General features: G+C 36.3%; 1 protein-coding gene across 1 annotated transcript; it reads left to right on the forward strand.

The window, feature by feature from the left end:
* The first annotated feature begins 31,204 nt into the window (after positions 1–31,204).
* On the forward strand, positions 31,205–60,166 carry LOC150104788 (helicase senataxin-like). Its single transcript, XM_090395353.1, has 2 exons — positions 31,205–31,314; positions 52,793–60,166. The coding sequence occupies exon 2, from the start codon at positions 52,819–52,821 to the stop codon at positions 57,598–57,600; it is 4,782 nt and encodes a 1,593-aa protein (XP_090251479.1). The 5' UTR covers positions 31,205–31,314; positions 52,793–52,818; the 3' UTR covers positions 57,601–60,166.
* Positions 60,167–60,948: the final 782 nt, after the last annotated feature.

The raw sequence follows: 60,948 nt of genomic DNA on the forward strand, positions 1-60,948 counted from the left end.
ATTGTTGACAGAGAACTTAACTTTAAAGGGCATATTGCAAAGATTGCCAAACATCACATCAAATTACATGGTCGTTGAAGAACACCCTAACAAGCAGGAATAAGGAAGTTGTTGTTACACTTTATAAGGCATTATTAAGACCGCAATTGGACTATTGTGCACAGATCTGGTAAACTGGATTTCTTGGTCATGAAGAAATGGTGCAGAGGATTCAGAGGCGAGTTACAAAGATTGTTGCAGGTCTGGCGGATGTTCCCTACGAGGATAGATTGAAGAGCTGTGGGCTCCAAAAACTAGCTGATAGACGTAGGTGAGGAGATATGATAGAAGCATATAAATTACTAAAGGGATTTTACAGGATTGATACTGATGATTTAAAAACCAGTGCAGGAAGGGAGATAATGAGCGGCCAACCCTGGAGATTATGTAAGAGTGTGGTTAACAAAGGTGTTAGGACTAGATTTTTTACTTGGAGGGTTGTGAAGGGGGTGGAATGCGTTGCCAGAGGTGGTTGTGAATGTTTTGTCTGTGAATAAATTTAATGAGAAGTACGATAGCTATTGCGTAAATAATGGTTAGTGTGACAATGTGGGGTCTCCCACGATGAGTCTTTTGACTCCATGGAGACACCGTTATAATAATAATAATAATAATAATAATAATAATAATAATAATAATAATAATAATAATAATAATAAATTAACAAATACATGTCAGCAACACTTGCGCGTCTCAGACGTGGCGTCTGTTCTGCTGAAGCGTTAGTTTTTTGTTTCGCCTGTATGCTAACCGATGTATACGAACTGTATGCTTTGTTATTCAATGTCGGTGGATTAAATTTCATATTTTTGAAAGTTTTAAGTCTATCCTTGGAATGTCAAATAAGCGAAACTGAAGTTTTAATGACGATCTCCAGAAAGAATTCAAATTTATTAAAGTGGACAAGATGTGTAGTGATGCAACAAAAGTAGTATGCCAACGGAAAAATTGACATTTTTCCGTTGCCCATAGAGGCAGCAGCGACATCACCCAACGTCTACGTAGATAGAAACATAAAGATGCTGAAAGGACTCTGGCCTCAGTCAAAAACATCAGCTCATTTATAGTGAGGCGTGATGGTCATAGCGATAAAATTGCAGCATATGAAGTAGCAGCACGTACCTTGTTGTTTATTATACTGTGCGTCAAGGAGAACGTTTTCGCGCAAATGAGTGCTTGTCGACATTGATAAATAAATTTTTTGAACCAAAATTTTCTTCATCACGTACCAAATCCGAAGCAGGAATTACCAACGTTTTATCATCACACATAGTGGGCGAAGTAATAAAGGATTTGAATAAAACAAAAAGCATTACAGTCAGTTTAGAGCATCAAGCAAAAGGACTGCTTGTCTTTTTTGTTTGTAAACGGTGGTTACAAATGACTTGGCAAAAATAATGTGTTTGTGTAATAAAACCTTTTTCCATTCGTTGTGCGGTACTTTTTTTTGCCAAATTGTGGTGTTCAAGACAAAATTATAGACTTTATTTCCTTACCTAGTGAAACATCCGACATACAGTGTGTTATGTTGAAGGAAGTAAAGGAAGTGAGTAAGGCAAATTTTTTAAATTTTATTATTATTATTATTATTATTCCTGATACCTCCAAGGAGTCCGAAGACTCATCGTGGGAGGACATCTACAATTCTCTCTACACCTAACCTCTACTACGAATCATCTCCATCAACGCCATCTACCGCCCACTTCCAACACCACCACAACTAGTAATTTTTGTCTGTAAATTGCGTGTGTTCTGAAGGGCCGATTTGTATGTATGCGGGATGAAAAACCCGAGTTTCCGGGAGAAAAAACCCTGCTACCTCCATATGAGATCGGCTAACTCACCTTCGATTGAAATCGACCAGATAAAGATTCCTCCCGTCGCGACGAGAATCGAACTTAGGCCTATTCCAATCGAAGGGCGCAATGTACCGTCGTTCTTCCAATTGCGCTACGGAGGCGCTTTATTTGCCTTACAAAACAAAATTTTTACTCTGTGAGCAGATAACACGAACACTAATTTTGGTGGTTGCAATAGACCTGGCACAAATAATGTGTTTATGTAATAAAACATTTTTTATCGTCTTACGTTTTCATGAATACTGGATATTACATAACTAGGCCAACCATATGTATCGTTTTGAATGGACAGTACCGTTTTTTTTCACATTTCCTGGCCGTTCCGTCGTTTTAATAAAAATGTCAGTTTTGTCCCGTTTTTAATAAAAACTATAAATGTACTTTAATATTGAGCAATCATAAATTATTATTCATAACCTATAATCATATATCATTTTAATCGGTTAGCATATAGGCAAAACGAAAACTAACGATACAGCAGAACAGATGCTGCGTCTAAGATGCGCAATTGTTGCCAACATAAAATCACATTGTTCGATACTAAATATATATCTGCAGTGATTTATTCAGAGAAAATAAAAAATACATGTCGGCAACACTTGACTCGCGTATCTCAGAGGCGGCGTCTGTTCTACTGTAGCGTTAGTTTTTGTTTGGTCTGTATGCTAACAGGTGGATTTGTTATTCAATGCCGGTGGTTTAAATTTCATATTTTTTAAAGTTTTAAGTCTTTTTTAAAGCTTTAAGTCTATGTTTGCAATGTCAAAGGTGACGATATCCAGAAAGAATTCAAATGTATTAAACTGAACAAGCTGTGTGTGTGTAGTGATGGAACAAAAGTGGTATGCCAACATTGTAATGTCCATTTTTCCGTTGCCGTCGGAGGAAGAAGCGACATCAACCAACATCTACGTAGCCATAAAAATGAGGATGCTGAAAAGACTCTGGCTTTAGTTAAAAACATCAGCTTGTTTATGGTGAGACGTGATGGTGATAGTGAAAGCGATAAAATTACTGCAAGTGAAGCTCTTGTTGCTTATCATGCTGTGCGTCACGACCAAAGTTTTTGCGCAAATGACTGCTTGTTGACATTGATAAATAAAATTTATGAACCAAAATTTTCTTCAGCATGTACCATATCGGAAGCAATAATTACCAACGTTTTATTGTCATTCATACTGGGTGAAGTAATAAAGGATTTGAATAAAACAAAAAGGTGCATCAAACTAAAAATACATCAAACTGTTTCCAATCGTTGTGAGGTATTTTTGCCAAATTGTGGTGTTCGAGATAATATGAAACATTCGACCTACAGTGTGCTATGTTGAAGGAAGTAAGACAAATTTGCCTTTTAAAACAAAATTGTTGCTTTGTGCAGAACACAAACACCAATTTTGGTGGTTGCAAAAGACTTTGCAAAAATAATGTGTGGCAAAAACTTGAAAATGAACTGAAGAGGCAGATTATCGGTACTAGTTGTGTGGCACACATTATACACAATTATCTCCAGTATACTGTCGCCTGTTTACCAATTGATATTGAATGTTTTGCAATGAAAGTATAAAAACTTCAGTATATTATTATTATTACTGACACCTCCAGGTAGTCCAAACACTCATCGAGGAAGGGCGCCTACTCTACAGCTCTCTGTCTCCACCACTCAATCCACCTACTACACCAGCGCCATCTACTCCCACCACCACCACAGAAGAACTAAAAAACGTTTGTGACTTTGCAGGAAACAATTACGATAAATTGTTAAGAGTATGGAAATACAAGATTTTTGTACTTGGGTCCATCAATTGACAAACTTTTAAGCATGATTGATGGGCTTCGTGCTTATTTTCTTTCTCAAGAAAAATATCCTGTTATGTAGCAAAAATTGTTTGAAGATCCCTATTTGAAATTGTGGTTGTCATTTGCAAAAGTTCAAGTGTCTACGTTCCAAACATACATTAGCTTAATTGAAAAAGATATTTCGGCCACAGAAGTAGCCATTAAATTGTTTATAAATTTTTCAATGTTCAAGTCCAGAAAAAGGGAAGCGTTTGTGACCACTGATGTCAAAAAATAACTGAAAATATTAGTAGATTCAGGAGAAATTAATGAGGCTACGTTTTTGAGGTAGGTGAGAATTTCGATTAAATCAGCTTAGAATATGTCAACAAGCGGAAGTGCAGTTTAGGAAACACTGAAAATTTCATGTGGGTGCTACTGTTATATCTATTATCTTTTACCTTTTTTCACGTCTTATTATCTTTTATTACTTTAATTATTCTTATCTTATCTCCTACGTACTTAAAACTTCTTAAATCAAAATGCTACCGGCCATTGTAAAATTGTAAAAATCTTTCCTGTGAATATCTTTCTCTACAATATTTTAAATTTCCTTTTAGTCAGTTTATAATTTCTTCATCCATATTTTTCTTTGTTATAACCTTTATCTCACTTAACTCAAAATAATCTCCAGGCTGAATTTCCAACAAGAGTGGAGCTGTTGGTTTGTAGGACAAAGGAATTACTAATGGCAGATACCTATTACTTTGTCTCAGCACTGGTTCTAATTCCTTATTCAGATTCAGAGAAAATTTATTTTTTATCTGTGCCACCCCGAATCCTAGATTAACAAAGCTTGTATAACCAAGGAACCAGAACACAGTTACCATTCAATCTTATTAAACTATAATTCTCTTTTCTGCAGTCGTAGCCTATCTGTTATCTAACTTCCCTCTATGGTTCGCAAATTTTATGAGCAAGTGCAATAGAACAAAATTCAGGCCAGGCAGCATTTACTCTCAAAACAAAACATTTAATTCAAAAGATATATTATACAATTTATAGTACTAAACTGAATAAACATTCTAAAATAGATAATGAATGAGCACTTACTTTACAATTTCTCAATCTGTCGCTCTCTCTCTCTCTCTCTCTCTCTCTCTCATGGAATGCATTCAAAGAATCTCATTCATGACATCTAATTATACACTAGATATATACCACTCTTAACCATCAATTCTATGTACATTATATAACAGACTTATTCAATTTTGTTCCACATGCTCTCAACCAAATTATCTCGCACAGAACACTCATTATATCTCTATCATTTGGGAATTATTTTCTGGACGCCACAGGTTGTTTCACTATATCCTATACAGAATTCTCAATTTTAATCAATAAAATAATGAAAAATTTCTAGAGTCTTTCCTAGTATTCACAAACATTCTTCTTAAACAATTTCACTTGTAAGAGACCATAAACTGTACATTACCAATTGCTGGGTTGCTACTTGGCCTCATCACTAATTTCGCCTGGATATTCACCTTTGATCTCAAGTTCACTCTGCATATTCTAAGGTATTCATCACGGATTCTCTCTGCATTTTACATCAGGATATCTCTGCAAGAATCTGTGCTTTTCGTCTGCTGGGCTGACCGCTGACTGGTAGACTTTCGAGTCATTGACTCGAAACCTCGGGGTGTGAAAGTGAGGGAGATCTCATCATTGGCCTACTGGAAAGAGGTGGGGTCAGAGTGCCCCAGTAAAGAAAAGAAAGAAAGGAAGGGAAGTGACAGAGAGGTTGAGGTGGGGACGTGAGGGGGATGGGAAAGAAGAGGTGAGGGAATAGGATGGGAAGGGTGGGGGGGGGGTAGGGAGTAGGGAAAAGGAAATGTAGGCCTCAGCTCATATCACACATCTTGCTAGTGCCACGCTATCAGATGATAACTTTTCACCCCCAGAAGCACCTGGCTCACAAGATCGTAAAGACCACGGAGGTAGCCGGTGCCCAGGTGACCCTCCCCTTTAGGGCAGCCCACCTCGAGTAAGCCTGCGCTGCCTGGGTTTTTTCTCCGAACTACCTCCGTGGGAGACCAGGTAACAAGAAAGACCTCGGAGGAGACACAGAGACCAAGGAAATGACTAGAAGTGGAGCTGCTGCTGCAGATGGAGATCTTAAAGCAATAGCAGGCAGAACTTGATGGTGTTGTTTCTGACATTGTACAGGATTGGAGGATACCACAGGACACCACTTGCTCTTAAATGTGGTGTCACCCAGAGCCTCCCTTTCAAGATGTAAAAATTTCTTTAAGGAACCATAGAACATGTAAAAAACGACCGAGACAGATCCAACAGATTGGGAGGATTAAAAGGAATAGAAAAATTCTTTCTTACCTTCCAGATGTGGTATTTGAGCTCATTAATAATAAATACCACTAACTTTTGCTTGTTGTTAGCTGGAGGAGCGAACTGCAGAAAGATGAGTTGCTCCTGTAACAGGAGGGGGATGCAGAGCACTTCGCTTAGCCTCCTCCAGACAAAGAGGAAATGGGACACCGGTATAAGGCATGCTGTACAGTGTCCAGGTTCCCGCAGAAGTCACAAAAGGGGTTCTGTGTCATGTGGAACCGCTAGATGTTGGTGTTGACTGGAAGGTGTCTGTATGCAATCCTCCATGCCATTTCCTTTCTAGACGGGTAACCTTGATGTTTGGAGAGGTGCCCAAAGAGGATCTCGCTGTTGTTGATCCCCAGATCCGGAACATTGATACGAAGGATGTTGAAGAAATGGTCGTACCATGTGTAACTGTTCTGAATCGTGGCGATGTTCACACCCGACGAGCAAAGTTGTTGCATTAGCTGGCACAGTCTGTTGTAGTCTTCTGGAACAATGTTCGCCTTGGGTCCTTGGTGGACTGGGATCCCAAAAAGGGGAAGCTTGTGACCCAAGAAATACCGCACAGAATAGCTGCAGGGATGTGTAGTCTGCAGCACCCTGTTTAGATGAAAAGCGGTATTGCTTAGGTATCTGATGTTAAGGGAGGGGAGGCCGAAGCCCCACCCCTTCTTCGGAAGTTGAAGGATTTTAATATCAACTTCCTGGCATAGACTGCCCCAGAAGAACTGTAGGGGCTTCCTGTAAAGCCGGATTTCCTGATCCTCGCTAATGTTGATAATGTTCAGGACATGCTGAATGCAGGGCATATGATGGTCTTGATGACAGAGGCCCTGGGGAGAGTGAAAGCTGTCCATTTTTCCAGTCCTTGAGTTTCTCGACTGTGTTGCTGTCGAGATGTTCAATTTTGAGCACACAGCTGTTCTTCAAACGGAACCCCCAAGATGGTGAGGGGTTAGGCGGTAGGGAAAAGACCTGCAGGGATGTTGTTCAGGTTCCAGACTCTATACAACTTGATCTTGGTTTTGTCAGGGTTGGTTGTTAGCTTCGACATTTTAAACTTCTCAAGGATGTTAAAGAAGTTTAGTACGGAGTCATTGTCCCTAAGATTGCTCACCACGTCATCTGCTTAGACGATTAGCTTGGCATCATCTATGGTGAGAGGAAAGTGGGATTCCTCTAACCACATGAGAGTTGTTGACAGCCCACAGGAGCGGTTCAAGGGCTAGAGCAAAGGACAGTGGTCTGAGGGCACACCCTTGTTTGACCCCTTTCTGTATGGTAATGGAATCAGATAGGTGTCCGTTGATGAGGAGGCGAGTGGAACGGTTGTTATAGCCTCCTCTGATGATATTGTGGAGTCCATTGCTAACCCCAACTTTCTCCAGGATGTTGAAGAGTAAGGAATACCAGATGCTGTCGAACGCTCAGTTGAGATCTATAGTCAACAATGCCATAAAGTAGTTCTTGATGTTAACCAGACGTAGCACTTCTCTGATGAGGATGAGATTGAACTCCATCGATCGACCAGGAACACCATACACTTGTGTACTTTTGATGATGTACCTCGTCCCGATCTTCAGTCTGTTGTTGAGAACACGGGCGAGGATCTTATAGTCCGTGTTCGACAGACTGATGGGGTGCCAGTTCTTGATGATGGAAGGGTCCCTGTTGGTCTTCAGGATGAAGACGGTATGGCATTCCATAAATTCCTGTGGCATGTTTCCGGTGTTAAGGAAGATGTTGAATATTGCCACGAGAATGGGGAGGATGTGATCCCAGGCCTCTCGGTAGAGTTCCGTGCTTAATCCATCTGGCCCAGGCGTTTTCTTTGTACAGCATTGCTTGAAGGCTGATGTTATTTTGGCCACTGTAAATGGTGCATCCAACCCTGCTTGGATGTACGCAGGGAAGGGGCCAACGTTCGAACAGGAGTAATCCTGGGGGAGCACTGTTGTCCTGGTAGAGTTGACTGTAGTACCCCCAGAAGGGGTTCATGATGTTAAGTGTTGTGGTGTAGTCACACCTGCCTTCATTGATGGAAGTAATGGTTTGGTCCTGCCGGAAGTTGACGAATGCCTGTCTTCTGAGAGGAGGTGGAGATGGATCTTAGTGTTCTTTTCTTCCACCTGCTTTTGTTTCTCCAATTCAATGTCGAGATTAATGTCATGGATGGCACTGTGACATGGAAAGCCTTGCCGTTGGCTGGCCACGAACCAGCTCCTCTGCTTGTAGAGATAACGGAGCCAAGCTCTTCTGAGGAAGGCACATTCCTAGCCCCAATTTTTCATGTTTTCTTTGATGCTATTCTTGAGTCGTTCCCAGGCATCCCAGTCCCAGCTAGCAGTGCTCCAGGTGGAGCACAGTTGATTAAGCTTGGCCAAGAACAGGGTAGGGAAGTCTGATGGTAACGTCCAGAGCCCAGGACCAACATCTACAGCTTCTAAAGGATGGTACCTGAGCACGACTAATTTGTGATCTGAGATGGAATAGTTGACTGGAACGTGCCTTATTGTCTCGGCTCTGGAGACAAGGGATGGTAATAAATAGAGGCGGTCGATCCGTGTGCCGATGCCTTGGCATGTCCAAGTATAATCCTGGCAGTAGGGGTTGTGAGCCCTCCAGATATCTGTCAACTGGAGATTCCTTAGGTGAATTTCCAAATCCCTGTAACCAGCTGTACCTGTGTTTAGATTACCCTCTACTTTTTCGTAAGCCATGTCCTCCATACCATTGAAGTCCCCCATCAGGATGACATGATGGGCACCATATAAGTAATTGTGTAGCAACTGGAAGAATGCAGGCCTAGATGGTCGGTCTGCCGGGGTGTAGATGTTAATGTACCTGGTGGTACAGTCCCGGTACTTCCAGTCGATGGCAAGGACTCTCCCTTTGTATCCCTCTGGATGTTATGGAAGGCTCCGAGGAGGGGGGGGCTAGCATAAGTACCCTGACCCCAGCGGTGTTACTTGTGCTGAAGCTCCAGTATGAGTGTACAGGGTACTTATGGCTCAGTTCCTGCATGTCTTTTTAGTGAAAGAAGTGTGTTTCCTGCAGGAACAAGAGCCGGATGTTATGGGCTAGCATAATATTCCACACTTCCTGTTGTTTAGATGGTGAATGGAGCCCTCTGATATTGAGGGAGGCAACACAGAAGGGGTGGCGACATTACGATGTTTTAAGTAATTTAAACCCAGCCTAGATCTTTAATTCGTAATTTCCTTACATACCTTGTTAGGTCGTCGATCTGTAGGGGTGATGTATAATATCCCGCATCCTGCAGACCGGCTTTCAGTTTTGTACACGAGTTAGAGAGAACCTCGAACTCGTGCTGTCTGTTTGAAATCTTGAAACTGACGATCTTGTTGTCTTTGATCTTGTACTCGTACAGATTGAACTGGGAGACGGTCAGTATTTGAATTTTAGAGTTGACACTTCCCTTGCAGGAAGAGGAGGTTTCCACCTCCATCTGGGACTCCGATGTCGTTGAGTCCAGACCTCCCTGTGGGCGGCTTCTATGATGTTTCTTCTCCGGTTTTGGAGAAGCTGCCTCTTTCCTTTTCCTAGGGAGGTCTTGGGGGTGGAAGATGTTATTCTCCCTCTTTTGTGATCAACTCTTCTGCAGGGGGGATGCTGGTTACTACAGGGGGGGGCTTGTGAATCATCCACAGATGAAGCTTCCTCTGTACTACCCTTGGCTGTATGTTATTCTCTTACCATTGTTGTTGGTACGGTGGAAGTGGCCGAGGAGGGGGCTGCTTCCTGAGCGGTTGTTGTTGCTGGGTGGGGGGAAAACAGTCTCTTCTGCTGGTGTTGTAGCAGGATGCTTCTTAATTTTCCCCAAGACAGTTTAAAGGTCTTCTCCCCGCTGGTGTTGTGGAGTACCGGAAAATTAAGAAGCATGCAGGTTCAAGGCTGCAGGTTCAAGGGTTCTATCGGCGCCCCTGCCATCTCTGCAAATGTGCGCAGAAAGCAAGATGTTATTTTGTGCTCCGTGCTGGAGCACTTTTGGCAGGGGTGTGGGCACTGATGAGATATGTGCCCGACGCCGACGCAGTTGAAGCACTTGGCTCGGGGGCAGTCACTAACCAAATGTTCGACAGAGCCACATCGCAGACACTATCTTTGTACTTCGCGATATTGAACCATGACACGCGATGTACCGATGGTGACAAGGTTTGGTACAGGCTGTCGCATGTCCATGGTGAAGGTCACTTCTCCAGAGAACCAGGCAGAGTCTTCCTGGCAGATGCTCTTTTTATGTTACTCACTTTCCCCACTAATTGAATGTTTGAGTGAGCACGTCGTCTCCGGCTTCGATGTACTCCATGAGGAAGCGGCTAATTCTTATTTGGCACACTTGGGACCCGACGATGGTGGGGGTCACCTGCAATGAACAGAAATCTACTTCCTCCGTAGGCGGTGAAGGAGAAGTGTTCTGAGCTCCTACTAGCTTCTTAAGGACTTTGGTTAGGACTCTGGGGGTCGTCGTCTAACCCTGGAATCTCCACTCATAGGGTCCGGGTTCTGGGGGGTGGGGAAACAGGGGTTGTCTATTATTGCTTGGCTTATATGACGCTTAACATGGAGGCGATATATAGCTCCTTCCCTTCGAGACGAACGACACAATATTTCTTGCGAGACGATGTATATATGTAGAAGACTCGGAAGCCTTGACCCTTCTCTTTGTCATTAATTGTCAAAAATGGTCAAAAATTTGTCAAAAATGTCATTAATTTTTCCTTGTTTAATAGATAATATTGCGCATTTATTTAAACCAAATTCCATTTTGATGCCCTGACTGCAAATACGAACTATGTTCAATAAAGAAACTATTTGCTGGGCCCATTTTCCATATAGCTTCAAGTCATCCATATACAACAGATGGGAAATTTTAATATTACATTTAGGAATTTCATATCCAAGTTTTGTTTTCGTTAGAATCATAGACAAAAGTATTGTCTATGATTGAAATATTGAAGAGCAATGGTGACAAGGAATCACTTTGGAAAATTTCACGTTTAATGCTGATATCTCCAAATCGTTCATTATTCACTATTAATGTTGTTTTCCATGATTTCATAGCAGTAGCCATAAACGAACATATGTTTTTGCTAATTCCAAAGTTTTACTGATTTTAGGATCCAGGAGTGTGGGAGGGAATCGAATGTTTTCTTGTAGTCTATCCATGCGATGTTTAAATTAGTTTCTTATTTTTGAGTTTCGGAGAATCATTTTAATAATAAGGATCTGGTGTATTGTTCCTCTGAATTGTTCAAAATCGCTTTTTTGTTCAATCGGATAAATCTGATTATCTGATAAGTAGTTGTATATGGAATTTGCCATGATTGCAGCGAACAGCTTTAGCATAGTTGGTAGGCATGTAATTGGACGATAGTTACTTGGGTGTGCATCCTTATCCTTAAGGATCTTTCATGAAGACAAAGGTGCGCCCAGATATCATCCAGTCTTCCACTGTGCCTGACTGCAACAAATAATTAAATTGTTCAGCCATTCGATCATGTAGACTGGTTAGATGTTTTAACCAAAATCCACGTAGTTCGTCTTTGCCAGGTGCACTCAAATCAACTAACGCCTTTTTATTCCGGAATACGGGAGTAGGCGAGGCCATTTAGCCCTATCTAACTTTTGGAGACTGAGTGGGCAGTTCAATCTCCACTGGTACCCAATCAGAGATTGATGGCCCAAGTCTATCACTAATTAAGCAGTACGCAGTGAAGAGAGACGGCTCAAATGTGCCGCCATCTCCTCGTCCCTAATCCTAACACTCGTATTTTAATGTCTGAAATAATGTGGGTTCTACGGTCGATTTTCTTGAGTTTACGGGACGAAAAACCCGAGTTTCTGGGAGAAAAAACCCACTTGCTCGTGCCAGAGATCGACTAACTCGGGAACCGGTCGAAAAAAGGCTTAGAAAAATTTCCTCTAGTCGCCGACTAGACTCGAAACCAAGTCTTCCTTCGTGCGGCTAAGCGCCGTGGTGTGCAAACGCCACATCCACTGAGCTACATAGGCTCTCTGTGTAGCTCAGTGGATCTCCAGTGCTCTTCAGGTGCACTCCAGTTTATTAATTTTCAAGCTTCAGAACTGACTATTTCTTTAGTGATAATGACATTTTGCATTTGTTTTTGTGTCATTTCTGATTATATTTCATTAATCCATGAAGCATCTTTATTATGTTCAATAGGATTATCCCAGATTGACCTCTAAAATTTGAGTGTTTCTTCTTTTCCGGGTGAATGATTGTTTGCATTTGTATTTCTTTTGAGAGACTGGAAGAACTGACGTTGGTTCTGTCGAAATTGCATATTTTGTACATATTGGTTTATTCTTGCTTCATATCTTTTAATTTTCTGTGCAGTCGCTGTAATTTTTTGTTTTTGCTCTTCGGTAACTTCAGCAATTGTTTGTTGGTCAAATTATATGTGTTAATCAGTTTGTTTTTGATGTTATTATTTTTAAACCGTCCTTCTTGAAAACTGTTTAATTTTCTTAGATCAGCTGTCGAAGCCTGTTGGCCTTTCGTTCTAACCGGATTTTCCATGGTGCAGATTGTTTCATCCTCGGCTTTTGCACTTTCGGTTTGCAACCAAGCTTCACTGTAATGATATAGGCTATGCTGTATAGGAGCTCATTTGTTTCCTTTATACTGTTGGTTGTGATGGTTTGAATTACAGCATTTGCGTCTAAGAGGAGCTGTTTTAGCTTAGATTTTTGTAAAGCTTTTAATGGTGGTAGTCTTCTATGGTCATTTATGGTGTTCATATGTTCCAATATCCCTGACTTCATTTTACACTGCCCTTCTGGCAAAACATTCTGACGTATGTGGTCAGCTTAATGTTTAGTGAGTTGAATTCCAGTTTGATATAGTTATCTCCTGATGATTTTCTTTTATTGGAGTTGTTGGTTTATTACGTAACTCTTGCAGCTCAAGTTCAGTAAATATTTTTTTACGGAAAATGAAATTCTTTTGGTCCATAAGTCTTTGTTCTGTTATTGCAGATTCTGCAAATTTTTTTTCCAAATTAAATACATACGCTTTCTGAAACCTCGTTTTTCTGGTGTTGATCTGTGAAATCATTTCATAATTTCTGTGTTTTCTTTTACAGTCCATTTTTTACGTTTGGTTTCTTCCAGTCGCTTTTCAGCTTCCTGCCCTCATTGCCCAGCAAGGAGAGCTGGGCCCTGTAGTCCACTTGTCCCCTGATGCCCAGGATCCCCATCATCTGACGCAGTCCTTGATAACCCGGGTGTCGACTGATCTGGTATGGATCTCTTCTTCCTTTTCACCATTAAGATGGGGAATGGAACACTGTTAGTCTGGCTCGTCAGTTGAGACCTGTCTGACAAGGGTGGCCCTGCTGGTAGCTACCAGAATAGCTGCCAGAATACCCCCAGAATAGCTTTCAACATCACTGAAGCACGCAAGCCCCACCGCCACGACAAGGCTGTGTTCTTTCGGGGGGGGAGGGATTATTATTATTATTATTATTGCTAATACTACTACTACTACTACTACTACTACTACTATGTGACCTCCAGGAAGTCCAAGGGCTCGTCGTGGGAGGTCACACTACTCTTCTTCGCTAGATACATCTCAACTTCTCCACTACTACTTAATACTCCAACTATGACACTACTACCATCAAAGCCATCTATCGCTCATCATCAATATGACTGTAGAGTGTGAGAAAGAAGATATAGTAGAAATAGATAAATGGCGGCAATCGATAGTTGTAGCAGCCGAACATTCAAGAAGTTTTTAATTTCCAATTTTCAGCTTGGCAATGAAGTTTTAACACTTTCATTGCCAAGCTGAAAATTGGAATTTCGTGTGGTGGCCAAATTTTTTTAAATTTTTTATTTAGTTAGCGACGTCAACGCGATAACGCGTGATCGGCCGTTTGGTGAGAACTCACATCACGCGTATCGTTCATTGCCAAGCTGAAAATTGGAATTTCGTGTGGTGGCCAAATTTTTTTTTATTTTTTTATTTAGTTAGCGACGTCAACTCGAAAACGTGTGATCGGCCGTTTGGTGAGAATTCGCATCGCGCGATATCGCGTGATTGGCAATGAACATGTTAAATAAGGTAAAGAAATAAAACCACAAAGGAGAGTAATATAGGCGCCGACCACGTTGTAATAATAAGCCCAGTCTTCATTATAACAGTGTTACTGTCTGAAATAGTGTGGATTCTTCTTCTTCTTCCTAACATGGATTTTTAGGCAAATTGGCATGTTCCGGTCTCATACCTTCTCTTTCTTGGCCTTCCGACTCTTCATTTTCCACTTATTTTGTATTATTATTATTATTATTATTATTATTATTATTATGTGATATCCCAATGGAGGACAAAGACTCATCCAGGCTATCTGCCAACATCATCGAACAATTGTTGATCCTTCCAACCACTAACCGCGCTCAAACGTGCTTAACGTTTTGCGTGGGCTATTAGTAGCAGAGCGCCTATCAATCGGCCAACTTTTGCTGGCTTTGTATCTGATAATATTTTTAATATTTGCTGTTGTCCATTCGATTTAAATATTCTAGCTATTTTTGTTTATACTGTCTTATGTAGTAATTAACTGGTTTTATTTTCAGGGATTGTAAAATTTCTTCTTTTGTTTTATGCACTCACTTGGTATATCCAGCTGTTTTTCTGAGATACTTCATTTCTGCTGTTTGATTCGTTTTTCATTTTTCCTTTTTATGGTTCATGTTTCGCTTCCGTATAATAGAGATGGTTTTGACAAGACATTATATAATCTGATTCTAGTGTGTTTTTGTACTAGGGATGGATTAAATATATTATTTATTATGCCATTTACTTTTACAAAGTCTGATATTTTGGTGTCTATGTCTTTTTCTTCTTCATGTGATAAATCACATTCCAAGTATCTGCAAGATAGGCTTAGAAAAAAGTTCCTCCAGTTAGCGACTAGACTTGAACAGAAGTCTAACTTCGAGCGACATAGAGCAGAGGATGCAAGAGCCACTTCCACTGACCTAGATAGGCCTCGGATGACTTGAAGTTAAATGGAAATTGGCCCACATATATACTCTTTTCTGGACGCAGTTCGTATTTTCAGTCATTATCTAAACCAAATTCCATCAAAGTGGAATTTGGTTTAGATAAATGCGCAGCGCAATTTTATCTAGTAAAGGTGGAAAGATTAATGGCACTAGTAGTTTTAATCTTGATGAAGAGAAATATATAAAAGCAATTTCATCTGACGACCACTCTGAATACCTAGTAATATTAGAAGCCAGTGATTTTTTCCAGTTGAAAGTTAAACAGGCGCAGCAGCAGATTACACCAAAAGAGTTAGAAACTATTATAATACAGCTATATCGCCTGCTTCAGTTTAGGAGTACCCCTGTATAAATGTCATTGGCTATTTACTCATGGGTTCTTAGGGCATTATGAGTGTAGATGTACTAAAAAGTATATGTAGCTTAAGGAATAGAAATTGCACATACCTTTTTCTGGGTGTTGTGGCTTTTCCTCTGTCTGCGATGTCGAGAACTGCAGAGTGTGTGGGGGCGGGGTAGGCAGTTTGGTAGAATAAGTTAGAAAAACCCGGGTTTTTTTCGTAATATGTAGAAACATATACTTTTATATAGGGTGGGGAAAAAAGTGAAAGGGTTAATTTTTTAATAGGGAGGGGGAAGGGGAAAGGTGGTTGACGGGGTGTGGACCGTTTCGACTATTCGTGGTCATCATCGGAACATATTGGGAAAGTGGAAGCTATGTCAGGTCGGGTGGGTGCTTCAGAGGTGTTTGTGTTGTCTCCTATTGGTCGGGATAGTGACCTCAATTTAATGTTGTGAAGCTTCCAAACCTCGGAGATTATGTAGGGCCTGTGTACGTTGATCGAGTTCGCGTCACACTTTATAGCTATTGTTTCCGATATTCTGAGCATTGTTTCATTGTCTTGTCTGTCTATTATGATGGCCTTGTCTATCTGCGGGGTGTGTTTTTGTTCAAGGGCGTGAACAGCTATTTCCGTTTTTCCTGTGCTTTGTATACGATTTTTCTTTTTAATGTTGCTTTTTTTGTGTTTAAATGTTCTGGAATAGGGATGTTACAGTCACGGAAGTGTTCTTGTAGTCTTGCCCATAAAGACCTGATGGTGGAACCTGTGTAGGTGATGTCACAGTCTTTTTGGCAGGGAAATTTATAGACTACATTGTGCTGTTCAAATATATCTTTTTGTGTGTGAGGTTTGGTGGATTTTAGGAGGTTAGCCAGTTTTTGGCTTGTGGTGAATACCAGTTTGTAGTCAGTATGTTTGAAGATGTATTTATAGGCTTTGTATGTGTTTTGGGTGTATGGTAGTTTGATAATTTTTTGTGTAGGGAAGTTCGTTTTGGTACTTGGGTTGTTTTGGCGGTTTTTTGCCGTCTTGTTTGCGTAGTTAATCAGTTGTGTAGGATAGTTACGATTTAAGAAGATCTGTGTTAGTTTTTTTATTTCAGCGTTTAGACTATTTTGATTGGTTGAAAATTTGTGAGCATTTATGAATTGTGATAAGATGACGGATTTTTTAACAGAATACGGATGGTATGAGTGAAAATGGAGGTAGTTTCCGATGTGTGAGGGTTTGTGGTATATTTTCGTGGCTATTTTGTTGTGTGTTCTGGTTAATGTCAAGTTTAAGAAGTTGATGGATTTGTTCTGTTCGGTTTCTGTGGTGAATTTTAACCTGTTGCTGTAGCTGTTTAGGGATGTTTTTAAGGTGATGATGTGTGTGGGATTACCAATGCACAGAATATCGTCCACGTATCTGCCATAGAAGGTGATGCCGGGGGGAAGGGAAGGGTGGAGTAGAAGTGATTCTATATGTGCCAGGAATAATTCCGCTAGTTGTCCACTGATGTTTTGGCCCATGGGGAGTCCGAAGATTTGTATGTACATGTTGTTGTTGAACTTGAAGAAGTTTGCCGAGATTACTAGTTTTATTAAGTTAATAATGTCAATGGGCGTTAGTTTAGTACGAGTGTGTAGGGTGTGGTCTTCTGTGAGTAGTGTGTGTACGATGTCTAAAGTTCTGGGGACGTCCACGTTAGTGTATAAAGAGGCCGCATCTAAAGAAGTGAGGATATCTTCTTGGGATAGGGTTAGGTCTTTTATTTTATTGAAAAGGTCGTCCGTGTTTTTTATCATGAAGTTTGACGTTGTGGTTAGTGGTTTGAGGAGTTTCGCTACGAATTTTGATAAAGGGGCTGTGGTGGTATTTTTGTAGGAGACTATTGGTCTCATCGGGTACCCGTCTTTGTGGGTTTTTATTTGTCCGAACATACAAGGGGTGCGTGTGGTGCGGGGGATTGTGTTTTTCAGTGTGGTTTTGTCAATTTTATTTTCATTTTTTAGTATGTGTAGGGTATCGTTGATTTGTTTTATGAGGTCGGAGGTGGGGTCAATTTGTATTTTTCGGTAGGTGTGTGGGTCGGTTAAGATGGCTGTTATCTTGTTGTGGTAATCGGCTTGGTTTGTGATGACTACGGTGTCCCCTTTGTCCGCTTTATTGATAATAATGTTCGGGTTCTTCTTTAGGGATAGAAGGGCTTCTTGTAGGTTGGGGGTGATGTTGGGTTTAATTATTATTTTACTGTTTATGATGTTGTTAATTTTGTGGAATATAGTTTCTTTGTTAGGGTCGTACTCTAATTTCGCTTGCATTTCGGTAATGATGTCTCTGTTTTGTATGTATTTTGGGGAAACACCAAAGTTTAATCCTTTGTTCAGGATGGTGATTTCGTCGGGCGTGAGATTGTAGTGTGATAGATTGATAATGGAATTGTTTTTTGTGTGTTCTAAGGCGGAAATATCCGAAGGGTTGGAAGCAGCGCGATTGTTGTATTGGGTGTTTGTTAGTGTGTACCATTTCTTTGCGTGTCGATCTTCTAATAATAGCGTGTAGTCGTTGATGTGCGATTGGGTATTATCCCAAAAAACTGCCCATTCGTTAGTGGTTAGTAGCTTTTTCAATCTGTTTTTTGTTTTGTGAATGTATGAATATGCTTGTTGTTTCTTTTTAAATCTGTTGTTTATGGCTTGTTTTATGAGGGCACGGGATGCTCGGTAGCAGATTTGTTTATTTCCGTGAATTGTGCTGTTGCCGCGTACCGTCGCGAATTTTGGTGTGATGTTGTGATCGAGGCATTTGTTGAGGAAAGTTATGTGTATTTTTTGAGCGGTGTATGTTAGGATGGTTTTTTGGTATGTACTTTTTGTAAAGTTTATGCATTCATTGAACATGTGACGTGCGACCATGACATAAGCTTATGTTGGTATGTGCGTTAGGTGAAGGCTAATTTTAATGGTGTTTGTGATCGAGGGTGGGGGGGGTTGGGGGTTGGTGCGGGAATTATGAGTAGAGAGCCAATGTTAGGGGTTGTATGGTTATAAGACACAAGAAAATTATGTATATTATTTCTGGGAAAACTCCCATGTTACTCCTCATTATAAACTATTATAATACAGCTATATCGCCTGCTTCAGTTTAGGAGTACCCCTGTTTAAATGTCATTGGCTATTTACTCATGGGTTCTTAGGGCATTATGAGTGTAGATGTACTAAAAAGTATATGTAGCTTAAGGAATAGAAATTGCACATACCTTTTTCTGGGTGTTGTGGCTTTTCCTCTGTCTGCGATGTCGAGAACTGCAGAGTGTGTGTGTGGGGGGGGGTAGGCAGTTTGGTAGAATAAGTTAGAAAAACCCGGGTTTTTTTCGTAATATGTAGAAACATATACTTTTATATAGGGTGGGGAAAAAAGTGAAAGGGTTAATTTTTTAATAGGGAGGGGGAAGGGGAAAGGTGGTTGACGGGGTGTGGACCGTTTCGACTATTCGTGGTCATCATCGGAACATATTGGGAAAGTGGAAGCTATGTCAGGTCGGGTGGGTGCTTCAGAGGTGTTTGTGTTGTCTCCTATTGGTCGGGATAGTGACCTCAATTTAATGTTGTGAAGCTTCCAAACCTCGGAGATTATGTAGGGCCTGTGTATGTTGATCGAGTTCGCGTCACACTTTATAGCTATTGTTTCCGATATTCTGAGCATTGTTTCATTGTCTTGTCTGTCTATTATGATGGCCTTGTCTATCTGCGGGGTGTGTTTTTGTTCAAGGGCGTGAACAGCTATTTCCGTTTTTCCTGTGCTTTGTATACGATTTTTCTTTTTAATGTTGCGTTTTTTTGTGTTTAAATGTTCTGGAATAGGGATGTTACAGTCACGGAAGTGTTCTTGTAGTCTTGCCCATTTTGTGTGTGAGGTTTGGTGGATAATCCACCAAACCTCACACACAAAAAGATATATTTGAACAGCACAAATGTAGTCTATAAATTTCCCTGCCAAAAAGACTGTGACATCACCTACACAGGTTCCACCATCAGGTCTTTATGGGCAAGACTACAAGAACACTTCTGTGACTGTAACAACCCTATTCCAGAACATTTAAACACAAAAAAACGCAACATTAAAAAGAAAAATCGTATACAAAGCACAGGAAAAACGGAAATAGCTGTTCTCGCCCTTGAACAAAAACACACCCCGCAGATAGACAAGGCCATCATAATAGACAGACAAGACAATGAAACAATGCTCAGAATATCGGAAACAATAGCTATAAAGTGTGACGCGAACTCGATCAACATACACAGGCCCTACATAATCTCCGAGGTTTGGAAGCTTCACAACATTAAATTGAGGTCACTATCCCGACCAATAGGAGACAACACAAACACCTCTGAAGCACCCACCCGACCTGACATAGCTTCCACTTTCCCAATATGTTCCGATGATGACCACGAATAGTCGAAACGGTCCACACCCCGTCAACCACCTTTCCCCTTCCCCCTCCCTATTAAAAAATTAACCCTTTCACTTTTTTCCCCACCCTATATAAAAGTATATGTTTCTACATATTACGAAAAAAACCCGGGTTTTTCTAACTTATTCTACCAAACTGCCTACCCCCCCCACACACACACTCTGCAGTTCTCGACATCGCAGACAGAGGAAAAGCCACAACACCCAGAAAAAGGTATGTGCAATTTCTATTCCTTAAGCTACATATACTTTTTAGTACATCTACACTCATAATGCCCTAAGAACCCATGAGTAAATAGCCAATGACATTTAAACAGGGGTACTCCTAAACTGAAGCAGGCGATATAGCTGTATTATAATAGTTTATAATGAGGAGTAACATGGGAGTTTTCCCAGAAATAATATACATAATTTTCTTGTGTCTTATAACCATACAACCCCTAACATTGGCTCTCTACTCATAATTCCCGCACCAATCCCCAACCCCCCCCACCCTCGATCACAAACACCATTAAAATTAGCCTTCACCTAACGCACATACCAACATAAGCTTATGTCATGGTCGCACGTCACATGTTCAATGAATGCATAAACTTTACAAAAAGTACATACCAAAAAACCATCCTAACATACACCGCTCAAAAAATACACATAACTTTCCTCAACAAATGCCTCGATCACAACATCACACCAAAATTCGCGACGGTACGCGGCAACAGCACAATTCACGGAAATAAACAAATCTGCTACCGAGCATCCCGTGCCCTCATAAAACAAGCCATAAACAACAGATTTAAAAAGAAACAACAAGCATATTCATACATTCACAAAACAAAAAACAGATTGAAAAAGCTACTAACCACTAACGAATGGGCAGTTTTTTGGGATAATACCCAATCGCACATCAACGACTACACGCTATTATTAGAAGATCGACACGCAAAGAAATGGTACACACTAACAAACACCCAATACAACAATCGCGCTGCTTCCAACCCTTCGGATATTTCCGCCTTAGAACACACAAAAAACAATTCCATTATCAATCTATCACACTACAATCTCACGCCCGACGAAATCACCATCCTGAACAAAGGATTAAACTTTGGTGTTTCCCCAAAATACATACAAAACAGAGACATCATTACCGAAATGCAAGCGAAATTAGAGTACGACCCTAACAAAGAAACTATATTCCACAAAATTAACAACATCATAAACAGTAAAATAATAATTAAACCCAACATCACCCCCAACCTACAAGAAGCCCTTCTATCCCTAAAGAAGAACCCGAACATTATTATCAATAAAGCGGACAAAGGGGACACCGTAGTCATCACAAACCAAGCCGATTACCACAACAAGATAACAGCCATCTTAACCGACCCACACACCTACCGAAAAATACAAATTGACCCCACCTCCGACCTCATAAAACAAATCAACGATACCCTACACATACTAAAAAATGAAAATAAAATTGACAAAACCACACTGAAAAACACAATCCCCCGCACCACACGCACCCCTTGTATGTTCGGACAAATAAAAACCCACAAAGACGGGTACCCGATGAGACCAATAGTCTCCTACAAAAATACCACCACAGCCCCTTTATCAAAATTCGTAGCGAAACTCCTCAAACCACTAACCACAACGTCAAACTTCATGATAAAAAACACGGACGACCTTTTCAATAAAATAAAAGACCTAACCCTATCCCAAGAAGATATCCTCACTTCTTTAGATGCGGCCTCTTTATACACTAACGTGGACGTCCCCAGAACTTTAGACATCGTACACACACTACTCACAGAAGACCACACCCTACACACTCGTACTAAACTAACGCCCATTGACATTATTAACTTAATAAAACTAGTAATCTCGGCAAACTTCTTCAAGTTCAACAACAACATGTACATACAAATCTTCGGACTCCCCATGGGCCAAAACATCAGTGGACAACTAGCGGAATTATTCCTGGCACATATAGAATCACTTCTACTCCACCCTTCCCTTCCCCCCGGCATCACCTTCTATGGCAGATACGTGGACGATATTCTGTGCATTGGTAATCCCACACACATCACCACCTTAAAAACATCCCTAAACAGCTACAGCAACAGGTTAAAATTCACCACAGAAACCGAACAGAACAAATCCATCAACTTCTTAAACTTGACATTAACCAGAACACACAACAAAATAGCCACGAAAATATACCACAAACCCTCACACATCGGAAACTACCTCCATTTTCACTCATACCATCCGTATTCTGTTAAAAAATCCGTCATCTTATCACAATTCATAAATGCTCACAAATTTTCAACCAATCAAAATAGTCTAAACGCTGAAATAAAAAAACTAACACAGATCTTCTTAAATCGTAACTATCCTACACAACTGATTAACTACGCAAACAAGACGGCAAAAAACCGCCAAAACAACCCAAGTACCAAAACGAACTTCCCTACACAAAAAATTATCAAACTACCATACACCCAAAACACATACAAAGCCTATAAATACATCTTCAAACATACTGACTACAAACTGGTATTCACCACAAGCCAAAAACTGGCTAACCTCCTAAAATCCACCAAACCTCACACACAAAAAGATATATTTGAACAGCACAATGTAGTCTATAAATTTCCCTGCCAAAAAGACTGTGACATCACCTACACAGGTTCCACCATCAGGTCTTTATGGGCAAGACTACAAGAACACTTCCGTGACTGTAACATCCCTATTCCAGAACATTTAAACACAAAAAAACGCAACATTAAAAAGAAAAATCGTATACAAAGCACAGGAAAAACGGAAATAGCTGTTCACGCCCTTGAACAAAAACACACCCCGCAGATAGACAAGGCCATCATAATAGACAGACAAGACAATGAAACAATGCTCAGAATATCGGAAACAATAGCTATAAAGTGTGACGCGAACTCGATCAACGTACACAGGCCCTACATAATCTCCGAGGTTTGGAAGCTTCACAACATTAAATTGAGGTCACTATCCCGACCAATAGGAGACAACACAAACACCTCTGAAGCACCCACCCGACCTGACATAGCTTCCACTTTCCCAATATGTTCCGATGATGACCACGAATAGTCGAAACGGTCCACACCCCGTCAACCACCTTTCCCCTTCCCCCTCCCTATTAAAAAATTAACCCTTTCACTTTTTTCCCCACCCTATATAAAAGTATATGTTTCTACATATTACGAAAAAAACCCGGGTTTTTCTAACTTATTCTACCAAACTGCCTACCCCCCCCCCACACACACACTCTGCAGTTCTCGACATCGCAGACAGAGGAAAAGCCACAACACCCAGAAAAAGATATGTGCAATTTCTATTCCTTAAGCTACTTATACTTTTTAGTACATCTACACTCATAATGCCCTAAGAACCCATGAGTAAATAGCCAATGACATTTAAACAGGGGTACTCCTAAACTGAAGCAGGCGATATAGCTGTATTATAATAGTTTATAATGAGGAGTAACATGGGAGTTTTCCCAGAAATAATATACAGAGTTAGAAATATTCTGAAAATAAAACTAAATGGGTTAAACACAATTAAAGCAATAAAGCATTGGGCTATTCCAGTGATCTGATACACAGCTGACATAATAGATTTGACAAAACAAGGACTGCAAATTGACTGCAAAACTAGAAAATGAATGACTATGCATTACATCCACGAAATGATGATGACCGGTTGTATCTACCAAGGAGAATATGTGGACGGGGGGTCTACGGCGAGGGTGACAGACTGTGGAAGAAGAATGAATTAGTATAAAAAGTTACATCGACAATAACGCTGAGAAAATGCTTCAAGATTAGTTTTCTTCTTCATGTGATAAATCACATCTCAAGTATGTGCAGTCTACGGTTCTAATCCTTTATCCAGATGTAAGCAAACAAAGTTTGCATCTGAAGTATTTTTAGGACTGGAGCAACTCGTGGTAAAGGTGGTATGACTTCACATCACTTGCTTTAGTATCTCATAATGCAAAGCACATCTCCTTGTGGACATGTATAATGCTATGATTACGGGAAGGGTCACTACCCAGACCAGTTTCGACCTTTATTGAGGTGTCATCAGTGGGAGCCAGACACAGAGGTGATACCTAGGTTGATGTAATGCAGATGTCATATTTTTATATACAATTTGCCAAAAGATGCCACACTTTACATCAAAATACTCTGGATTAGAAATAGTTAGTTGTTGAAAGTTTGTGAGCCTTGCATCTCCAATTTCTTCGAGATACTGGGTAAAAAATTGATGCGACAATGGCTACAATATGGATATATTAAAAAAGAAACAAAAAGAATTATTATAGCTACTCAAGAACGGGAATTACAAAGTAATGCATTCAAACCAAAAATTCTGAACATCAATAATCACAGAAAATGCAGATCATGCGACCCGGAAGATGAGGCTGTAGAAAATCTAATCAGTGCTTGCAGCAAGACAGCTCAAACTGAATATAAATACTGCCATGATCAAGTGGCTAAAATAATTCATTCACCCGTATGCAAAAAATATGGCTTTCCTATTTCTGATAACTGGTGGCAGCATAAAATAGAGACAGTATTGGAAAACGAAACAGCAAAAATTCTCTGGTACTCTAGAATACAAACTGATTGGCATTTGGAAAACAATAGACCTGACATCACAATTATCGAATATCGACAGGTTCAGTGAACGTGGCACTTACTCGCTCGAAGTTAGACTTAAGCTAAAGTTAATCGCTGACTGGAGAAACTTTTTCTAAGCCTTTCTTCGACCTGTTCTCGAGTTAGTCGATCTCTAGCACAGGCAAGCAGGTTTTTCCTCCCGGAAACTCGGGTTTTCCGTACCGCAAACTCTTGAAAATCGACTGTGGCACTCACATTATTTCAGACAGTAACATATCTTGTTAGGGGTAGGTACCATGAGATGGCAGTACCTGTTTGCCAGCTCTTCATTAGTGGCTGCTATAATTAGTGATAGATATGGACCAGATATCTCTGATTGGCTACCGGTGGAGATTGAACTGCCCATTCAGTCTCCAAAAGCTAGATAGGGTAAAAACGCCTCGCCAACTCTCTATAAGGGAATAAAAGGCGTTAGCTGATTTTTTTTAATTGTTGATATCGCAATAACCAGTGATGACAACATTAACAAAGAACTGGAAACAAATACTAAATATCTAGATCTTGCAATCGAAGTTGGCTGGCTATGGATTAAAGACATCAAAATCATCGCAGTAGCTATCCGTGCACTTGGTTCAATTTCAAAGAAGCTATCTAACTATTTATAGCAATTAAACATCAAGGAAATCACCGTATGATCTACAAAAAAACAGCATTACTTGAAACAGACCATATTTTATGACGCACCCTGATAGACGTTTCTGAGATTCTTTGTTAGAATCTGAATTATTCTGAATTAATCTCAATAAAGTAATAATAATAATAATAATTTATCTCGCCTTTATCAACTGTTTCCTTCACAGTTTTCCATAATCAGCAAATTAATAAATATCCCAAATTAAATTTTCTGCTATATCATTACATAAAAATTCAAGTTCATAGTTCTAGAACAGAGCAGCGGTCCTGGACTAGTGACCTTCATTTGGCTTAATTCCACTCCACCATACACCATTCTCTGATATGTGACTATCTTCTAGCCAAGCTATCCATGTCACCAACCTCGCATTCCATTGAGATTTCCTCTAATTTATGTAATGAATTTCCATGTAGTAATCTGTCAAATGCCTTAGCAAAGTTCAGCAGTATAATAATGTATCCATTTCCTTTACCCAATTCTTCTGTCACCTTATTATAAAATGTGAATAAATTACTTAGGTAGGACCTACCTTTTACAAAGTCATGGTTCCCCTGTAGAGAACCCAGTCCTCCCCACCCATTCCTGAATTGAGCTATTAACCAAAATTTCCAACACTTAAACCATCGTTCCACAATATTAATCAGTCTCTCATTTGCTATTTCTCTCCTGGTATTCACTTTATCAAATGAAGTTCTCTTACCTTCTTAACGCACTAATGGAAATCTGGAAGAGATTGCACATATTTGAAGCACACTTAGTGTGACACAAGTATTTGCAAGTGAACTGGCAGTGTAACTGATGAAGTTGTATAATCTAAGTCTCATTATTTACATCATTCTCCTAGACTCCAGTCCACCATGCACCACTCTCTGGTATCTATCCGTCAGCCATTTCCTCTCTCCATACTACTTGGCTCATATCCATTCCTATTTTCTCCAGTTTTTTAGTAGTTTTCCCTGGTGCTATTCTGTCAAATGCATTGGCAAAGTCAAGCAGGGTCATGGTATATCCAATACATTTATCTAATTCTGGTTGTCACTTTATTATACAATGTGAACAAATTACTAAGAAAGGGCGTACCCTTTACAAAGCCATGCTGCCCTCTATACAGTATCGCATCACTATCCACCCACTGTTGTATTTTAACTTTCACCAACTTTTCCAATGTATTAAGTGGTCTGTAGTTTGCTACCTCTGTCTTGGAGCCACCTTTACATAATGATACTATCTTACTCTCTTTCCACTCCACTGGAACCCTGTGAGAACCAAAACTTAGATTGAACAACTTCATCAGAGGTAAAGCCAATTCTTTTGCACACTCACCAAGTGCACAAGCTGATATGTCATTCAATCCCAATGGTGTATGTTCACATTCATATTTTTTTAATCTGATGAATACCTTTGGTTCTTTTACCTGGATGTTGATATGAATCTCTGTAATATCAGCAATTGTAACATCACCGCATAGATTATAATTTTCAAAATCTTGCCTATAAATAATTTTGCCTTTGCAAAATCCAGCAAAATCATCTTGTAGCTACTCAGCTGTTACTCTATTAAAAAAGTTAGTAAATTACTAAGGCATTCACAAAGCTTGACCCTCCAATGGTATCATATTTTCGTCTACTCATTCTGAAAATTTCTTATTTACCAATTTTCTAGTACTTTTACCGTCACACCTGAGATACTGTTTGGTCTATAATTTGCGGTTGGAGTCTTAAAACCTGCTTTATGCAAAGGAATAATTTTGCCCTCTTTCCACACATTTACATTTATCCAATTTACATACATATTGTAAATTGGATATATATATATATATATATATATTTTTTTTTTTTTTTTTAAATAGATTTAATGACTTAAAAACCGAGATTACTTATAAAGATTTAATAAGAATAATACAACTAGTTTCGGCTTATAACAGCCTTCATCAGGTATTCTTAAAGGAAGAGAATAGTAATAAACATTGAAGTATCTAAAAACTGGAGAATACAGGTAAAAAATCGCCACACAATTGATACATAAAAACCGTTGCATTTTTGAAGTTGTTCTAACAGGCGTGCCATTGTTTATTGCAAGTGTGCGTGCAGACTCACGTGAACGCCAATATTGAATAACTGCAGCATGGCTATCTGGGATGTTATAACTCAAATTGTTGTTTAAGTGGACAGGATTCAGAAGGATTTCCCTTGATTCTATAATTTTTCTCTCAAACTCATCATCACAGCGAAAAATATTTTCTGATCTATCTCAGCAAACAGAGTGGCTTTGTTGATCATCATTAGGATTATTTGAAAAAAGAACATGACTGGATGACGCAGTTGCATGTGACCTTTTGTAAGAGATGTTTCTTTTATACTCTTCTATACGTTGCTCAACAGATTTGTTAGTTTGTCCAAAATAAGGGATATTGCAATTGCACCATAATTTATATACACCTGGATATTTTAGATTGTGATGAGGAGGTTTTGGATGGCTGATTAGTGAACGGATTTTAGGAAGTGTAGTGAAGAACGTGTTGATGTTATATTTTTAAGGACTTTTGCTAATTTGTTATAGCATGTGCTAATGTATGGGATGGAGATGCTGCCTTTGAATTTAATAGTTTCTGTGGTGCACTGTCTAGGAGGATCCAGAAGAAGTTTTTTAATCGTTTTTTCAGAGTAACCATTTTGTTTAAAGATAAGAGAGAATTGATTTATTTCTTTTTGTAGTTCATCTTGTTCATTCAAGAGAGAGCGTGCTCTATGTCCAAGTTTTTGGGGTGGAAAATGATGAGAAAGATTATGCAGATATATATTGGTATTTTCTGTATAGAGTAGGTTTTCTGTATATAGAGATTTTTAATGTTTCAGAGCAACGTGTAAGCATGACATCCAGGAAAGGCAAGGAGTTATTATTTTCTAGATCAGCAGTAAATTTTATATTAGGATGTTGGATGTTAAGATGATTAAGAAAATCTATGAGAGATGTGTGCCCGTGATTCCAAACAATGAAAATATCATCAACATATCTTTTCCAAACTTTCGGTTTAAATGAGAAGGAAGATATGGCTTTCATTTCAAAATCTTCAAGGAAGATGTTAGCTAGAACTGGGGACAAAGGATTGCCCATTGCCAGGCCTTGTTTTTGTTGGTAAATGGAGTCTTGATATTTGAAGTAACCAGAATGAATGCAATGTTTTAATAAAGCAGAAATTTTTTGGATAATTTTTCCTATATTAATGTAAGTACCTCGTCTGTAGGAACGTTAGTAAATAAAGATATAATGTCAAAACTTGCTAGAATGTCATTTTCATTGATGGGAATATATTTTATATGAGAAACAAAATCTGTGGTGTTTTTGATGAAAGATGAAGATTTATTGGAGAAACACTTGAGGTACTTTACTAGATATTTTGAAAGTTTATATGTAGTTTATATAATAAAGATGCCGCCTTTTCTATTGTTAAAAATTGTTCTTTAGGTATGGAGGTAGGAGCAGTGACAAAATTAAGACCTTTAGCAAGAATACTTTCTTCTGCCGAAGACAGTTGGTGGGAAGAATTATTGATAACAAGTATATTCAAAAAGGTAGAATCAAATTGAGAAGTTTGGCGGTCTTGCATATATTTAAGAGAATCAAATTTTCTAATTAGGTTAATTTTATTAGAATTCTGAATTTTAGAAGCTTTAACAGTGCTAATTTCTTTTAAATTGTTCCAAGATGAACATGATAGACTACCGACAACATCTCTTACTCTGAAAGAGCAGCTATTAAGTCTTTAAAAAATAATAATGACTTCGTAATTCTACCTGCTGATAAAGAGAATGCGACTGTCATCTTAGGCAAGTCTGATTACCATAATAAAATTTTGGAAGTTTTAAACGGTGATACTTACTCTGAACTTAACAGTGATTCTACAATTAAATTACACAATAGGACCAATAATTTATTAAAAACCACCTTGGATTTACCAAGAAACATCCTTCTTTCACTTAGGTCACTTCATCCTTTAATCCCTCGATTATATGGTCTCCCCAAGATACACAAGGCAAACGTCCCGTTCAGACCAATAGTTGGAGGGATATACTCACCAACCTACAACCTTTCTAAGGGCCTCGAAACTTTTTTAAGAAATCTTTCTGGAATTTCCTCTTCTCATATTAAAAACTGCTGACTTTGTATCAAAAATCAAGGACATCAAACATAAAAAAAAAACATTTAATGGCTAGTTTCGATATTGTCTCTCTCTCTCTCTTCACAAATGTTCCTGCTCAAGAAGTCCTCAATCTTCTTAAGAACAAATTATCCAAAAACCTCTTTGCTTTACTCTCCCATTGCATAAAGTCAGGATACTTCAAATATGACAATAAGATCTACTTACAAAACTCAGGTCTAGCCATCGGCAGCCCACTCTCTCCGATTCTCGCAGATATATTTCTTAACGATTTTGAAGAAAAGCTATTAACTCCTTTCCCCTTAAACCATAATTTTGGTATCGTTATATAGACGTTATATTCCTTATCTGGAAAGACGATGTCAAAAACCTCAATTTATTTTAAACCACCTAAACAAGTTTCATGAAAAAATCTCTTTTACCTTTGAACTGGAATCCGATGACTGCCTGCCCTTTCTAGATCTGAAGCTTACCAGATGTTCTGAAAGTATTAAAATCTCAATTTTTAGAAAACCTATCTTTCATACTGAAAGATACCTTCATGCTTCTTGTCATCACTACCCTCCACAAAAATTTGGTATTATTTCTACTTTAGCACACCGGGCCAAATCTTTACTAACAGAAGAAACAGTAATTGAAAACGAGCTCCTTTTTCTTAAAAAGACTTTTATCAATAATGGTTTCTCTCCTAATAGGATTGAAAATTTTCTTTCTCTCCTTCACTCAACCGCTTCTGAAGGTCCCTCTTCCCCCAGAGCCTTTATTTCTTTGCTTTACATCAGCTCTCTTTCACCGAAACTAGCTAAAATTCTCAAGAAATTTAATTTCAGAACTTGCTTCACTATGCTCCCAAAACTTCGATCCATACTTAGTAAACCTAAAGAGAAATATCTTCCAACTCAGTTTCCAGGAATCTACAAGATCTTATGTGATTATAGAAAGCCATACTACGGCCAAACTGCTAAATCCATCCTTCTTCGTCTGGAAGAACACCTTAGAGATATTTCCTACAACAGGACTAGAGCCAGCGCTCTCTCTAGCCACGAAAGATTGAAACTCAGATGAAGGCCGCCAACACATTGTGGACTGGACACAAACTTCTAATATCCATGATGAACTTGAAAGAAAGATTGTCGAGTCCAGAGAAATTGCATTAGATTCTTCCCGTATCAATAATTCCCTAAGTTTCAATATTTCTGACGCACACATTGCCTCTGTTCAATACTGGCGCACTCGTGACAGCACGTAGTCAGCTTTTATTTGGAACTCAAGCTCGCATTACTGTTTTCAAAATGTACTACTGTTTTTTTGGACTGGTACTGTTAATGCAATTTTAAAGTCTCTTATTTTTTGTATATTTCTTTAATTGTGATACCTGAAGAAGGTGATCCATTCAACTTCTTGGATATATATATATATATATATATATATATATATATATATATATATATATATATATATATATATATATATATATATATATATATATATATATATATATATATATATATATATATATATATATATATATATATATAATTTTGATTGTTGTGTGCAGTATTAAAAGGTGTTTTCATTTAATCGAATTCATAGTTGACCTTTTATCAAGTTTCTGAAATCTTGTTTTACTGATTGGGCTAAGTATTTGCTAAAGAAGTTTTTAATGATTAAGAAAATAATCCCTATTTTTCACCCTAATGTTAAGTATTATGTAAAGGTTTGTGTTTCGAGTTTTGTTATTAACATTGTACTGCAGTAGTGTTTGGAGTTGTTTCTTGATTTAAATGAAATTTGGTAATGATAAATCATTTACTACAAAATAATTATGTTGAGCATCATGTATATGCTACTGGGATACGAAATAAAGGTAAAACGATACTCATTTCGTTGTTATTAACGACGTACCATTTTTCCATACAGGTGAATTATTTTCAGTAATTCATATGAACTGTAAAGCATGACTAAATACAATTAAAGTTGAATTAATATAATTACAAAAGAAGCTGTGGTGGACAGTGTGTGTTAAACAGTTTACTTGGAGTATTATCTTCCTTTTGCGGCAGAGTTGTAATTGCATATTGCACTAATACTAAGGTGTGGGAAGCGGAACGGAAGAAACTAATATCCAAGACCTTTCCCCCCTGTACCTCTTAGGTTAGCTATGAATAAATAAGTTATGAATAATGTGGGACTAAATATCCGCTTAATTTAAATAGTTATGAATAAGTTTCAATTCTTCTTGGCATCTCTTTCCTTAATAATCATCAAAATTATTTAATTATTATTAAATATATTTTTATTTAAAATCAGTAGCGTTCACTTATATAAAATATAAGTGAACGATACTGATTAATTAACTCAATATAAAATATTGAGTTAATATTTATTAAATCTTAATATAAAACTAGTCGATTTCATTTCTTATTGACTATAATCATGTTATTATAGTAAGACCACCATATACACTTAAAAAGTTCATCGAAATATAAATATTTTGAACAAGTATGATGAATGGACTATTCCAGGAAGGAATTGTTTTGTCATCAATTTCCACATGCATGATGTGATGGTAACTTCTTATTACGTTAGGCTCATGTTAGCATCTAATATATCAAGGTATATCAGTTCGTTTGGGATCAGGATGATGTCAGCTATGAAAATTGTAAGGTGCAGGCCAGAAGGGTTACTAGTATTGTGTATGGAAGTTCAAATTTAAAAACAATGCAGAAAAATTCCTCTGTCATGTTGCAAGCAAAAGAATGAAAGTATAATTACATTAATAAAGAATAACTCTCATTAATGCAAATGGTAAATGCAAAAGACATTGCTGAACTTATGAGTGCCCATTTAGCTAAAAGCTATCAACCCAATGTATGCAACATTGAGCTGAATATTACCTCTATACTGATGGAAGAAACTCAGGTGTATGAAGAGGAGGAGGTATTAGAGCTGTTGCACAAACAATTTGGTGATATGGGCTGACCGCATGCTTGCTAAACACTCTTTTAGCATGCATGCTAAAAGAGTGTTTAGCTGTGATGAATGTTCCTTTTACTTGGCTGAATAACTTGAATCTCAAAACAGGGAAGATTCCACAGGAGTGGAAAGAACTTTGATATTCCCATTACCAGGATGGAGTTCAAGGGCTGACGTGCCAAACTCTCGACATCTGAAATGTTGGTGAAGATTTTGGAAAAGTTGGTAAGAGATTGTATACAGAAATTGGCTGACAGATAATCTATATGTTGCAATCAATAACATGTGTTTACTAAGAGAAGGTCATGTCTGAATGACTTGCTTACATTTTATTATAATGTCATGGTTGTGTTAGACAAGCCAAATGCTTACATCATGATACTTTTCCAATTTGCTCAAGCTTTTGACAGGATTCAGCATGGGAGGCTGTTGCATAAATTGCAGGATATGGTATTTGGATTTTAAATTACTAATTTTGGATAAGACAATGCCTGGGAAATATCAAGAAGTGGGGAATGTAAGTCTACAATATTTAAGGTAATCAGTGGTCAGATGATCCATCCTTTTTCCACTGTTATTCAATCTTTACATTGATGATATTGGGAAAGCATTTAACAGGTGACACACAGCTATTTGCTAATAATGCAAAGATAGGTAGCGAAATCACATCATACTTAAAGAATAACCCAGAAGTATGACATGTCAAAATGGCTGTCAGTTCAGTTCATTGATAGCAAATTCAAAGTTATGCACTTTGATGCAATGAGATATCTAATGGCTTATTATATTAGCAGGATTCTGCTAGAAGAAATTGACCTAGAGATCTTGGAATTTTAGTGGATAGGAAGTTGAAGTGTGGGGGGTCACAGCAAAAATTGCGAGTCCATCTCAGAAGATAATTGCACTTGTGTTGCAGTTTTGCTTGACATGTAAGAAAGGAAGTCATTTTACCTGTTTAGAAGGCTTTGATATGAGCTCATATGGATTATTGTGCACAGATCCTTTTTTCTCTGGTGATGCAAATGCAGTGGAGAGGGTGCAAAAAGATTACTACAGATGTTATCAGACTATGGAGTGTAGATTATGAGTGGAGATTAAGTATTTGTGTTCTGCTGCACATTTTAGCAAAAAGATGAAGGAGAAGTGATGAAGGTAAAGCCATCCATCACTGCTTTATATGTTAGACCTATAAACTTCTGAAAGGACTTTACAGGATACTAATGGATGGGATTTCTCACTTTATGGGGAGTAGAGAGAGAGAGGGGGGGGGGCATTTATGGAAGTTGAGAATGAATGTGTAGTCAAGTCAAAAAAAGGAGTGAGAGCTAGATTTTCTTTTGTATAGTGCATGACTGGAATAGCTTATTTTTAGAGGATGTGAGTGTAGAGAGCGTGCAAATGAATTGAAGGCATGATGGTCTGAGTGATATGTGGCCTCATCCCTTTAGGTATTTTGTAATAATAATAGTAATAATTGCTCAGATCAATTGAAATGCAATTTGTAATAAAAAAAATAGATGGAGTGGAATCAAATAAACTATTTGTTGTATTGTCTTGCTTTATATTTGTTAGCAACTTTTCTCATCTTTTATAAACATCTTCACTCCTTTTGCCTTTAAAATGTGTTGAGCCAACTCCTACTGGTAGTTGAAATTCTGATTATACTTTCTTTATTATTATTATTATCTTCTGTGGACTTGACATATGAGGAGAATCTTATGAGAACCTTCTCAAGTAACAGTGAGTAAGTTTCATATGGTTGTTGCAGTTTTGCCTCGATAGTTAATTTCATAATTTAATTTCATTTAGTTACATTCATAATATATTCCAGCAGGTCATTCAGTGCATATCTGTATGTAAAAAAAAAAAATTAAATTAAAAAAAATAATAATAATAAGTTCATTTCCCCCTTTCATGATACCTTTATACAACTTCCAGGAATAAAATTTCGTTTTCTCTCCTTCTCATCTTCCACTGCACATATCCCTTCTATATTAATTTGGGTGAGTAGCATCTTCTTATGTAGTTTTACACCTTTTCTCTAACTATCTACTAAATGCTTCAGTTTACATTTCTGCAACCTCTCCCATAACCAACATTACAGAATTGTAATATTTGCTAATCTCTGGATTTTCTGCATTCTTTCTACATCTTAATGAAAATAAGTGGCCAGATTTGAACATGGTAGTCCAAGTATGGTCTTACCATTGCTTTATATGCACAACCACTTCCTTGTTATTGTTAGCCAGTGTGCTCCTTATCATAACATAAATGTGGTTTAGTCTTTGCCACAATTAACCCCCAAACTGGCCACGACATCTATAGACGTTCAGCTAAATCTAGATACAAAGTGCTAACTAATATCCAATGAATAACATGCATAAGAAGTGCAATTTGATGTCACTATTTCATCCACATCGGTCAGTAGGGAGGTTAATCCTCTGAATATGAAAAAAACTCCCCATCATCCACCTACTGACTCACGGTTCCACCAATACTGTACGTAGCCTTATATTTCTGCACCTTGCATTTATTAACATTTAAACTGCAACCCCCATAAATTCATCCAAGTTAAGGTCTCTTTAAATCTTTCCAAAAAGAGTTGAAATTAACATTTCTAAGCCAACTTTGCACTATAAGCAAACAGAAGATCCCATGTGAAATATGAACATTTAATTTCAAAAGTAAGGCTCAGAACAGAACTCTGTGACGTACCCCCCTAGATATTGAAAATTTTGATAATAATCTGTATGCTTAGTTTATTTAACAGTTTTATTAAGTTGGCTGAGTGGTTAGTGTATTTGCTCTCCAGCCAAAAGGCTGTGGGTTCGAATCCCTCTGTAGGCATGGATGTTTGTCATTGTCTGTAAAAATACTAGTAGTGGTCATGGCCGGTAGATGCTGTTGGTGTAATTGGTGGATTGAGACAGAGTTGTAGAGTGGGTGCCTTCCCTTGATGAGTCTTTGGATTCCCTGGAGATGTCAGGTAATAATAATAATTTATATATGGGAAGAGAAGATCGTGTGTGTGTGTGTGTGTGTGTGTGTGTGTGTGTGTGTGTGTGTGTGTGTGTGTGTGTGTGTGTGTGTGTGTGTGAGTGAGTGATCTTCTTCCTAGACTTTCTGCTTTAAGGCAAGATCTGCCCTGTGTGCACTGCTTGAGCAATCTACTGTTGACATTTGCTGTGCATATGTCCAGTAGTGCCCTCAGGATTTAATCTTGGGAGTGGGGGGGGGCGAGTTGAGTAGATGATTTGACGCTATGCATTGCATATGACCTATGACTGAGCATCTGCAATGATTGCTAATTCGTAAGTAGTATAGAAATAGAAGACACAGCACCACATAAATAAATAAAAAAATTTAATTAGGAAAAGATTTTTGAAAAATTTTGTAGTGTTTTTTCCTTTTTCTTTGGGGGGGGGGGCTGTTAATTCCCTTGCACATTCTCATAATACATGGGCTGATATGCCATCTTATCCCATGGCTGTATTTGTATTGAGGTTCTGCAGTATTTTAAGCACCTCTGTTTCTTTAACATGCCAGATGCGAGGTTAACATCAGTTAAGTCATCCTTCCATAGTCATTCCTCCTTCTACTTGCCACATTGCCAAAGAACTCCTTAGGGTTTCTCTTTGCCTTATCAGCTAGTTTTCTCTCCTAATTATCTTTAGACTTCCTTACCATACCGGTCATCCTTATTGCCTATGCCTTATACTGATCACCTTTTTTTTCTTTATAATCCTACTCAGTTTTTTCTTTCTATGTAACTCCTGCTTAATGAAGCTATTTATCCATCTAACTCCTACCTGATTTATCCTTTTGACTCTAAGTACATCCAGATTCTGCTTTCTTCAAACATCCCTTGACTATCTTCCATACACCTGTCCCCTTCAAACTCTTATGCCAGTGCTCTTTTGAAAGCTGTTCAGCTTGTCATAATTACCTGCTTTGTAATTCCACATACATTCCTTCTTAATAAGTAATTCTGTATGTCTAGCAGTCTCCCATGTCAAGACTGCGTGATCACTTTCTACAAGCAGACAGCGTAACTAGATTGGTTAGTGTTGAATTCTCTGATGCAGTGATCAGATCTAATACTCTTGAACCTCGTGTTGCCTCAGGTAATTATCTTTCAGCAATTATATTTGACCCTTGAACAGTACAGGTTTTGAACTGCGTGGAACTTATGCACAGAGTTTTTTCAATAAATATATTGGAAAATGTTCTGGAGATTTGCTGCAATTGGAAAAAACTCGCAGATGAACTGCATAGCTTAGAAAGAGTTAGGTATGTCATGAATGCATAAAATATGTGTAGATACTAGTCTACTTTATCATTTACTACCATAAAATGTACACAAATCTGTTATAGAAAGTTAACATTTACTAAAACACACACACAGAGTCTGTACATGGAGTCATTCACAGTTGAGAGAAATAAAAACATACGTAAAGATGTAGTATTAAATCATAACTGCATAAAATTAACTGTTAATTAATTAGTTATATTTAATTAGCATAAAATAAAAATTTCATAACAATTCATTCATTAGCGTATAGGCTAGGCTACCATAAAGCAATCATATTGCTGCTGCTTTGTTATCAATACATGAATCGTTATACCTGCAAATAAATACGAATTTCTTTTTCGCATTATCTTTTTCATTTTTGATGTCTAGTGTTAGTGATATATATAACATGTACAGTATTTTGTATCATATAAGACACTATTGATATAGGTACTGACAAACACATGATTAATCTTATATCAATGTAAACTTATGGTATTAATAAATACAATACAGGACTGTAAATGTATTTTCTCTTCCTTATGATTTTTTTAATAACATTCCAGTCAACAGTAGGCTATTATTAGTTAAGTGTTTTGGGAGTCAAAAGTCATACAAAGATTTTTTGGCTGTGCAGGAGATCAGTGCTCCTAACCTCTGCATTGTTCAAGGGTCAACTGTATATTCCATTTCCTTCCCAACCTGTGAGCATTCCTTCTCCCATTCTATGTTCCCATAGTTGAAATTTATTTGAAACTTGGCATGTATACTCATCATGCTAATTTGATATTGCATATACTACATTCTATTGTGTACCCCCCCCCATTATATAGCAGCTTCCAGTTACATATTTAGTCCTATTGGCTCCTATCTCACACCAGATTGCTTCAAATGAAGTGCCCTCTTAATCCATGTCCCTGTGATGTATTTCTAATCTTTTTGGCTTTAATTCTTCTGCTATCATTAGCAAAAATCTTCCCCCTTTTCCTCTTCCTTCTGTCTTCTCTAAAGATTCAAAGTATCTCTTTCATTATATTCCTATGGCTATATCATCCACATCTCGCTAATGCCTATAACTTTTGGCCAAGTTGTGCTTAACCAATGCTACAAACTCCTCAACCTTATTTCGAATACTTCTGGCATTAATATACATAAACTACAATATCCTCCTTAATCCTATAACCTTCTTTACACTTTGTGTTGCTTAGCCCACTAAACTTAACCTAGGGTGCTACATTTTGCATCATGTGATCACACTCCCACTTTTGGAACAATTTCCCTACTAAGTTCCTTGTAAGATTTATGCAATGATTCTTGGATAAAAAATAAGCAGAGTTCATTTCATATAGTGGTTGTTGGAGTCATGTTTTTGCTTTAAGATTCTTGAGAAATTATAGGGATTGTAACAGTGATTACTATTTAAGTTTATAGATCTGAAAAACAGGCATACGCAGTGTCTCCATTATATAATGAGATTGATTTTTTACAGGACAGCCCTTTGAATAAAAGTAACAAACATGTTTATAGTTTTAACTTCTAGAGTTTGTTGTAATCGCAAGGGCTCCTGCAGACTTTTTTCTCTCTTCTCAATGATGAAGTGTGCCTTGAAAGTGGGAGCACTTCAGTGACATTAAGGATCCAACGTGGTGTGACCCAGACACTGAAGGAGGTTCCCGTTCAGGACTTCCACTGTGTCTTCAAACACCTGCACGACAGATGTAAATGTTATGGAGTTGGATGGAGATTATTTTGAATCTGTGTAATTGACAGTTCCAAATATAGTTCTTTGCTTTGATATAATAATTCTTGTGTCATTACTTAACAGGCACACTGTGTACTGTAAAAATAATCATAATTTAGAAGTATCCAATCTTTTTACAATCGCTTCTGTATGTTAGAATTGCATTAGTTTCATTTTCGTAACTATGATTTGCATTTACCACATGCCTGATAAGAAATTAATCTTTGTTTAAAGAAAAAAAATAAAAGTATTTCATTAATGTTCTCACCAGATATCTGATAATTGTAATATTTTTTTTTATTCTAATTCATAGCTTTTAAGGGTATTAGTAGCATTAGTCCCCATCCTAATTAAGACAATCCTGTTGACTTCCCTAATTGGTTTATTATTGTGATTTTATTTTATTTATTTTCTTTTTTTTTTTTTGGTGTATTTGTTGGGTACACTTGATGTATTCTTACAGATGCACTGAACTGTGATATTCACAAGCATTCACATCAAATTATTTTTAAGATAGACCTCCAGATAGCAGAGGCTCATCAAGAGAAGCCATATTACTTGCTCCAACTGTCATACCTGTTCTCGAATACATTCATGTTACCAGCACACACAACATCCAACGGCAATCCATTCCAATCATGCACCACTCTATGAGAGAAAAATCTAGCCCTCATCCATTTCTTGACAGCATTCTCAACTTCCAAGGGTGCCCTCAGAAGTAATATCTTGTCCTTTCTTCACCCCCCATAAAATGAAAAATTCCATTTACTGAAATTCTGTAATAATCCTTTCAGAAGTTTGTAACTCTCAATCATATCTCTTTCTCCTGTTTGCTAGTGTCTGCAGCCTACAAATTCTCAATCTGTCTTCATAATCAATATTCCACAATCCTGATATCATTTTTGACACTCTCCTATGGACTGTCTCCACTGTATCAGAATCACCATGGAAACCAGGAGGCCAAACCTGTGTGCAATAGTGCAGGTGAGGTCTTAACAGGCCTTGTAAAGAGACAAAGTGACTTCCTTATCTTTACATGTCAAGGTTTGTTTTAGCATTGCAATTACTGTCCAATTTGTATTAAAATATTTGCTCTATGGCACTTGAACTTCAATTTCCTGTCTACTAAAACTACAAGATCTCCATCCTGATCAGTTTCTTCTAGCCTAATTCCACAATTATAATATGACATTGATATCTAATCACATCAAAGTGCATGATCTTACATTTATTAACATTGAACTGATAGCCATTTTCACATGCTCACAATTCCAGCCAATTCAAATCATTCTACAAGTACTGCATATCAGCAGCACTCCTGATTACCCTGCCTATCCTTGCATCATCAGCAAATAGCTATATTTCATATGTCAAATCCTTCCCAGTGGTTAATGTACAGATTGAATAACAGTAGACCAAGGACTGATCCCTGAGGCACAACACTAGTTACTTTGAATCTTGCAGATTGACCCCCTTCCCATACATGACTTTTTGATACCTGTCAAAACTGATATTGTGTATGACCTTACACTTGGTTGCAGGCATAGGTGTCAACTCTAATTGGATTCAGTTCATCTGATATCATTAGCAGTGTTCCTCCCTCCCTCCCTCCTCCTCTCATGTCCTGTCTATCCTCCCTAAAAATACTGTATCATTTGCACTAGATACTGGTTAGTATGTCTGCTTCTAATAGCCAGGTCTCACTAATACCTACATTTTGAGGTGCCAATATATTAACCAAGGCAACAAACTCTACTCCTTTGTTTCTGATACTCCTAGCATTCATGTACAGACATAACAAGTTACCTGCATGATCTTTTGTATACTCTTGTCTGTGGTCTGCATGACATAGTTTGAAAACTTGCAGATCTCTCTCCTTATCTAGTCTCTTACTTATGCAAACATTTTTACACATGCTTGAAATGCAAGGACTTTTAACTCTATTCCTTTTTAGAATCCAGGAAATGATTCACTCAAGACCAAATGAAAAAAAAAAAAAAAAATTAATAAAACTAAATAAAACTGTATAAAAGGTAAATATTATTAAGTTAATAACGATGAAACTATGATTCAAGGCTTTCTAAATAAAGCTATACGTAATCAGTGTACCAGACTGAGCATTTGTTTTCACAACAAATTAGTACAGTTTTTGGATTTCTCTAATTCCGTCACTTGCTCTGAGAAAATAATTCATATCACCAGTGTTCTTGGCACAGAGGAAGAAATTTTCCATTTAGTGTTTTTTCAAATGTTAGAATGTTTATTATATCTTAGTAAGGTGAATCCTTCGAGTCACCTTGCTAAGATTCTTTTTTAGAATTTTCTGTTAATACAGTTTTACTGTCAAGGCTTTCAGAAATTTCTTAAAACAAAATTCTTTGGTTTGCATTCTCTCCTCCCCTTTCTTTTCTTTTTTTTTTATGTTATTGTTGAATTCTCTCCCTGTCTGTCTGTGTGTGTATATCAATCACCCATCATTCTCCTTTGTAGGCATGCAAACTTGTTCAACTAAGAGGCAAACAAGAAATTAATAATTAATGGCTGAGAAGTTGTCGCTGTCATTAGCAAAAGGAGAATGTCTTCATGATGATGATGAGTGATATCACTGTGCACAACAATTGTGAATTATAATAAAAAACCATTGAACTTATTGCAATGATCAGATATCTCTGGTAAGCACATTAATCAAATACTTTACTTTTTTTTTCTTTAAACAAATATTGATTTTTTATCGAGCAAAAAGTGGCAATCATAGTTACAAAACCGAGACTAATAAAATTTTGATGTACAGGAGCAATTGCAAAAAAGATTCAAATTCTAAATTATAATTATTTTTACAATATCATGAGGCAATGCTTTTTTTTTTTCTAAAAAAAAAAAAAAAAAATAGGTGGAGGTGCTCATTCTTTACTAGCAGGAAAAATTGAAAATTTAAAAAAAATGTACTGATATTGTTTCTTCATAATGTAATAATGCTTATTTTATTTAGCATAAATTTATTGTACAAGTATATGAGAATAAGTAAAATGTATATGATAATGTTTATGAAACCTTCCAAGTTTTTATTAATCTCCTTTGACATGCCATGCTGCCTTCTTTCTTTTCAATTTGGGTGTATTGTTGAATGATGTTTCCTAAGCAGCCAAAATTAAAGTATTTTGCTAAATTGCAGCATGTCTGCAGTAGACATGAAGAAATTTTTTTGTCTTCAACAAAGCTGTGGTTGGGCTCACTATTAAATTGATTTGTGAAAATCTCCATTTACGTTCACATGTGGAAATAGATATCTTACTCAGAGCATTCATCAAATGCTTCAGTGTTTCTGAAACTGTTTAGTTAGGTCTTTCCGAAATTCAAGTAAACTGATTTATTTAACAAATTCGTGATTGAGAGGCAACACAAAAATTTGTCACAAGCTTTCTGTTTGCATATCTTTTTTAATGTATAAACATGCAAGTAATTTAAAATTCTAAAAAAAAAAAAAGACCTATAAAGTTTTATATAGCAAATTATCTTAATGCTAGACATGAAAATGCAAATTTCATTAAATAACTAAGCATGTTTGCAGTAGGTAAAGATATAAAAAAATTACTGAATATGACAAATTTCGAAATGTAATGCATTCGTATATGTCATGTCACTGTTAATAAAGGTGTTGGTATGTCACACCATTGAGTACCATCTCCATAAAAAGCACTGTGATGAAGCATGAAGAATGAACTATTCAAAATACTGCATGTGTATGCTGTAAATATTATGTTATACAGTGTAAATCAGCAGTTAGAATTAAAGGAAGTACAGAAAGATGTTACGATGTAGATACAAGGGTGCTGTTATCTACATTGATTACATTATGAAGAAATTGGCAGCATGGTTCCAGCTTTCCTCTATGGTTGTGAATTATATGATAATGGATGGATCTTTAGCTTCTGTCTTCACAACTAATTATGGTGCTGCCATGTCTCCTTTCTTCTTTTTGCCTGCTGTCTATCTTCCTTCTGTACATCAATGATCTTCTCCAGTCAAATGAAAAGGAATTTTATTAATTACAGTACTTTTTGTATTTGCCATTAAGATAATTTGCTATATAAAACTTTATAGGTTTTTTTTTTTAGAATTTTAAAATACTTTTGTTAGTTATCATAATCAATTATCCTGTAGGCTGCGGCATTGTTATTTATATATGTATTCTTATATATACTTCCTTTATGTATATTATTATTCTCTCTATATACTTATGAGGTGATTTATTATATAAATCTCTTTTACTAACAATTATTTTTATTTTGACTCCGAGTGTCACTATATGTTATTATATTTGCACAAAGAGTTCACTCCAATTGGTGCAATGACTTTAACTCACTCTTTCAGAATCCAACTAATCATTGACTCAAAACCAAGTACAAAATAAACACATTTAATAAAACTAAAACAATATATATACACTTCTAGCAATAATACAAAACTATAACTACAGATTATATGGATCCAAGGCCTTATTTAAAAATATAAACTTACTCTTAAGACTAAACACTTTTTCTTTCACAATCACAAAAAAAAGTTCATAGTCTTTTTCTCTTTCTGTTAAGGCTCTTTTCCAGAAGTTACAAGGCTCTGTACTTCATTTTCAGGATCCTTTTCATCAATCAATATAACACACATAAAGTCTTCTTGACTATATCCTGTTTTCCTTTTAGTAGTAATACTCATCAGATCAGGCACCTTTAATACCTAAAAATCTTCTTAATCAATATATTTGATTAAGAAGATTTGATTTTTGCAGTTTTGTAGGGGATTTAAATTTAATCACAGTTTATTTTGCAGATTATCCAGTTTTGAAGTTTATTTGTTCAAGTCCTTGTTTAGTGTAGAATTTGATTTCTTACTTTCATTTTAAGACAAAATATTTTATATTATTTTTTATTATTATTATTTTTTTTTTATTAAAATTATTATTATTTTAAGAGCCTGTGTAGCTCAGTGGATGTGGCGTTTGCACACCATCGCACTAGGCCGCACGAAGGAAGTCTTGGTTTCTAGTCTAGTCGGTGACTAGAGGAAATTTTTCTAAGCCTTTTTTCGACCGGTTCCCGAGTTAGTCGATCTCTGGCACGGGCAAGCAGGTTTTTCCTCCCGGAAACTCGGGTTTTTCGTCCTGTAAACTCAAGAAAATCGACCGTAGAACCCACATTATTTCAGACATTAAATATATTGTGTTAGGGTTAGAGACCACGAGATGGCGGCACATTTGAGCCGTCTCTCTTCACTGCGTACCGCTTAATTGGTGATAGCCTTGGGCCATCTGTCTCTGATTGGGTACCAGTGGAGATTGAACTGCCCACTCAGTCTCCAAAAGTTAGATAGGGCTAAATGGCCTCGCCTACTCCCGTATATATGGGAATAAAAAGGCGTTAGCTGATTTTTTTTTTTTTTTTTTTATTATTATTTTTTCAAGGTGGCAGCCCTTCTGCTTTAGCTGTTTAGGATGCTCTTTTTCCCCATTTTGTGTATACCTTGCCCTGACCCTATGTTGAATCTGTCTGATTTATTTTTTTTAATGTATTTATGTAGTAGAATATGTATGCCCAAAATCACCTATATCGAGCCTTTCTGTGGGGAAAAAAAAATTATAATGAAGATATAGATTCTCATTGGGAAAAATTCAAAATGAACATTAAATAAGTAGCATGTGAAGCACTGGGACAGAAACAAATGGAAAAATACAAAACAAGATGGACTCTGGTATGTACTGAAGAAATAAAAACACTATCCAAAAGAAAAAAAAAAGAACTGCATTTAATGAACATTTACAGGATCAAATTAATAAATAATAAAATAAGACTCATAAAAAATATTGGGAAGGTTATTCTGAACGACTGAAATATGACTTTTATGGAGCACAAAAACTAATGTAGAGAAGGATCTAAAATCAAAGGAAGGAATTGATTTCTGAACCAAAAAACTATCAAGGAATAAACTTACTATAAACCACCCTAAAAATACATACAAGAATTATGAGATAATTAGAATCAAGACTAAATTATAATGAACAAATACTTGTGCTATAATTTTTATAAAGCAAAGAATAGAAAACGTAGAATTTAACAAACTAGTATTTATCTGTTTTATTGATTGATGAAATGGATCACATTACGAAAGAAAGTGGTATTAAAACTGATATCAAAATTGCCTGCAACCAAGTGTAAGGTCATACACAATATCAGTTTTGACAGGTATCAAAAAGTCATGTATGGGAAGGGGGTCAATCTGCAAGATTCAAAGTAACTAGTGTTACTGTCTCTCGCTGCATATGGATGATGCAGCGAGATTCATCATCCATATAGATGATGAATATAGATGATTCATCATCTATATGGATCGCATTATGAAAGAAAGTGGTATTAAAACTGATATCAACCTATGCCTGCAACCAAGTGTAAGGTCATACACAATATCAGTTTTGACAGGTATCAAAAAGTCATGTATGGGAAGGGGGTCAATCTGCAAGATTCAAAGTAACTAGTGTTACTGTCTCTCGCTGCATATGTGGGAATCCCTGATTTACATATGAAAACTTCCAGTGTTAATAGTAGTTAGTGGGCAAGCATATGTGGTTTTGAACGGTTCATTTGGATTATTTTTATAATTCGTTGAATTTTTTATTGTCATAAAACTATAAACATGAATGTAAAACTATAAACTAAATAGCAAAATACTGAAACAAGTCATGAAATTTAAATCCCTTAATAATTAAGGGATAGAAGTAAAAGAACAATCCCTTAATAATTAAGGGATTGTTCTTTTACTTCATCCTGTTCCATCAATTATACCTGGGTATTTAAATTTCATGACTTGTTTCAGTATTTTGCTATTTAGTTTATAGTTTTACATTCATGTTTATAGTTTTATGACAATAAAAAATTCAACGAATTATAAAAATAATCCAAATGAACCGTTCAAAACCACATATGCTTGCCCACTAACTACTATTAACACTGGAAGTTTTCATATGTAAATCAGGGATTCCCACATATGCAGCGAGAGACAGTAACACTAGTTACTTTGAATCTTGCAGATTGACCCCCTTCCCATACATGACTTTTTGATACCTGTCAAAACTGATATTGTGTATGACCTTACACTTGGTTGCAGGCATAGGTGTCAACTCTAATTGGATTCAGTTCATCTGATATCATTAGCAGTGTTCCTCCCTCCTCCTCCTCCTCTCATGTCCTGTCTATCCTCCCTAAAAATACTGTATCATTTGCACTAGATACTGGTTAGTATGTCTGCTTCTAATAGCCAGGTCTCACTATTTGGGGTGAGTCTTATAGTCCGGAGTGGCTTATCATCCAAAAAATAATGAAGCATTATATCAAGCAATACTTTGTCTATATTTCAGTTGTAAGGCAACAGTTGGAACTGAAGGAGGTGTACAGGAAAATGGTTTGATGTGAAATCAATCAGGTGTGAGACAAGGATGTAAATTATCTCCACTCTGATTCATCATCTATATGGATCACATTATGAAAGAAAGTGGTATTAAAACTGATATCAAAATTGGAGATGTTAATCTCAACTCTTTACTTTGTGCAGATAATGTTATATGTCAGCTAAAAAAAAAATGAAAGAGATTGAAAACAAGAACCAAACTTTGGAGATTTACTGTTAAACCCTGAAGAAAGCATTGATTGATTGATTCAGTCAGAGAGGCATGTGGCGAGGTTGTCTGCGAGAATAGAAAAATCCCCTATAGAACAGGTTTCAGTTATTTAGGCACAATTTTTAGTTAAGATGAAAAATGAAATACTTAGAATAGATAACAGAATGAGCAGAGCTGTATGGTAGGAAGTCAGTTGAATAAATTTATATGGAATAAAAGAGAAATTAGTCAAAATACTAAACTAGCAGTGTACAAGATGATTATGAGAATGAATAGATGGCATGGTAGTATTGTATTAAAAATTAAGACATTATGAAAGAACTTGACATCGTTAGCATTCAGGATGTGTTAGCAGCACTAATCTCAGGTGGTAGGTTCACTTAAGCGGAATGGCAGAGGAAAGGTTAAAACAATTGTTCATTGCCACAATGGTAGGAAAAAGATGCCAGAGGAAGAGCAAGATCTAGGTGGATTGATATAATAAAAAAATGCATTATAAGAGTCAAAGAAATAAGATCTGATAATATTGGAGTCGTGACAGATTACAGATTAATTTGGAGGAAAGTTGTTGACAGGAATTATCATGATATCCTGTATATCATCCCTGATGGTGCATGTCAGGAATTTGATTATGATGATTTTGAAGCCCAAGAAAGTTGTGTGGAGACCAAATAAAAATTTGAAATGTTTATGAGCGATAGTCCCAATAGGTAACTACAAATCAAAATTGGTCCCATTCTGTTATTATCATACCTTCAGCCTCTCTAGACTTTTAAAATTGTAGAAAACAGCACCCCACACACACACACCCAGCATATTGAGTACATAAAAATCATATTTTAATATCTTGTGTCTGAAGTAAGTAAATTTCATGTTGGTAGTTTTTTTTTTTTTTTAAGTGATAGATATTAATGTAAAAGTGGAATAATTATTATTATTATTACGGGCAACTCCAAGGAGTCGACAGACTCATCGAGGGAGGCCCTAATAATATACCAAGAGTCCGAATAATAAATCAAGTAGGGGTTAAATGGATGAATAACACCATTAAGCGTGAACTGCAAAAAAAGAAACAATTGTGGAGGTAATTTAAGGAGAAAGGTGACTTTCAGGTGCAGGAACAGTATAAAGCTCAGGCCAGAAAGATAACAAGGGTAGTAAGAAAAGCAAAAGCGGGTTATGAAAGAATATTAGCCATGCAGGCTAAAGAGAATCCCAAACAGTTTTTTCAATATGTTGCAAGTAAAAGGAAAAATGTTCATGGCAGAATGATTTTAAAAAATGCTGAGGGTAGGGAGGTAACCGAATCAGTCGATATAGCGGAATTACTGAGCGAGCACTTTGCAAGAGTATATCATCCAGGTGGTGACATTGCAGGAATGGAAGAACCAACAGCTTATACTGGAATTGTGATGTCAAAGGCCTTAGCAAGGTTTACAGTGATTCTACTGGACCTTGCTAAGTCCTTTGACAGGATACCACATGGAATTCTAATCAGTAAAATGCAGCATATGGGGATGGATATAGGATTGGTGAGATGGATAGGAGGGTGGTTGACGGAGAGATATCAGAGAGTGGTTTATTCAGGTGTAGAGTCCAAAAGACAGCCTGTGACTAGTGGTGTGCCACAAGGATCTGTTCTTGGACCACTGCTGTTTAATTTGTTCATTAATGATATAGGAAAGGATCTAAGAGGAACAGTTCATTTGTTCGCGGATGATGCAAAGTTGGGTAGGGCAATAGTGAATGCAGATGATGTCAAAATTTTGCAGGATGATTTGGATAGATTGGAGGTCTGGGCTAAGGAGAATGGATGTCAATTTAATGTGGCAAAATGTAAGATTATACATTTTGGGGTGAAAAGATTAGCAGCAGTTTACTACATTGGTGGAACTGTACTCCAGGAAATTGATGAGGGGAGAGATTTAGGAGTGTTGGTGGATAAGGAGTTGAAGTTTAGGGGACACATTGCAAAAGTGGCCAAATCAGCTCATCAAATCACTTGGTTGCTGAAGAATACTTTGACGAGCAGAGACAAGCATGTTATTGTTCCTCTGTATCGAGTCTTGATAAGACCCCATCTCAACTACTGTGCCCAGATTTGGTCACCTAGGTTTCTTCTTGGTGGGGAGGAGGAGGTTGAGAGGATCTAGAGGCGAGTGACCAAGATGATAGCAGGTCTGTGGAATGAACCTTATGAGAACAGATTGATGATTTGTGGGTTGCAGAAATTGATTGATAGGCGGGGGAGGGGAGATATGATTGAGACATTCAAATTACTGAAGGGTTTCTATAAGATTAATTCAGAAGATATTTTTGATAACAGGGCTGGTGGTGGGAGGACTAGGAGCATCCATGGAAGCTGGGCAAGAGTGTGGTTAGTAAGGGTGTTAGAGCTGGGTTCTTTACTTTTAGAGTGCTGAATGAGTGGAATAAGCTGCTAGAGTCTATAGTCAGTGCTTTGACAGTGAATGAGTTTAAGGCAAGGTATGATAGATACTGTGTGAATGTCGAACAGTGGTGATGAACATGATTTGGGGCCTCCCTCGATGAGTCTAAGGACTCCCTGGAGTTGCCCGTAATAATAATAAACATTTAAAACACACTGCTTTTTTATTTATTTATTTTTTTAACGAGTAAATTAGCTATGTAAGCAATATAATTTCATATAATTCCTACATATTATATTGGTGACTGACTGCAGTTTGAAGTGCTTATAAAGTTTCACTAAATTTACTTTGCTAGGTAATAATAATTGGTACTCACAATTATGTAATTTCTTTTCTCAAAGGATTTATGATCTCGTCAGTACACAGCAGATAGTCATTCTGTAATCTCTGCTGCTCAAATGGCAAACAACTTCAAAGTGTTCTGAAACAGAATAGTGGTGGACAGCAACATTTTTGTTGAATAGGATATAAATATGATATATTCTTGTTTTGTTAATTTTATCGATACCAGCAAGACTACTAGCATACTAGCATAGAAATCAAACATGGTTTGCTATGACAATGTGTAGTTTTCAATAGGCCTTTGTTAGCTTGTCTTTGTGGCCAGTTGCCTGTTGGTTCTCACAGAAACATTACATGAACTCTTGCCATGTGATGGTGCTGGGGGGGGGGGGGGCTTTACAGATTTCAGTTCTTATTACATGTTCCACACTTTATGTACTCAGATATTTAAAAAAAAAAAAAAAAAAAAAAAAAAAAAAAAAAAAAAACAATTTATTTCTTACTCTCCCATTAACATGGCACACCACTCATTATCCAAGAAAAAAAAAAAAGAAAGGTAGGTTTATATACATATAAATATGCAGAAAAAGGAACTGAATTGGATCAATTGTGCTTTATAATTTTTTCACTTGGTTATACTATGAATTAAAGATACCAAGAAATTATATACACTCGGATCTCTTTTTATGCGGATTTGAAGTTATGCGTTGCACGCCCACAGATACGTGACCTTTCGACACTTCTGCTAGTGTCAACAGAGGGAGAATCCATTCCAATAATAGGGTAATCCAGCGTTTCCCAAACTTTCCTGCAACGGAAACACTTCACAAATCCTGAAATTTTCATGCATCACCTTGGTTATTTTGTAATGTATTCATTAATACTTAATTGTTACTTTAGCAGATTTTTTATTATTAGTTAATAATTGATCATTAATAATTAATTAAATTTGGCCCAATGGAAAAAAAAAAAGCACCAAAGAAATTTCTTTTCTTTGGGAATGAAAATTGCAATTTTAGATTGCTTAGCAAAAAGGAGAGGGATCTACAGTGATTGGTAAACATTTTAATTTAGGCAAATCTACTATAAGAGCAATTAAAAAGAATGAAGTCGCAATAAGAAAATCTGTCATTTCTGGAACGAAACTCAGTGCCAAATTATCATCGTACTCAAGAAATGCTTTATTAGAAAACACGGAACGAGCACTCATAATTTGGATTGAAGAATTAACTCAAAGAAGAATTCCTATAAGTGGTTATTTAATTGGACAAAAAGCTCTTTGGTTTTATGAACAGATGAAGCAATTGGAGCTGTCTACTTCCGCTTCCCAGGCTGATAAAGAATTTTGGGCTAGCAAAGGATGGTAAACCGGGTTTTTAAAAAGGAATGCACTTCATAACGTGAAGATTACAGGCGAGGTTGCAGCAGCAGATGAAGAAGCAGCCAAAATTTCAAGAGAAGTTAGCCAAAATTATTGAAGATGATGGATATTGTCCCGATCAAGTGTTTAACATTGATGAAACAGGATTGTTTTGGAAGAAAATGCCTAGTCAAACTTACATCGCAAAGTGTGAGGAAAAAAGCAATAATTGCTTTGTACCAGAAGTTGAAACATATATTAAGCAAAGAGCTCTCGATTTTAAAGTTTTATTAATTGCTGGCAATGCACCAAGTCATCCGCATTTAGAACATCCAAATGTGCAGGTAGTGTTTTTTCCATCCAATACAACAAGCATTATTCAGCCATTAGATCAAGGCATAATTGCTACTTTTAAAAAATATTACGTTAAGCACACTTTTCAATTTATATTGGATAAACTAGAAAATGAATCATTAACAGTAACTGACATTTTGAAAAAAGTTTCTATTTTCGACTGCTTAAATCATGTTGCATCTGCTATCGCTGAAATGAGACCACAAATTTTAAATGCTTGCTGGGAAGTAGCTTGGCCTGGATGTGTTGCAAACAGTGCAGCCATGCAAACATTACATTATCAGATTAAATCATTACATTGGCACATGAAATTGGTGAAGAAGGCTTTGATAAATTTAGCCAGAACAATGTAGACGAATTGTTTGTGGATAATGCCTTAAGTGACGATGATATTATTGGATATCGATTAACTTTAGATATCATCGAAGATTCAGAAAACGATAGTGAAGTGGAAGAAAAACCTCTTCTGCTCATTGCAAATATAATTCGAGAAGGTCTTGAACTGTGCAGTAAATTGGAAAATCATTTTCTTGTTAATGACAAAAATTCTGAACGATCCTTTAAATTCCAATGTGAGCTGAAGAACTGTATATCTGGATATCGCGCGCTGTATAAAAAAATTAGTGAAATCATCATCGCAAAGTTTAATCACTGATTATATTGTCAGAAGAAAAAAAATCATCACAGAACAAGGGTGAAGCTAATTCTGTTTGTGAAGAACCATTTCCTTTACCATGCAGATCTGATGCGCTGACTCTCTCTTCTGGTGATGAAAGTGATTTTGCACCAGTTCGCAAACGTTGCTGAATATTGTCTAATAGCGATGATAATTCTGATGACAAAATGTTTAATAAAAAAAAAAAATTACTTTCCAATAAAATTAAATGAATGAAGCTTTAAAACAAACTTAGGCATTCTTATTTTGGTGAATTTTCATGAGCTTTTTTTATGCGATTTTAGATTTATTTTAATTCATTGCTTCGGTTTTATGTGATTTTAGAAAATTATAGAACATATCCCTGTTTTTTTTTTTTTTTTTTTTTTTTTTTTTTTTTTTTTTTTTCCAATGTAAGTTTTGGTCTTTTTTGTGCAATTTTTTCTGTGGAACGTATCTACTGCATAAAAAGAGACCCGACTGTACTTGGTTTAATCCTTTATCGTAGTGTAAGCAAATAAAATTTGCACCTGAAGTATTTTCAAGACTGGGGCAACTCAAATATAGAAGCTGATGACTTCACATCACTTGCCTTAGTATCCCATAATGTAAAGCAACATATCCTTATGGGTATGTCTCATCAATGGGAGCCAGACCCAGAAGTGATACCAAGGTCGAAGTAATCAGAAGTCATAATTTCTTATATGAGTAGCCAAAAGGTGTCATAAGGATAAGTGCTTTGCATTATGGGATACTAAGTGCAGCGATGTGAAGTCATCAGTTTCTATATATTAGTTGCCCCAGTCCTGAAAATACTTCAGGCGCAAACTTTGTTTGCTTACACTTGGATAAAGGATTAAACAGTATGTAATTTCTTGGTATCTTTAATTAAAATTTTTTTTTGACCCACCACATAATTTTTTTTAGCTTCAAAATCAGCTGTTTTTAATTTTCTGCAAACTTTAGATTAAACACTTACAAATTGAGGAAATGTTTTTCCTAGAAGAAATGCTTCAATCAGTGCAGTTTTGGCAATATTCCACTACATGTTTAAATGAAACTCTCACAAAAAAAAAAAAAAAAAAATCAAACTTGTGGATTCAACCTAGCATAGAGTACAAAATGGAAAAAAGAGCACTCCGAATACTTAAAACCAGTGGCTCCCATATTGAAAAAAAAAATTAATTTTTCTGAAAATAAAAATAAGAAATCAAAAATTACTCATATTGATCATTAAAATATCAGTAAAACATTAGAAATCGTACTTAATGTATTGGAAATGAATTGCGATTAATTTTAATATTCTATTAAGCAGCTGCTGAATAAAAATGGCCACCATAATTAATAGAATGCTAGGAAAATCTAAAAACTATATTTTCTTCCATCTTTGGGGTAACCAAATAGCTCACTTTCATCAAAATACAAAATTATGCAGCTTCAATTTAATTTGATTTCACATGGAATAAAACATTTTCTAAAAATAATGGTAATGTATAACTTATCACAAAAGTGTTTCATTTATGCAATTGACACCTAGGTTTTTGCATTGAATATCCACCGTTTATTTTTATAGGTCTGTTTATCCTTATATGAAGAAATATGGATCCAATCTCTGCAGTGCATAATTGGTGTTTACTTCGAACTGGCAGCGTTGCTAGTGCATGCACAATACTACTACAAAAGAAAAAATGTGTACTTGGAAGAAAGTCATTTCGCCTGTTAAAGAATGCACCTTATGTTTCACGCCGCCATGCTTATTTCAAGCGGAATTTAAAGAATAAATGGTTTGTTAAGGACTTGGGCACAATAAATGGCACTTATGTGAATAGGGTAAAAATTAAAAAAAACTACTTGCATCCTTTGGAAGTTGGTGATATCATAAGTTTGGGACTTCCGAAAGCAATTACTAACCTGGATTTTGAATTTATTTTACAAAACAGATGCACAGAAGCAGATTTGAAAAATATGAATTGTTCCTCCATAATTTCTAGCGCTTTAAATGACACTCAACAAACTAGACTCTCCAGTACAGCGGACAGTTCTCACATCTTACTCTTACAAAGTGCCTCTAAAAATGTCAAGAACAAAAAAAAAGTTGTTAAAAAAAAGAAAAAAAGAAGAAAAAATAAAAATGGTTCAGGCATTGGCTTATCTAAGCAACAGGTAATTTATGAAACTGCTGATGACTTTTCAAGCAGCTACAAAAACAATATTAATAATGATTGTTGTGCCAAACATGATTTTAAAATTTTGCAGGAAGAATCAGGTGATATTTCTGATTCCAGTACTAAAACTTTGGAAGAATTCCAGATGGAGGAACCACTTGATCCTGTCCAGTATGAAGAATGTTCAGTATCAAATACACAACTAATGAATCGCATTGTTTGGGCAGAGAGTAGAGAAGAAAGTGATAGTGATTCAAAACCAGTTCTGTATTCAGGAAGTGATGAAGCAGATTCTCAAAAATTAAAAATAATCACAGATAGTGAGGATGAAACTGAAAATTCACCAAAACTTAGCATATGTGCAAAATTAGGAAATCATGTCAGGGCTTATAATTCAGAGGTAGCATCTGTTTTGATTTCATCTGATGACTCCAATCTGTCTGGGTATAGTACAGATGTTATAGAACATAATGATTTTACAGATATAAAGACAGACTCATTGGATCCATTATACATTGCACCATTTAAAAATTCTGCCCAAAACAATCCAGAACCATTTTTATTGGAATCCACTGTGCAAAATAATGAAGATAGTGATTCTTCAGATATTCAAATATTGGAAGTATTTGAATGCAAACCTGCTCAAAAATCAGAGTTACACCTGATAAAAAGGAATAAGGAGGACAATGATGATTTGGACTCAAAAAAACAAGAACATTGTAACTTTTCTGAAATAATCTCTAAGATAAATTATCATAGTAACAATTTAGAAGGTAAACCAATACATGGCATCACCATAAGTAACACTGAAGAAGAAAATGAAGTAGAAAAAAGAAAATCAAAGTTAAGAACTATTGTGAAACAAGAAAGGACACGTATTGGAATTCCAGTATGTGAACAGAAACCTGCTTGTGAAAAAATAAGTGAGAAACTGGATGTTAAAGAAAAACTTAAAACAAAATCTGTTATAGAATGTGACCAGTCATGCCAGGATTATGATATTTCCAAAATTAAAGAAGATGGAAACTTTCAGTGTACTATGTACAATAAAAAGAAAATGAAAAAAGCAAAAATTGACAGGTTCAAATTTAGTTCCAGAATGTCATTTCTAACTGAAGAGAATCCAAAGAAACCACTTGTAAGGAAACCATTAATGAAAGGTAAATTTTTAAAATATAAAACAAAATTTCTAAGTAACAGTTGTGCTTCTGCAGCTCATCAGATTAAATGTGTAAAAACTTCAGAAACAAAGTCAATGAAATGTGCAAATTTAGAACCAAGCTATGACCGTCAACAGCATACTGTCTTAAATTCTGGAAGCTCTGGGTTAACATTGCATCCCAGCTCTGTTAATAATTCTGCATTCTTTAAAAATTCAGAAAATACACAGTCATATTCTGTGCCACAGTATGATCTATCGTACTCGTTTCCAGTAGTTTCAGATTACACTGGGTATCATTTTTCTCAAAAAATGACATTACTTAATGATGTGCATTTTCAAAAGTTTTTGACAGATAATTATCTCAATCTAAAAAAGGCAGTAGAATCAGTCTTAGACAGTTCTAGAAGAGCAGTGGATAACGAATATACTGATACTCTATCTCTGTCTACTAAATCAACAACAGTTCAAAATTCAGATATCCTACCAAGTATCCAGCAAGGAAAAGCAGATAATCACACTAAAGAATATTCCTTGCCATCTGAATCAGAACCACTCAGATTTCAATCATTTGATGATATTGTAACAAACAATTATGTAGCACTTAAAAAGGCAGTAGATGCTGTTTCATTATCAAGAAATACACAATCAAGACTGAGTGATAATTATTTCAGTTCTCCATTGAGGCATGCTCATTTATCACAACAGAAAAATCCTGATATCAGAAATGACCATATTCTTCATTATAAAATTAACACCAATGGTTCTGACCTTTACAGAACTTTTGCTCATACAAAATTTATGAATTCAGCTTCCTCTGATTACATTCTAAGAGAGATTTTATCATGGAATGTATTTTGGCTTGAAGAGCAGTTGCAAACATCCTCACCACCACCATTGTTAACAAAAGTTCCTAGAAAAGTTCAGCTTTCCTATAGTACATTTGAAGAGTATATTGATACCTATTATCCCTTGTTACTTCTTGAAGGTTGGGAATCTGTTTATCAGAATTGGAGAAGACAAAGGCATATTGTGGGAAATTTGTTTACTATAACTTCATATTTTGCTTCTGATGATATAATCACGCTCTATTGTGAAACTCGTATTAGTTGTCATGAGGTGTTTGATATCTTTCTTCCTAGACAAGGACATTTAGTTACTCTTGATCTTCATTTGTGTTCATCAAAATATATTTCGAAAGTGTTTGGTTATGTTTCACACCAAACACTGCATAAAATAGAAAATGGTCAGTCATCCACTTCTAATTTATTCATTGCAAATGAGATGGCAGTTGTATTCTCTATAGTCATCAAGATTAAAAAACAGGAATTTGATCCAACTAAACTTGTTCAAATTGAAATTGTGGCACAATTAAATTCTCATCTTCATTCTTTTCATGCCCTTTTTCATCTTCATACCTCATCTTTAGTTGGAGAAATCCTAAAGCCTCGAGAGAATGCTAGATTAGACAGAGGCCAGAATAGTAGCAAGGAACCGAAAGCATTTGGAAACTTTAACAGTTGTCAAAAATCTGCCATTATTGGAATTGCAAATTCACTTCTGGACCCACATTCTGATGAGCATATTACATTTCTACATGGGGCACCAAAATCTGGAAAAACATATACTATAATTGGACTAGTTCAACAACTACTTAATCAATGTAGCACTCACATGCGAATTTTAATAACTGCATCATCTCATACAGCAGTAGATGAAATTGGTCGTAAACTGACCTCTTTAAAAAATGCAATTCAGCCAAAAGGTGAAGCAGACAAATTACGTTTTGTAAGAATTGGTCATGTTAATCAGATTCATCCTGAACTTCGAGGCTATTCTTTGGATGAGTTGGTAACCTCGAATTTAAAAAGGAATGACAGACATGAAGTGGATAAATGTGATGCTGAAATAAATATTATAGAAGATAAAATCCACACTATTGAGCACAATATTTCATTAGCTAAGGACGGAGTTATGTCAGCCAACAATCTACAGCAGTTACAAAGTGATCTAGCTCAGAGTCGTTATCAACTTGAACTTCAACAACAAAAAAAAGAAATTTTAAAAGAAAGAAGTATACATATTGAAAAAAACATTTTTGACATGCAGATGGATCTTATACTTAATGCTGATATCATTCTTTGTCCTTTACCTGATTGTCGTCATGATGTTTTATTAAAAGCCTTTGATAAAAATAATTCCCTGTTTAGTTGCTGTATTGTGGATGATGCTACTCTGATTACAGAACCAGAGGTTTTGGTGCCTCTTCTCTATGGTATTAATAAATTACTACTCATAGGAGATCCTCAGCAGCATTCTGCTTATGTGCTTTCTGCCACTGCAGCTGAAAATGGATATCAGCTGTCGCTATTTGAAAGAATGTTTAGATATTTTATAGAAATTGGTAAAGCTAGTCCTGTTTATATACTCGCAGAACAGTATAGTCTTCATCCAGAGATATGGGCATTTCCTTTTCAGTACTTTTATTCTGGAAAACTAATAACACCAATAATTGTTGACAAGAAACATCAAAATTTTCCTTTAAAGCCATATGTATTATTTGATATTTCAGAACAAGAAGATGAGACCAGTATCACAGCATCAGGTATTAGTGTATTATCTGCAAAATTTATTTCACGCCTTTTACTTCAGATTCTGGATATAGTTCCAAAACACTGTACTATAGGTGTTATTTTACCAGATCAAGAACATTGTAAATTCTACATAGAACAACTTCATGGAATCATATCCAGATATAAGATTGATCTTAATACTGTAGAAGGATTTTGTAATCGAGAAATAGATGTTTCTATTTTTACATGCTTTAACCTGTTTTCATTTAAAAATTCTTCCCTTCTTCACAGGAAGAAATTTAATGTTGCTATTACTAGGGGACAGCAGTCACTGATTATTTGTGGCTGTTTGAGTTCTTTGCAAAATCACAGTCATTGGAAGGCTCTTCTATGTAATGCATATCAGCGGGGGCATGTATTTTCTTTGTCACTGAAGACTTCATCTGTTGATTTAAAACACTTACTTACTGAATGTCCCACCTAACTCAATTTTATTACAAAATCAAATTATACAGAGGTTATATTTCTGTATTTGTTATACATACTGTACATATAAAGTTCCTTGTATTTTTAGATGCCAGATTATTACCTGTACATATGTATATAGATTTTTTTTTAATTTGAAGTCTGTGTTATGTGCATGTGTGGGAGACAGCATTTTTGTATTCTGATCATTATTATAAAATTAAAGAAACATGAAGATCACATACATATGTCACTTAAACAATGTACTGTTATCACAGTTTGCTTATCTAGAAATTGTATTGTCTGCTACATGCCCTACATGGTATTCTCATCTGATTAATAGCTATTATATTTTGAGAAATTTTGTCCTGTCAGTGCTAGTCTGCAGCTCATTTGTTTGTTCACCAAAAGTTGGGTAATTATGCAACCAACTCCTTGTGTATTGGCTCAACATTTAAAAATAATTATTATTATAAGTATATTTTAGTGCTCCAGTTTACAGTTAATTGCAAATTCTTTGGTCCTTGTGTTAAGAATGTGAGAAGTGTACTAACAAAAGTAATGTAGAAAAAGTTTAAATCCACTTAAAATTGCAGGTTTTATTATATAGAACTTGTAGTATATCTACCTCATTTGTAAGCCAGACTTGTTTTCCATTTGTTTATTTTAACCATTGACAGTTGGTATGGAATCTGTTGATGCGATTCAGTGATTTGACTATTCCAACACCTTTGGCACAATTAAGGAAATATCCTATAATCCTTTGTGTTATATAATACTTAAATATTTTATTTAGCTCTAGTCAAAAAGCTTTAAATATGATTGCTTTAGTTGAGTGGACCTTTCACACACAGTAACTAAGGCTTGCCATTCATATTGTGTTGTCGATCTTCATTCATTCATCCAGTTTTTATTAAATTATTATTTCTCATCTCATAGTTTATTGGTTTGGAAAACCTCTCACTATAAGAAGGTTCAGTTTTTGTAATGCTTAGTGGTATGAGTTTTTCGAGCCTATAGTACACCAGTACTTTATTTTGATTGGTTGGGGTTTTATTGGTGGAAAGGCACCTGAAGCTACTGCGTCATGACTGTGATTCAAGCAGTAGACAAGTTGGCTGTTTATCCTCCCTTTTTTAATGTTGAGACAAAAACATTTGGTCCTGAAAAGGTTTGATTTTGATAATTTCTTTGAGCATGATTCGCTCTTCTGGACATTGAACTATCATACTTTCCATATTATAGAAATCTCTTAACCTAGAAAATTTTTAAAGTAATTAATATTTGCATTTAGCATAATATATTTAACTGCAATGACTATTTATTATGCATCATTCCAGTTCAGTTGTATATAGTATTTATCCTGTATATTTTTACTTGGTTATAGTATATGATACATACAAAAAGTGTTTCAATTTTTATCCGATTTAAAACTTGAATACTTATTTAATTTCATTCTTAAAAAATTATATAAAATCAGTGATATGTGCAGATGTCCATTGATTGCCTTCTCTCCCTCCCCACACAAATACAAAAGGAAAAAAAAAAAAAAACTGTTCCAATATCACTATCTATGTACAGGTATACTGCTAAAGAAGTATACCTGTACATAGATAGTGTGTGTACCAAAATGATATAGTACACTGATTTCTAATTTTAATGGATTTCATTAGTGTAGAATTATTTGTTTCCAAGCATACTCATGATGGCTCTTTTTTAATGAACTTTTTCTTGTGTGCTGTTATCAGGCTACCAATCTAATAGCAAAAATTAGATTGGTAGCCATATAGGTTAAAATGACCCAACTTAGGATTACTATTCATCATTTTAGTGCATTGTTGATTTTTTAGGAGTTTGCAGTAAGAAAGGCCCTTTGAATCTCCTGCCTGCAAATGTGACTGATGTACAAAAACTTGTACACATATAAAAATCGTTCAGTGAGATCGAGGAAAAATGTAATGTCATGCTATTTCCAGTATTCTTATAATACAAGTAATCATAATTATAATACAGCTAATATGACAGTATGAAAAATTGTATAAGGAGAATGAACATTATACTTGAAAAATTAATGAAAACTTCTTGACAAAGAACAGTCACTTATTTAATTAAAATGACATTACCAAATAGCAGACAATGCAGTTTCAAAATATGTAACATACTACAAAATTTAATTACAAATGGTTATCAATATAGTTGTAAATTTATATATGTGAATACCTTCTAGCATGTTTTATTTAAGAGGTTACATGATTATATGACCTCTTAATAAAAGAGCACTTAATATACACAGTGCTTAAAATAAGACAGTGCCATCCCGCTTCTTTCCACAAAAGCCTTAAACAATTTTCCTTCCTGTGTTTGCCTGTTTCAAGCACTAATCATACATTATTGTATCTTGAAACATTGTTCTTTAAATTTTCTGTACATCGAATTTTTGTATGTCTAGTCTTTAATGATAAAACCTCCTCAGCTTTGCCAAAAATGCATTCATTGTATGTTTGATCTATTTTTATTGTTGTTGTTATACCTGCTAGACTCAATTTTTTATATATTTGTACAAAATAAAGCTATACCTTTTTTGATGTGTTTGTCTTGCTGATTCAAATAGGGTTGATAACCACACAGCTCACAAAATATTAGCATGTGATATTGCATGAAAACTTAAATAAGATTAACCTCTCATACAGGTAAGGTAATAAAAACAGAATAATGAATAAATATGTCTGTGCTGTACATTTTGTTTGACCAAAATACACTAGCCTGCATAAATGAGTAACAGTGCCGACCCTAGGCTGAGAGAAAAGTACACGTCTTTTTGTGAAGGTTAAAATGGAACAATTTGGGTTTAAGGTACTGTAGATTTGCTTTGCTTGGAATTTTGGCAATATGTTTAGAAGCTTCACATGTAAGGAATACTGGTACCACACAATCAGAAATTCATTCTGATTGTGTGGTATTCATTCTATAGTTTAGTTTGGTGGTTGTTACATACCACACAATCAGAATAGTAATAGGGCCGGATCCCACAATAAAAGAAAAATTTTTAAAAAAAACTAGAAAATTTTCCAAAAATCTTTTCCTAATTAAAATTGTTATTTTTTTATTTATGTTGTGTCGTGTCTTCTATTTCTATATTATTTATGAATTAGCGGTCACATAAGGCCATGATTCCCTATAGCTCTCGGGAATCGTGGCCGCTGTGAATGCAAGGCGAACCAGGTCAGGCTTGGGCTGGGCCAGAGCAGATCATGGTATCATGTATTGGCGATCACTGCAGATGCTCTCAGTCATATGCTATGTGTAGAGTCTATTCTTAGATCGTAAACTCACCCCCCCCCTGCGCCACTGGTAGATGAACTTCGTT

Source organism: Typopeltis vanoorti, chromosome 7 (genome assembly GCF_054136105.1).
Source record: "Typopeltis vanoorti isolate ZY-2024b chromosome 7, IOZ_Tvanoo_1.0, whole genome shotgun sequence".
NCBI classification, from domain to species: domain Eukaryota; kingdom Metazoa; phylum Arthropoda; class Arachnida; order Uropygi; family Thelyphonidae; genus Typopeltis; species Typopeltis vanoorti.

What these genes read in the sequence shown, in the direction of transcription:
- LOC150104788 (XM_090395353.1), top strand. Translation starts at nt 52,819, where the DNA reads ATGGATCCAATCTCTGCAGTGCATAATTGGTGTTTACTTCGAACTGGC.